This window comes from Pan paniscus, chromosome 10 (assembly GCF_029289425.2).
Source record: "Pan paniscus chromosome 10, NHGRI_mPanPan1-v2.0_pri, whole genome shotgun sequence".
NCBI lineage: Eukaryota > Metazoa > Chordata > Mammalia > Primates > Hominidae > Pan > Pan paniscus.
In genome coordinates, this window is record NC_073259.2 from 135,971,752 (window position 1) to 136,043,840 (window position 72,089).

A 72,089-nucleotide genomic window follows, 5' to 3' on the forward strand; every position below is an offset into this window, starting at 1 on the left:
AAATAAGCCCTTGAGAACTGAAATGGCATCTCCCTAGACCCCAGAAATATTGTCACAGGAAATATTTGGATTGTGTCAATCACTATTGAATTCCCCATTCCCTGTCTTCCAATCAGCCCTTGTTTAAAGCTTATTTTCTGTGCCAATCAAAGATTTCTTTCAGATAATCATAAAAACTCTTCTTTGGGAACTAACAAATGTACTCCTTGGGTTTCACTGTCTACACCTCCAGGTGAATGCTGGAAGACATGATGTTTATCCTAATGCTACTCACTTTACGGCTGTACTCAGATAAATGTGAATTTGGTTTCAATCTTCAAATACATTGTCTGAGATGAGTTGTGTAGACCACTGCTCCATGATTACATTCAGGGAGATTCAGAGGTTCGTGATTGTGTCTAAGCCAAAAATGGTGGCAGTATATGATACGAAATGAAAGTGAGTAAAAGATTACATAACGGAAAATATGAAAAGTGAATTGCTCCAGGGTGTGCCTTCAAGATTGTAGCCAACCAAATCTCCCAACAAGAGAAACTAAAAGCATATAGCCAAAATATTTTTAAGCTTTTTTTTTTTTTTTTTTTTTTTTTTTGGACAGAGTCTCGCTCTGTTGCCAGGCTGGAGTGCAATGGTGCGGTCTCAGCTCACTGCAACCTCTGCCTCCTGGGTTCAGGCAATTCTCCTGCCTCAGCCTCTCGAGTAGCTGGGACTACAGGCACACACCACCACACCCAGCTAGTTTTTGTATTTTTAGTAGAGACAGGGTTTCACCATGTTGGCCAGAATGGTCTCTATCTCCTGACCTTGTGATTCGCCTGCCTCGGCCTCCCAAAGTGCTAGGATTACAGGCGTGAGCCGCCGCGCCCGGCCTAAGCTACCTTTTTCAAGACATTGGAGAGCCCTAAGGGGAGGAGGCCATGAGCGACAAAGACCTCGGTATAAAGGAGCCCGGTTGGTGTCAGCTACTGTTTTGCACAACTTTTATCCATTAGGCACTTACCAGCTTAAGTGTGATGGGATGGGGGACTGTGAATCTCAGTAGAAATCCTAGCATAAAACAGAAGCAAGGTAGCATTCTCAGCAGCCTCTCAAGGACAAGGAAATAAAAATTGGAGTTCACGGTCATCAAGGTAGCTAGAACTTTAAAGACTAAGATCTCAGAGAAATGGGAAAAACAGAAATGAACTCAGAGATTCTTCTCAACTCAAGGCATTTGAGAATGCCTTATTTGCACAGTGAAAGAAGCAAAGAACCTGCAGAGAAACCTCATTAAAAGACTGAAAAGCTAAACATAGCTTTCAGCAGTCTCATAGTTTCGGGGAGATGAAAATTACAGTTAATGGTTGTCTTGATTTATGACAAGAGTGACACCATAGTACAGTGGCGGAAAGAATCATTCTTTGGATGTATGGTGCTAGATCAAATGAATATTCATGCAGACAAAAAATGATTCTTGAGACTTATCTAAAAGTTATACACAAAACTCTAAATTGCCTGCACTTCTATAAGTTACAGATATAATGATAATCCTTCTAGAAAGGAGTATAGGAGAATCTCTTTACGACACTGGGTCAGGAAAATATTTTCTAATTAGTTCATGGAAAGTAAAAACCTTCAAGGAAAAAATCAATTTAGCTACATTAAATTGGAGAGTTTTACTTAACAAACAAACACCAATAATTAGCTTGACTATGGTCATTTCACAACGCACATGAATATCAAAATATCACACTGCACACACAAAAAATATCAGTTTTTGTTTGTCGATAATACCTCAATATAACTGTTGGAACAAAAATACCAGTAGGAAAAGGCAAGCTGTAGAAACACTATAAATATATTTTTTAAAAAGAGGAGATTCAACAGAAATGCTGGGAAATTTTGGAACAAGCATTTCCTACAAAGAAAAAAAAACACATCCAAATGATCACTGAAAGTCAGTATAGCAGTTAGTTAATTCTGGGTGTGGTGGTGACTTACAGCGTTGAAAAGGGGTCTTTCTTGGGGGCTAGTAGTATAGTAAGTCTTAATTTTGATGGTGGTTATACAAGCATGTTAACTGTAAAAAAATTGTTGAGTTCTACACCTATGATTTGTGCCTTTTTCTTTATATCAACTGTATATATAATTCCATTTAAAATCATTTATTTAAATTTTACTTTACAAAAGAGTAGGAACACTTCCACTTTCAATCAGTATGGAGTAATGAGAGCAGGTTTTACCCACCCACCTGATACAGACAAAAAAAAAAAAAAAAAAAAGCCTAGAAATAAAAATATTTAAAACAATAGATTTTAAGACATTGGACATTAGCCAACAAGGAACGCTGATCCCTGAGGGATGGAAGACAAACTAGATGGATACTACAATGCTTCTAGTTCACGACCTCAAGAGAGTATTCTTGTGGTACAGGGAAAAAGAAAGCTCTTTGATTTGAGGACTCTGAGAGACCAGCAGACCAGAATCAAGAGGACATCATACTGAAGAAGAGAGAGAGCAGCACTCTCTTGAGAGAGAGAAAGAACTCCCACATTCTTCAGGGGAGCCTCAATCAACATGAAACAGAATTTCGGTCAGCAGAGGAATGTGAAGAACTCCCTGAAGCCAGAGGAAAGAAATATTTGAAATAATTTGTGATAACCGTATTCAGGGCCAAGTGTAGTTGTTGTTCTCGCCAGCAAGAACAGAAAGCCTCATGCTTCATGGAGTATTACACAGAGTGCAGAATGGATCTCACTCAAGAAGGGACGAATCATTAGACCTACAATGAGCACTGTTCAAGTTGCAACTAAAACATTGTAAAAGTAAGTTCTAAAACTGACAAACTATTTTCATAAAATATAATGGCATCCCAGAACAAAAGCCAGGATTATTTCTAGTAATGCCAAAAAACAAAAACAAAAAACCCTCACCCAACTAGGTAAACTGTACAGTGTCTGGCATCTGATCCAGATTTATTAGGCATGGAAATAAGCACACAAATATGACCATAATAAAGAGGAAAACCAATCAGTCAGAAACAAAAGAGAACTGACACAGACGTTAGAATTATTAGACAAGTACATGAATGAAGTTGTTATAACTGCATTTCATATGTTCCAAGAGGTAAATAAAGCTATTTCCTCTCTTTCCCTCTCTCCCTCACATAAACACTGACACGCTCACACACATAGAGATAGAAATGCTCCTCAACTTACAACAGAGTTATGTCCAGATAAACTCAACATAAGTTATAAGTAAAAAATGCATTTAATACACCCAGTCTATGGAACATCATAGCTTAGGTAAGTCTACTTCATACATACTCATAACACTTTAGCCTTCAGTTGGGCAAGATTATCTCACACAAAGCCTATCTTATAATATAGTGTTCAATATCTCATGTAATTTATTGAGTACCACACGGAAAGTGGAAAACTGTATTGTTGTATGAGTATTCAAAGTATGATTTCTACTGCATAAATATTGCTTTTGCACCACAGTTCAGTTAAAAAAAATCCTAAGTTGAAACATTGTAAGTCCGAAACTATCTGCATATGTACGTGTATTTGTATATACTTCCATGCATATATGTCAAAATCTACATATCTACATATGTGATGAATAGATACAAGTGTTTTAACATGTAGAAAATCGTATCTCTCCCAATTAAAACTTCTAGAGATAAAAACCACAATGTCTGAGATGGAAAATACACTGGGGAGGAATAACAACAGACTAAGCATCACAGAATAAGAACTGTGAACATAAAACTGTAACAGTAGAATGAAATTATCCAAAATGAAACAAAGAAAAAAAAAGAGAAAACAGAAAAATGAGAAGAGCATCAGTGAGCTGCAAAACAATCCCAGTCACCTAATATTTGAGTAACTGAAGTTCCAAAAGGAGAAGATGAAGAGGGGGTGACAGAAAAAAATAGATTTGAGGATATAGTGACTAAATTTTTTTTCACCTAGTTTTATCAAAACTAGAGATCCAAGAGGCTCCATGAACCCAACCCAAAGCACAAGAAGCATGAAGAAAAATACACAAAAGCACATCATAATCAAATCAGCCAAACCCGGGGATAAAATATTAACAGCAGTCAGAGAAAAGAAGTATTTGATACAGAGTAACAAAATAATGATGAGAACCATTTCTTGTCAGAAACAAGACAAGCAAGAGGAGAGTCGGATAGCATATTTTTAAAACTGAAAAAAAAATGGTTTGTATATTAGACAATTGTCTATCCGCATAAAAATATTTTAAAAGTAAAGGCAAAATAAAGATTCCTTTACACAAAAGTTCGATAAAAGAATTTATCCGCAACAGACCCACACTACAAGGAATATTAATAGAACTCCTTTAGGCAAAAATAAAATGATTTCAGAAGGAAAAATGGATGTCCACAAAGAAATAAACAATACTAGAAATGATAATTTCATGGATAAGTACCTAAGATTTTTTTTCTCATTTCTCATTATAAATCTCTTTAAAAGATAATTGACTATTGCAACAAATACAAAAACAATGTAATGTGAGTTTTATGTAAAAGTATGGCAACAATTGCAAAAGGTTTAGGGGAAGAAATAGAAGTACACTATTTTAGTTTCTTATACTTAAGCAAAGTAGTTTAAATCACTTTAAAGTATACTGTGATTGTCCTTTGCCACACCTATAACTGTAGATCATCATATTAAGTGAAATAACTCAGAAATGGAGAGTCAAATATGGCATGTTCTCATTTACAGGTGGGAGCTAAAAAATGTGTGCACATGGACATACAGAGTGAAAAAATGGACACTGGGGAATCCAAAGGGAAGGGAGGCTGGGAGGGGAATGAGGGATGAGAAATTACTTAATGGGTATAATGTGCACTATTCAAGTAATGGCTACAGTAAAAGCCCACACTTTGCCACACTGGGCAATATACCTATGTAACAAAACTGCACTTATACCCCTTAAATCTATTGAAAAAAACTACACTGTGATAAGTTACAGTTGTGTAATTTAAACTCTTAAGAATGCATCAAAATAACAAAACAAAGATTTAATCAGCAAACATAGAATATAAAATGAGATCATAACAATATTCAATTAATCCAAAAGAAGGCAGAAGAGGAAAAGAGGAAGAAAGAACATTTGAGGAAACTATAATATAAATAGTAAGATGATAGATTTAATTCTAAACATATCAGTAATTATATTACATGTAAATGTAAAAATACTCCCACTAAAAGGGCAGATATTTTTATTTTGAATATAAAGGAAGGCTCAACTATGAAACCCACTTTAGTATAAAGAAACATATAGGTTAACATTAAAATAATGGAAAAAATTCCTGCTAACACTGAACCAAGGAAAAGTAAAATTGATACATTAATATCTCATGAAGTAAATTTTACAGCAAAGAATATCATCACAGATAAAAAAGTTTATTTCAAAATGATAAAATAGTCAATGCATTGAGAGGCTATAATAACCTTCAATATTTACGCTCCTATTAACAGAACTTGAAAATATATGAAGCAAAAGCTGATAGAACTGCTAGAAGTAGACAAAACCACAATTATAATCAGAGATTTCAGTATTCCTCCCCAAAACTGATAGGCCTAATGGAAAAATCTGTGAGAATATAATATACTTGAACAACACTAACAATGAATCTGACCTAATTGACCTTCATAGAATAGTCCACCAAAGAAGAGCAGAATACACAGTTTTTTCAACTGCACATTGAATAATCATCAAGTTAAACCACATCCTGTGCAACCTAGAACTTCAAGTAATACATATATATATATATATATATAATCTGTGACCTTGGGGGAAAAAAAACAAGTTTCAGTCAATATAAAAGCATTTCAGTAATACAAAATATATGTTGTGACCACACAGGAATTAAAAATTGTAATCAATAATAGAGAGATTTCCGTAAAATTTTCAAATTTTTCAGAAATTAAATATGCAGTTTTAGATTTCTATGGGTCAAAGAAGACATTAAAAGGAAAATCAGGAAGAATTTTGAAATGAATGAAAATCTTAATACAATATCAAAATCTGCAGGATGTCAATGACCCAGAATTTGGGAGGGGGAAGTTTAAATGCCTGTATCAGAAAAGAAGAAAAGCTCTTCGATGACTTCAGCTTCCATCTTAAGAAACTAGAAAAAAACAGATAAAACTCAAAGGAAGCAGAAGAAAGAATATGTTTTTTAAAAGAGCTCAGAGTAGATGTCAATGAAATGGAAAATAGAAAAAAAAAGAGGGAAATTAATCTGAAAGCTTGTTTTTAAAGCATATAAAAAGCATTGATAAATACCTTTCACACTGATCAAGAAAAAAAGGCACACAAATTCATAATACCAGGGAGCAGAGAGATGGCATCACTACACATTCTAAAGACGCTAAAATGCTGCTAACAATATTACGAACAGTTATGTAGCAGTAAATTTGAAAACATACATAGAAAAATCTTGAAAAACAAAACTATTGAAGCTCAAGTTAAGAACAAAGAGCTAACTTCAACAGCCCTATATCTAATAAGGAAATTTGCATTATTAGTTTAAAAAGTTCTTTAAAGAAAATTCCAGTTCCAAATGGTTTCACCGTTGAATTCTACCAAATATTTAAGAAAGACACAATACTAATTTTACAAATTTACTTTAAAACATTGAAAAAAGAAACTATGAGGCCAACATGGCCAGAATACAAAAAACCAGACAAAACTTTACAAGAAAATAAACCTAAGGACTGATATCCTTCATGAACATAAACATAACAATTCTAAATAAAATTTTAGCAAACTGAATCTAACAGTGTAAAAAAATCATAATACCTCCAGATCCAGTGTTGCTCATCTTAGGATTGCCTAGTTGGTTTAAAATTTATCTATTCATCAATTATTTACTTCATATTAGCAAACTTAAAATGCAAAGTCATAAGATAATCTCACTAGATGTTAAAAAGCATTTGGCAAAATTCAGCATTCATTCCTGATTAAAATATAAATAAATAAACTTCTAACCAAACTAATCATCAAGGAAGATCCTTGCAATCTGTAAGAGGCATCTACTGAAAAACCAGTAGTTGGCATCGTTCTTAGTGGTAAAGTCTGAATGCTTTCCCCATGAAATCAAGAACAAGACAAAAATGCCTGTTCAGATCACTTGTATTCAACATTGTACTGGAAGTTCTAGCCAGTGCAATAAGGCAATTAAAAGAAATAAAAGGCACCCAGATGGAATGGGATTAGGAAAACTGCCTTTATTTATACACCATATAGAGAGTGGAAAAACTCCATGTAGGAAACCCAATCAACTCTATCATAAACCTACTGGAACTGCTTAAAACACTTGCAGGGTCCAAGCACAAGATTCAGCAAAATCAAACTACAAAAATCCTTTCAAAGAACAATCAGACATCCAAATTGAAATTCAAAGATGCTACATACTTCCAAAGAACAGTCAGACTTCCAAATTGAAATTCCATTTATAATGCATCAAAAATATAAAATACTTAGGGATAAATAATAAAAATGGGAAAGACCTACATTGAAAACTGTAAGATTTTGCTGGGAAAACTATAAATAAAGAGATCTATCATGTTCGTAGATGAGAACTCTCAATATTGTTAACATGTTGATTTTTCCCAAATCAATTTACGATTCAATGAAATCCCAATCAAAATCCATGAAGACACTTTAAATAGAAATTGACAAACTGATTTTAAAATTTATATGGAAAGGCAAAAGACCTAGAATAGCCACAACAATGTTGGAAAAAAAAGAACAAAATTAGCACTAATCAAAATCATAACATGCTTTTTATATAAAACACAACTAAAGAGAATAAAAATGCAAGCCACAGACTGGGTGAAAACATTTGCAATCATAAATTTGACAAGAAGTTTGTATCTAGAATATAAAGAATTCTCAAAGTTCAAGAAGAAAAAAAATGACATGAGTGAAAAATGGGAGGAAAATTTGAACAGGTGCTTCAGCAACATAGATATATGGAAAGCAGGCACACAAATAGGTATTCTGCACCATTAACCATTAGAAAAATAAGAGATTACTACATATAGAGATTACTACATAGAGAGAGATTACTACACATCTATTTAAATAGCTAAATTAAAAAGACGAATGGGGTCGGGCACAGTGTCTCATGCCTGTAATCCCGACACTTTGGGAGGCCGAGGCAGGTGGATCACCTAAGGTCAGGAGTTCGAGACCAGCCTGGCCAACATGGCGAAACCCTGTCTCTACTAAAAATACAAAAATTAGTGGGGCATTGTGGTGGGCGCCTGCAATCCCAGCTACTCGGGAAGCTGAGACAGGAGAAGTGCTTGAATCCAGGAGGCGGAAGTTGCAGTGAGCCCAGATCATGCCACTGTACTTCACCCTGGGCCACAGAGTGAGACTCCATCTCAAAAATAAATAAATAAATAAAAAGACTAATGTCAGGAATGTGAAAGAAACACTCCACAACGACTTTGGAATGCAAGTACTTTGGCAATTTCTTCGAGTTAAACATATGCCTAACATATGATCCAACCATCCTAGGCATTTGCCCAAAATAAATGAAAAGGTATATCCATAGAAGCCAGCACATGGATTTTCACTGCAGCCTTATTTGTGGATAGCCCCAAATTGGAAGCCAGCCAAGTGTCCCTTAACAGGTTAATGGATGCACAGAGAGTGGTATCTTCATACAAGGAATACTAATCAACAATAAACAAAATATTATTCAATATTTTAATATTGAATAACATTTTATTAAATATTAGGAATAAAATGGATGAAGTGTAAAATAGCCACGCTGAGTAAAAGAATCCAGGCTGGGTGCAGTGGTTCACCCCTGTAATCCCAGTGCTTTGGGAAGTCAAGGCAGGAGGATGGCTTGAGGCTAGGAGTTTGAGACCAGCCTCAGCAACATAGTGAGACTCTGCCTCTACAAAAAAATTCAAAATTAGCCGGCTGTGGTGGCACACACCTGCAATCCAAGCTACTCGGGAGGCTGAGGTGGGTGGATCACTTGAGCCCAGGAGTTCAAGACTGCAGTGAGCTGTGATTGCACCACTGCACTCCAGCCTGGGCAACACAGCAAGATCCTGTCTAAAAAAAAAAAATCCAGACCAAAAAAATAGTACGCATTCTATGATTTCTTTAAATGAAGTTTGAGAAAAATGCAACCTCATTTATTGTCACAGGAGGCAGAGGAGGGGTTGTCTGAGGAGGGTGGTATGGAGGGGTGTGAGGGAGGGATTACAGATCAAGGTGAAAAATCTCTCTGACCCCGTCTCTACTAAAAATACAAAAATTAGCCAGACGTGGTGGCACATGCCTGTAATCTCAGCTACTAGGGAGGCCGAGGCAGGTGAATCGCTTGAACCCAGGAAGCGGAGGTTGCCATGAGCCGAGATCGCACCATTGCACCCCAGCCTGGGCAACAAGAGAAAAACTCCATCTCAAAAAACAAACAAAAAAAATCTTTCTGAGAAGATGGATGGGCTCATTGTCTTGATTGAAGGGAGTTTTTCACAGGTGCATACATATAGCTAAACTTAGGAAACTGCACACTTCCAGTGTGCACAGTTTAGTGTATGTTAATTATACTTCAATAAAGCTGCTAAAAAATACTTGTCCACAAGTTATTTGCCACTTTTTCTGTTAACAAACAAAGAAACAAACAAACCAGATGTAACAGAAAAGTATTTGCAAATAGCTGTGAGTCACCAATGTTGTGGTTCCCCAAACTTTGGAAATCTTCTTTTATATTTCTTTTGTTGGTGGGAGAGGAAGCTTATTTGTTTCCTTCCTGGGCCCTGGAATTAAAATATGTTGTTGTCTGTGGAAGATACATGAACTCATTACTACCAAATTTAGCAGCCATCATCAATAACATCTCTGAAATCACAGTTTTCTCTGCTAATTGTATGATCTTCAATACTCATTAAAATAAATTTCTATTTTTTCACAGTCTACTCTATTTCCTAAAAATCATCTTTGTATTACCAGTTTGATGTTCTTTGTGGAACACAGTCAGAGCTTAATGTCCATAGTGAAGTGCCTGTCTCCATCTCATTTACCTTCCTCTCTTACCTCACACTTGCTGTATTTTCTCTAAATATGGTGGTAATTTCAAAAAACATGGGTTTGCTTCTTAATTTTCACTTCTTAATATTCCGGTGGATGGCCAGATGTGGTGGCTCAAGCCTGTAATCCCAACACTTTGGGAGGCTGAGGCAGGCGGATATCTGAGGTCATGAGTTCGAGACCAGCCTGGCCAACATGGTGAAACCCTGTCTCCACTAAAAATACAAAAATTAGCCAGGCATGGTGGTGAGCGCATGTAATCTCAGCTACTAGGGAGGCTGAGGCAGGAGTATCACTTGAACCTGGGAGGCAGAGGTTGCAATGAACTGAGACCAAGACATTGCACGCCAGCCTGGGCAAAAGAGTGAAACTCCGCCTCAAAAAAAAAAAAAAAAAAAAAATTCCAGTGGAGATTGTACCTGATTGTTTATTAAGCCTTAATGTTACCTCTGTGCTTCTAAAATTCTATCTAAGGATGATCTAGGCTGCCTTGCTAGTAGAGTCCTAATTTTTGTCTCCAAGTGAACGTCAGGTGCATGAGGTTTAAAAGGTAAAAAGCAGGGAAGGCATTGGTCTCCAGTGGCAGGTGCAGAAATGCATGTGGGCCTTGGTGGATGGTGAGCACGAAGCGGTGCCAGTTTCCTGACTTCCTCCTGGGCATCAGCCACTTGGGTGCCAACATAATTTGCAAGATTTATAGCAGCCTTTCTGACTTTGCCGGCTCAGTCCTTCCTTTGTTGAGTCAACCTTTAATTCTCTACATGAAACAATCCCTGCTAAAAGCATCTAGTGACTTCAGATTTATTGGCTAAATCAGTTAGTGTTTTCATATTTGGTTGGTTGGTTTTGTCTTTTAAGCTACTAAACTTTGTGGAATCTCTTAAATTGTGGTAAAATATACATAACATAAAAATTTACACTCTTAATCATTGGTAGGTGTACAGCACATTCGCACTGTTGTGCAATTGATCTTCAGAACTATTTTCACCTTTTGGCAAAACCAAACGCTATTCCTATTTCCCCTGCCCCCAGCAAGCACCATTCTCCTTTTTGTCTCTATGTATTTGACCATTGTAGGTACCTGGTATAAGAAGAATTCTACAGTATTTGTCTTTTGTGAATGGTGTATTTCACTTAGCATGATATTTGAACCAGTTGTATTTTGTCATATTTAATATATGGAACCTTGGCCTGAAGAATAAAGCAAGTGTTTGATTTTGTTGATATAAAATAGATTCCTTTCCTAGAATTCTAAGTAGTTCTACCCATGCAAAAAAAATTCACATGCTTTGTTTCTTACTTCTTTTGCAGTTTTCTACTACCCTGATAGACAGTGCATCCAAGGGGCTGATGATAGCTAAGGATAATATGCCAGAGAACCTCTGCCTACTGGCAAGCCCCAGGAGACCTGGAGAGGTCCTTGTTGTGTTAAGTCACTGAAATCAGACACTCTCACCCATGCTGAGCGTTATCTAGACATAATTTCTCTCTAAATTCTATTACTGGCCTTTGGCTGCCGACAAATGAGTTAATTCACATCCACGTCAATAACTCAGTCACACTAAAATTGAATCAATGAATGTAATGAGGACTCCAAGTATGCTGTAATTTGGCAACGATGGTACTCATAGTGAGGTGGTGAAATTAATCACTGGGTGTCATAAATGAAATGTGCTGGTTCATGAAGAATCCAGCACAATTTCCCTGGCTGGGATGAGAGTTGGCAGTCGTGGGTTTTCTTGGACAGCGTCGGGCCCATACACTCTGAGGGGAGCCTGAGTGCGCTACCGTGAAAAGATGCGAGTGCGAAGAATGTTTTCCATCACCTGGAGATTCAGGGTCAAATGAGTCAGTGTTCTGTTTTGGCTGCCCAGGTTTTGGGGGGGGTGCTAAATGTCTTTACGAGCCTAGGAAACCTGTGGTCCCCCAACTATCCAGAACAATGGAGGAAAATTCGAAATGAAAATACCTCGGGCAAACTTGAAACCTCATCCATGAAAAACTAACAACTTGTTCTGCACGTGACTCTTCTGAGTTTGGTTTTCTGGTTTACAAAACCACAGCGGATCAGAAATAGCAAATTACAAGATGAAACAGAGCAAAGTATACAGGAAATGACAATGGGCAATAAGAAAACTCTGGAAAATAATGCAAACACAGCAGGCACGGGACCTCCAAAAACATCTCCGTTTGGGCCATTAAATGTAGGAGCAAATAGCTCTACAGAATGCAGCAGGTCTTATGTGTATCTACAAATTTCACCACACTGTCAAGAAACATGTTCATAATTACAATGTTCAGATGCCCTGAGGAGATTGATAATCCTTGTAGTTGATGAAGTCAAGGAATACAGTAATATGTCTAAGCACAGTTCTATCTCCCTCACATATTAGCGGTCTCATACGTGGTTTTGTTTTGTTTTGTTGGAGACAGAGTCTCACTCTGTGCCCAGGCTGGAGTGCAGTGGCGCGATCTCGGCTCACTGCAAGCTCCACCTCCCGGGTTCACGCCATTCTCCTGCCTCAGCCTCCCAAGTAGCTGGGACTACAGGCGCCCGCCACCATGCCCAGCTAATTTTTTGTATTTTCAGTAGAGATGGGGTTTCACCGTGTTAGCCAGGATGGTCTCAATCTCCTGACCTCGTGATCCCCCCGCCTCGGCCTCCCGGAGTGCTGGGATTACAGGCGTGAGCCACCGCGCCCGGCCGATACGTGGTTCTTAATATGTAACAGGCATTGTTATCTAGCATTTGACGGTGCTCATTTCAGACAAAGAAAATGAGGCTCAGAGAAATTAACTAACTTTCTTAAATCACAGAGCCACTAAGTAATGAAGTGTGAATTCAAACCCCAGCAGCCGAGCCCCAGCCCTGCTTTTAAGTACCACAACACATAGCTCACTTGTGACACTTCCAGATAGCCAAAAGCTTTATTCTATTGGAAACATATCCTACTGCCCTCTAGAATAAAATTATTGGAAATATGTGATATATCTTTAAAAGGAAACTGACTAATGTAACTCTTTGGAGCCTGGGGGAGCCTGTGCTGTTCTCATTAAGCATGGTTATTAGTGAGTTGATTTCAAAGTTTATTAAATGAGTAAGTGTGGGAAACAAATTAGGAAAGAAACTATTCAGAGGAATAAAAATGACAGAAACACAAGTTTTAAAGTTATAATGTCCTCATGTTACAAAGCATGCGTCTGTGTGCTGATACAGGCCCATATATATTGAATTCCTACAGACTGATGGTTTTGCAAGCACATTAGATCTCTTTTGGAAAGAATAAACACACATATTTGATAAAGAAGTTTGGTAGTAGGAAAATAGATTGGGCTGTTGAGTGTAGGTGATTGTCATGTTCTGTGGTATAAAGATAACCAGCTATGGAGTAGAGGGCTGGATTTGATTGCTGTCTCTACTATTTGTAAGCTCTTTGACCTTGTGCAAGTTAACTCCTTGTATCTTTCATTTTCTTATCTGCAAGACTGGGAAAATAGTAATATGTGCTTGCCAAGTTGTGAGGGAGGATTAAATGCATTAGTCTTCATGTATTTCTTAAGACGTGGTACTAGATCAGGGGTTCACCAGCTCTTTTCTGTAAAAGGTGAGACTCTGAAATATTTTCAACATTGTTGGCTACCAGGACAGAACTGCAGCCACTGAGTTACTGAATTCTTTTCTTTTCATGGGAAAATAGCCATACAAAATACAGAAATGAATAGGCACAGTTGTGTCACAAAATGCAGAAATCAATGGGCACAGTTGTGTCACAAAATGCAGAAATGAACGGGCACAGTTGTGTTACAATGAATCTTCATTTACAAAAACAAGCAGTGGGGCAGATTTGACCTCAGGACTGTGGTTTGCTGACTGCTTCACAAGATAAATGTGGGTTATATCATCAAAGGATTTCGATGAGAAGTTAGTGGCATACTATATGAGAAGTGTGTGGTACAGTATCTTGCCTGTGAAAGGTGTTCAGCGAATGATAGTTATGATGATAAGGCAGATATTTTATATGTAACCTAGAAAATTACATACGGCTTTCAGATCTTCAGACCCTCTGTTCTTGCTTCTTAATTTTCATCAAGGAAGGTCAAGAGGTAAGGTTAACTTAGCTAAGAAGCAACTACGTGCAGGAATAAAGGTAAGGAAAATGACAGAATTTGGTTACAGTTCCAAGATTCCTAGTTCAAAATAGAATAGGAAGAAAGGCTGATTTTCTCCTGATGTGGCCTTCCCTGACCTTGCAGTATCTCCGCAGAAGGCTGTAGACTCTTTCTCCTTTAGAAAACATTAAAGGTGACTACCTTACATTAGTAACAGGTGTATTAATGGGGGTGCTGATGGCAGGCAGGGAACAGGCTGAATGACATGAATTCTTCCCTTCATAAATGGGCATCTTTCCATGAAAACACAATATCATTTGTTGAATGTCAACTAGACTAGAATTTCAGACCTGGAAACATTTGCCTTGAAGCATCAAAATAACTGAATACTGTAATGGCTCAGCACCTGGCTTAAAGTTATAATACCAGGATTTACATTATTCTTAGCCACAGGCATATTTTCCACCAGCTTTTAACAACCCACCTCCTTTTCCCCTTCCCTCCCACACAATAACTGGGATGACTTGTCTAGATCTTAGGCAACAATTCTCTTAGCACATCAGCTCCTGGAAACAAATGCACTTAACCAGAAAAATAGGGACATCAACCAGCAAAGATGCATCCTCATTTAATAGAGCTTGAAATTACTATAATCTGTAAAGTACAGCGAGAAGAAGAAGTTTCACCTGCCTGCACATCTGTCGTTGACTCTCCATCTGACTTGGAGGGACTCTGAGGGACCAACCTGAGCCTGAGAAGAGGCAAGATTCCCCTTCAAGGACACACTGGGAACTTACGGACCTCTTTCTCCATGGTGCAGAGCGCACAGGTAATTACATAATTGTCTGTTCAATGACTTTACTCAATAGTCACAATCTCAAATTCCATAAGCCACTAGAGAAATGGCATCAATGAATGAAGCAGGTCATTTTAGGGACTTCAGTTAACGGAAAGGGGTGTGTCCCAACAAAGACTCATACAGTCAACTGTCTCCATGCTGGCATGCCCCACTGTTAATTGATTTCCCACATTTTCAAGGCAGCAGGAAATGTCATTTTTAATACTTTCATTTTTGGCTTTACAGAATTACTGCAAAGATAGTACAGAGTTCCTGTAAACCCAATGGGGATACCCAGTGCCCCTATTATTGACATCTTACATTAGTATGGTATATTATTATTATATATTAGTATAGTATTATACATTAGTATAGTGTTATACATATGCATAGTATGTGTGACATACATTATTCATTACTATGCGTGTTACTAATAATTATTATATATTAGTATGTATAATAATACATACTAATAATACATATTGTATAGTATTATACATTGGTATTAGTATTAGCAATAATTACTATATGTTAGTATGGTATATTATTAGTATGGTGTGTTTGTTATTATTAACTAAAGCTCATATTTTAACCAAAAGTATAAATGGTAAATGTTCTGGTATTTAAATATTGATCACTGTGATAGGCAGAATAATTGATTCCCTCAAAGATGCCCCCAATACATAGGCAGAATAATTGTTCTCCAAACATTTCAAAGATGTTCTAATCTTTGGAACCTATGAATAGGCTACCTTACGTGGCAAAAGAGACTGTGAAGATGTGACTGAGATGAGAGTTAATCTAATGGAGAGACTGGGAGCTTGTCCTGGACTATCCTGGCAGACCCATTGGAATCACACATATCCTTATTAGAAGGAGGAAGGAGGGTCAGAGTGAGAGGATCTGTGATAAAGGCAGCAGAGATAGGAGTGATGTGGACATGAGCAAAGGAACACTGGAAGCTTCTGGACGTGGAAAACAGCCAGGAGATAGATTCTACCTGAGAGCCTCAGAAGAAACTGAGACTTGAAGACACCTTTAAGGGATAATGATGTTGATAATCCTTTTGTTAGTCCAAAATTATCTTTGTTCAGATTTCAATTCATGAGGTACATATCCCAGGGGCCCAACCCACACAAAAGAAAAGCTTCATAGTTAAAGTCTTATTAAGAGAAATCAAAATAGGCCAGTGAGGATTTTTCTTTAAACCCTTGAAATTGAAAAGACTGACAATGCACTCTGAAATGGTGCTCTCTCTGCTTGCATCATTTTCAAAAGCATAGTCACCCCATCTGCAGTGATACTTCACCTGCAAATCCAGTAAGACCCATTTTAGATTTCTGAACTGGAGGGTAATACATGTGTGTTGTTGTAAGACTATGCTAGTGGTAATTTGTTGCAGCAGCGAAAGGAGCTAATACAGGTTATCAACTCAATGAGAAAGAAATAATCTGTTCCATCAAACACAGACTCATCTTCTAGGCCCCCATCGTGCAGAGGGCGCATGTCCGCTGTGTGACATTAGTCTCAAAGGGGATTGAGACTGTGCCCCCTCTGCATCTCAGACCTTAAAACAGCACCTGACATGGAGAAAAGACTCATTATATATGGATTAAAGTAATGCTTTTTAGCCCTTGGAAAACTGCTACATCAATGGTTGTCTTTGTACAAGGAATGATGTGCATTCTTTATTCTTCTTCGGCAAGAAGTGTGAGAAATATCAACTCTATTTATCTCTGTCCACTTAGGGCTCCTGAAGTACTCATCCTTATTTCCAAGCAACTTTAAGTATGTCTTTGGTTTCTTATTATGGAACAAAATGAGATACATACTTAACGGTTTGCAGATGAAGTATCATTGCAGATGGGGTGACTATGCTTTTGAAAATTATGCAAGCAGAGACAGCACCATTTCAGAGTGCATTGTCAGTCTTTCACTTTCAAGGGTCTAAAGAAAAAAATCTCATTGGCCTATTTTGATTTCTCTTAATAAGACTTTAATTGTGAAGCTTTTCTTTTGTTTGGGTTGGGCCCCTGGGATACGTGCCTCATGAATTGAAATCTGAACAAAGATAATGTTGGGCTAACAAGAGAATCATCAACATCATTATTCTTTAAAACTTTGCAAAGGCCACTGCGTTTGCACCATTAGACTTCAGTTTTCCTTTGCAAAGAGAAATCAGAGGTGATATGAGAAGACCACACACGCGCGCACACACACACACACACATAAAGCACAGAAATGGGAATCTCAGAATCAATACATTATTTTTTTCCAGAGAGGTTCTGATAGGAGAAAGGGCTTTTCTGCATCTCTTTCCCTACATCTTGCCCCTCCTGCCTGCCCTTGTCCTTTCCCCCTGCACAAACACACTGTAGGCCTAGCCATTGGACACCACTGCCTGTGTTTTCCCTGTTTCCTCTTTGACACCTGAACCCTGGCAAGGAAGGCGTAGCCTATGCCATCCTGGGTAATTATAGTTTGAACGTTTTCCCCCCTAAGTCTCATGTTGAAATGGGAGCCCCAGTGTTGGAGGTGGGGTCTGGAGGGAGGTGTTTGGATCGTGGTGGCAGATCCCTCATGAATGGCTTAGCACCATTCCCTTGGCGATGAGTGAGTTCACAGAAGAGCTGATTGTTGAAAACAGCCTGGTCTCCTCTCACTCTCTCACTGCCTCGCTCCTTCTCTCTCTTGCTCCCACCCTCCCTGTGTGATGCCCTGGCTCCCCTTAGCCTTCCGCCATGATTGTAAGCTTCCTGAGGTCCTCATCAGAAGCAAATACTGGCACTATACTTTGTGTACAGCCTGCAAAACTGTGAGGCAAATAAACATCTTTTCGTTATAGATTATCCAGTCTCAGATATTCCTTTTTAGTAATGTAAAAATGGCTTAACACACTAAGTCTGTTTTGAGCACATTCCATGAGGTCTGCTCACAGGTGATTGTCTCCTCCACACACCCCGTGTTCTGTGCTGTTGCTGTTGGTGCATGCCTCTCATGATGTCACTGCCGTGGACACAGCCTGCCCTCCCCTCCCCAGAATTATATTTCTATGGACCTTGCTCTTCCTACATATTCCAGAAGCAACTCAGTTGGGGTGTGGCCAAGAAAGGAGACAATCACAGAAATGATTTCTCTCTTCTGCCTCCTTCAGGAAAATCTGGACTCCAAAATCTGGTTCTACTGATACATGGCTGTGGCCAAAGTCTTTCCACGCCTCCAAGGCCTCCATTTTTTAATCTTCATAAGAGGGAACAATCCAATCTGCCTATCAGTATTGTGAGTGTATGATGGCTCCCCTGAAGTCCTGCAATTTCTTGACTGCGGGTTCCCAGGAAATGGCAGATGTGACTGGTAATGATTCATTCATTGTTTCATTAATCAAGCCAGCTTCCACTGATGATCTACTGGGTGCAGGACTCTGGCATGGCAGGCTGTGCATTCTGGCCACACTCAGTTCAAATTTCAGCCCTGTTTTTTGCTACCTGGGTGAGCTGGGCTGAATTACAGATCCTTTGCACTTCAGTTTTCTCCTCTCTAAAATAAGCGCTACAGTGGCATCGCCCTCAGAATTGTTTTGTAAGGAAATCAATGAGTGTTTTGCATAACGTGTGCAAGACACATAATTGGCCCTAGAAAATTTTAAGTAATAATAATGCTACTATTACATTTATAGAATGGCTCAGACAGTGTGACTCCCAAGCTGTGTGTTAACCACTGTAATTATTGCTAGTAATGATGTTATTTTAAACTTGTTTAATTATTCCTATATGTACACAGTAGGGCCCCCTTATTTGGGGCTTAGCTTTCATTGATTTTAGTTACCACAGTTCAAAAATAGTAAGGTATTTTGAGATAGAGAGAAGCCACATGCATAAAACTTGTGTTACAGTATATTGTTAAAATTGTTCTATTTTACTATTAATTGTTAGTGCTAGTCTGTTATTGTGCTTAATTTATACTTTTACAATTTTAATTTTTTGTAGAGATAGGGTCTCACTATGTTGCCCAGGTTGGTCTCGAACTCCTGGCCTCAAGCAATTTTCTTGCCTCTGCCTCCCAAAGCACTGGAATCACAGACAAGAGCCACCATATCCAACTTCCTAATTTATAAATTAAGCTTTATCATAGTTATATACGTATAGAAAAAAACATACTATATGTAAGGTTTATACTATCTGCAGTTTCACACATACACTGAGGGTCTTGGGCTGTATCTTCTGCAGATAATGGAGAATAACTGTATCCCCATACATGTACCTCTATGTGAATATACACATTTAGATGCAGGAGTGGGTGTAGGTGGATATAGGTACGGGGTATACATAGACAGACACAGAGATGTATTTTTCCTCTTTAAAGAGCAAGGACTTTGGAGAAAACAGAACAAACAAACTGGAACATAGATTTAAGGAAATTGCCCAGAACACAGAGAGACAAAGCCCTGAAAAATATTCCACAGAAGTTAAGAGACATGAAGGATAAAATAGGCAGGTGTTCCATAAGGAGAGAGAAGAAGGACGAAGAGACGCAGCATTTGAAGAGCTTAATCTAAGCATGATCTGAAGTTCATTTTTTTAAAATGCACCTTCAGATTCAAGAATTTACATCAAAACCCCAAGCAGAATTTTTCTAAGCCCGTGTCTAGATAGCACTTGGTGAGTAAATTCAAGCAAGCTTTAAAAATATAAAATAGTGGCCAGGTGTGGTGGCTTACGCCTGTAATCCCAGCACTTTGGGAGGCTGAGGCAGGCAGATCATGAGGTCAGGAGTTTGAGAGCAGCCTGGCCAGCATGGTGAAACCCCATTTCTACTAAAAATACAAAAACTTAGGCAGGCATGGTGGCCTGTGCCAGCTACTTGGGAGGCTGAGGCAGGAGAACTGCTTGAATCCAAGATGCAGAGGTTGCAGTGAGCCGAGATTGTGCCACTGCACTCCAGCCTGGGCAACAGGGAGAGACTCTGTCTCAAAAAAAAATAAAAATAAAAATAAAAATAAAAAAATATATATATGTGTGTGTGTGTGTGTGTGTGTATGTGTGTATATATATGTGTGTGTGTGAGAAAATAAGAATTATGATAAATTTAATGATAATTAAATGTACAAATATTAAAAATCAAGTGATGCTAAAATTCCAAGTAATAATAATAATATATAATTCTAACAATTTGGCATTGTGTATTTTGAGTTTATGGTGGTTAAGTACGTATAATTTGAAATTATGTTACAGTGTCCTAATATTTAGATTTTAAAAATCAAGCATAGTACAAAAGTCATTTAAAGATACAGTTGTAAATGTCCTTTTCAGGGACACGGATGGAGTTGGAAGCCATTATCCTCAGCAAACTAACACAGAAACAGAAAACCAGACACCGCATGTTTTCACTTATAAGTGGGAGCTGAAATGATGAGAACACATAGACACATGAGGAAGAACAACACACACGGAGGCTTGTTGGAGGGGGAGGTAGTGGGAGGGAGAGCATCAGAAAGAATAGCTAATGGATGCTGAGCTTCATACCTCGGTGATGGGATGATCTGAGTAGCAAACCACCATGGCACACGTTTACCTATGTAACAAACCTGCACATCCTGCACATGCACCCTGGAACTTAAAATAAAAGTTGAAGAAAAAAATACAATGATATAGACAAAATACCAGAAAACTAATGGGAAAAGTATGTACAATAAATGCCAACCAGGGAAAAGCTGATAACGTTTTATTAAATATCAGAGAAAATAGTATTCTAGGCAAAAATGTTCTGGATACAAATAGAATACTAAATGAGTAAGAGACAACCTACAAGTTTGTGAGAAATTTAAAATTGTAAGTAACTAAGAACATAATTTAAATGTAAGTTGCTATATGTATTGTCAGAAATATCAGGTGAATTTGACAAACAATTATAAGAGCAGGAAGGTTTATCATACCTTACTTGGAAGTTGATGTGCCAAACGATGAAAATGAGTAAGAATAAGCACTAGTTGAGCAAATTTTAACTAAAAGACTTATATACAACCCATTCCCTTAAATGAAAGAATATGCATTTCCTCTAAACACAAAATATCATTTCTAATGATATAAAAAATCTTTAAACAATATAAAACAAAACACTTTTTTGAGCAGTTGATTTAATCCGTATAAATATTCTTTTTATTTATTTATTTATCTAACTTTCATTTTAAGTTCAGGGTTGCATGTGCAGGTTTATTCTATAAGTAAATTTGCATCATGGGGGTTTGTTGTATAGACTATTTTATAATCACACAGGTATTAAGCCTAATAGCCATTCGTTGTTTTGCCTGACTCCCTCCCTCCTCCCATCCTTCACCCTTTGGTAGGCCAGAGTGCGTTGTTCCCCTCTATGAAGACTTTTTTTTTTTCTATTTGAGACAGGGTCTTAGGTCACCCAGGCTGGAGTGCAGTGGTGCCACATTGGCTCACTGCAGCCTCAATCTCCTGGGCTTAGGTGATCCTCCCACCTCAGCCTACCAAGTGGCTGGGATTACAGGACCATGCCATCACACCCAGCTAATTCTGTATTTTTTGTAGCGATGGGGTTTTGCTATATTGCCCAAGCTGGTCTTGAACTCCCGGGCTCAAGTGATCCCCCTGCCTCAAACCTCCCAAAGTGCTGAAAACACATTTTTAAATCAGAAAATATTAAAAGTAAACCAAATCTTCATAGATTTGGAATTTATATAAAACAGGAAACTATAATGAAAATGAGAAACATTTAGAGTTGAACCACAATGAAAACAAGGCCGACAGATCCTGGGACAGGCACTGAAACGGTGTGTAGAGGACACATCACCATACATGCATTCTGGAAGTGAGAATTTTAAAAAATAGAACAAAAGAGCAACAGTGAGTAGAAAAAAGAAAAGAATTAGAAATAGAGAAATTAGTTCGAAGGAAATCACAGGGGCAATTGAGAGAACCAATAAAACCAACACGGAATCTTTGAAGAAACCAAGGAAACAGTGAAACCATTTGAATGATTGAACAAAAGAAACCGTGTGTGTGTATGTGTGTGTGCGTGTGGTGTGTATGTGTGTGTGCGTGTGGTGTGCATGTGTGTGCGTGTGGTGTGCAAGTGTGTATATGTGTGTGTGCGTGTGTGCGTGCGTGTGCCTGTGTGTGTTTAATAATAAAGGTAAAGACAAGAGAAGAGACAGCTGTAAATAAATTATCGTCTTTGGAGAAGATCAGAGATAGTTTTCCTTCTCATTCTTGAACTTCCTTCTCAGCTTCAGTAAGAATGGTGACTCTCTTACAGGCCACGTGCGAAGGAATTAAACTTCAATTTCGTTCAGTCCTTCAAAAAAACAAATAAGTAATCCCTATATGAGAGACAAAGCTAATAAAATGTGTGACATTATGGAATGATTGAGATCACATCTGGTATTAGGAAAGGAATTAATTATTAGAAAAATATGCAAACACTGACCTTTGCAAACTTATCTCTACTGTAAGAACCTATAAAAACAAAGGTAATGTTGTCAGAACTTCTGAGCCAGCATTAATGAGTTTCCTTTTTTTTTTTTTTTTGAGATAGAGTTTCACTCTTGTTGCCCATGCTGGAGTACAATGGCGCGATCTCAGCTCACTGCTACCTCTGCCTCCCGTGTTCAAGCAATTCTCCTGCCTCAGCCTCATGAGTAGCTGAGACTACAGGCACCTGCCACCACACCCGGCTAATTTTTGTTATTTTTAGTACAGACAGGGTTTCACCATGTTGACCAGGCTAGTCTCGAACTCCTTACCTCAGGTGATCCATCCACCTTAGCCTCCCAAAGTGCTGGGATTACAGACATAAGCCACCGCATTCAGCCTACTAATGAGTTTCTGATAGAAAATTTGTCTTGCAACCAAATCAGGTTGTGTGTGGCCTTCCCCTTCTTTGTGACCTTCCTGTGCTCACGTGAACCTGCACGTGCTCTGGTGCCCACACTCCGCCCTTTATGTATTAACAGGAGGAGAGCTTTTATGGTGGAGATAAAGATTGAAGAGAAAAGGGTTAGCAAGACTTGAATGAAAAGAATTTAGTAGTAAGAATAATTTTTAAATATCCAATCTGATCATTTTTACAATATCAAATTTGGTCCATTTGCTCTTATGTGCAGGGGCTATACAGATGTTTGTTTTTCTGAACAAGAAGGATTTATAAGAAAGTTATTAACTTATTAACATTTATAATAATATTGTTATTATTTTAAGTGCCCATTAGGCCACATGTCTAAAAAATAATAATAATTTATCTCCAATCTTTACAAAATCACAGCAAGGGAGATATTGTTATCCCCATTTCACAGGTGTGAAAGCTTGAGGCAGTCACTAGTTATAGCAGAGCCAGGATTCTCAGCCATGTCCCTCCAGAACTAAAGTCTAGTTCTTTAAAATTCATTGTTATCTTTCCAATTAGAGGGAAAAAATGTGTAGACTGACAGGTGACTTCTCAACCAAAATAATTGAAAGTATCTCAGCAAAAATATTCTTTAAGAATGATAGTGAAATAAAGACATTTCAGACAAAGAGAAACTGTCTTTGTTACCAGAAGACCCAGATTAAAGAAAATATCAAGGGTTGTTATTCAGGAAGAATGAAATAATCCCAAATCTTGGCCAAAACACACACACACACACACACACACACCCCCCGAACCCCAAAACAATAACAATAACAAAAAACCAAGAAGGAATTAAATCATCACAAAGGGTGAATATGCAGAATGAATAATGACCACATAAAACAGTAACACAAATACAAATAATCACGTGAGAAATTTAATGCACACATAAACAGAATTAACATGCATGGCAAAATGGCATTTAATTCAAAAAGTGCATAAATGAAGTTAAACAATTCTAAGATTTTTGCTTTTTCCTGGAAAAGAAGAAAAGCCACAATTAATGTAACCTTTAATATGTCACTTATCCATATTGCAATCTTTAAGATAATCCCTTAGAAAGAGTAATATTATTTATAATTTCCTAATTCATAGGGAAAATATGTAAATAAACATTTTCTAATTTGGAATAAGAAAAGACAAAACAGGCAAGACAAACAGAAAAACAAAAGCAGAGTAAGCTGACAGCCCAAATATATTAAGAATTGCATTACGTATAAGGAGACTGAATCTAACAAAACAAATATAAGCATCTCTTTGGATTAAAATAAATGTATATTTATAGGAGATTCACTTCAAACAGAGACAGAGGAAGATTGAAAAAATTAGACCATGCAAGCCATACCGAAGAAAGATTTTGTGTCCAGAAAAATATCTGACAAATTAGTCTTTAAGATAAAATGTACAACTAGAGATAAAGAGACTTTATAAAAGTTTAAAATCATTGAGAAGATAGAATGATTCTCAATGTGCTTGCACCTAAATGGTTTAGCCTCAAAAGGTGGTTATTTTGGGTGACATTGATTATATGCTTCTATATGTATTCTGCTTTATGTTTTTAAATCTATGTCTATTAGTCTGTTTTCACACTACTGTAAAGATACTACCTGAGACTGGGTAATTTATAAAGGAAAGAGGTTTAATTGACTCACAGTTCCACATGGCTGGGGAGGCCTCAGGAAACTTACGCTCATGGCGGAAGGCGAAGGGGAAGCAAGGACTTTCTTCACATGGTGGCGGGAGAGAGAAGTGTGAGTGCAGGAAAACTGCCGTTTATAAAACCACCAGATCTCATGAGAACTCGCTCACTATCATGAGAACAGCATGGGGAAACCAGCCTCATGATCCAATCACCTCCTTCCCTTGACATGTGGGGATTACAATTTGGGATGACATTTGGGTGAGAACCCAGAGCCAAACCATATCACTGTATTTTTAATTGTTTACAATAAATATATGAGTAACTGCTATAGGATTAAATAGAAACTACTCACATTTCTTCAACGTGCAATTAACCCCTAGCGAGCACTCAATACATGGTAACTGGCACCGTCACACATATCTCCATCACCATTAACCTTTTCGTAATCCAAACAGAACAATGGTCAAATAGGAAAAAGTAGGAACTGGAGTCCTGCAGAGTCGATTGTTTTTACTATAATTTAGTCATAAAAGCAAAGCATGAGAGTCATTTGTCTCACCCGGCATTTATAAGCCATTCTCCCTGAGACATTTAGGGCTCATCAGATGCAAGTCATGGAAGATACAAAAATACAACCACTATTTAGTATTTCCATCACTGCTGTAGGCCCTGTCTTTGATCCGGTTAGGCTTAGTTGTGTTTCTAGAACTCCAAGTACCTGATCGTATCTTGGGGTCATGTGAGGGAGATTTGGCCTTGAGGAGAGGGGCTTCACAGGCCAGCTGTTTATTGTTACTCTCCCACGGAATTCAGTCCGGAGCCCAGAGCCTAGGTTTCCATGAGGAACTCCTGACATCTGCTGGCCAGTGTGCTCCTGGTCTGTTCACTGCATGCTGAGAGCCAGAGAATGTTCACTCAAGACAGTACCTCTGTGTTGGGTTTTTTTAACACTTAGAAAACTTTATTATAGTGTTTATCTCAAAGAAAGAATTTAAAAATTCAACTATTAAAAGGCCAGGCATTCTCTAATATTCATGAACTATAAGTAGAAATGATAAGGAAAATAAATGTCCAAACACACAAATAACCATCAGGTTAAAGTGAGAATTAATATCCCAATTACGAGCCATTTAGGAATTAACAAAAATGGCATTGCCTGTCAAATTATAGCAAGGCAACAAAACTGCAGCCAGAGGCAGGCTCATAAGACTAAAAAACTGATAGATATTTTTTTTGTTTAGTTACATGGATAAGTTCTTTGGTGGTAATTTCTGAGCTTTTAGTGCACCCGTCACCCTAGCAGTGTACACAGCACCCAATATGTAGTCTTGTATCCCTCACTCCACCTCCCGATGTTCCCTGAGTCCCCAAAGTCCTTATGTCATCCTTATGCCTTTGCATCCTCATAGCTTAGCTCCCACTTATAAGTGAGAACATACGGTATTTGGTTTTCCATTCCTGAGTTACTTCACTTACACATTTGAGAGAAATCACAGCTCAATTCACCCTTCAGGCTCATGAGTCCAGAAGTTTTTGCGCAGCCAAATTGAAAAAAAAAATGACATCTATAAAGTGAGTGGAAGCCCTAATGGGAGATTTGCATAAAGGGTAGGAGCCTGGATATTGAAGTCTGTCTAATAAACCTGTGCTCACCTCCTAGTGGTACATCTGTATCCCAGCTAAATAACACCTTTGTGCCTCAGTTTCCTTGTCTGTGAAATGGGGCTGAAAATATGACCTACATGATAAGATTATTATGGGATGGAAGTAGTTAAGGCATATATATGTGTATGTGTATATATATATATATATATATATATATAGTTAGAACAGTTCCTTGCAAAGAACAATTTCTTAATATGTGAGCGTTGTTATTAAACCCTAAAATTGTGACTCATACAATTTAATAAAGCTATTAATCAATCTAATTTACTGCACATGTATTTTAAAAATCCCTAACAAATTATGGGGGCTATTTGCATTCTGCCAGCACTGCAGGAAGCTGCAGATAGCTCTGGAAAATAGTAAATGTGCTGTGTAGAACAACTTCTTTTATAACCTGCTTTTATTCTAAAATATGAGAAGGCCTGGGTGTAAATATGGTGAGAAGTCTTTTATTGTTCCTATTAACGTGAAAATGAGCTTGTGTAATGCACTCTGATTGTGTCTAAATCATCCCCGCTCCTGGTCAGTTTCACATCGTCTCAGACAAAGAACACTGGGCCTTCTATAGTAATCACACATTAATAGGCATGCATTAGTTGTGGCACAAAGAGCTTTTTTAGTGGATTAATTGAAAGTCTCCCTGTGCAAGCTTGAGAACCTCAGCTAGTGACACTGAACATGCACTCTTACAATTAATGATGAATAATAAAAGCTAAATAGTGTCATGGATCCCACTGCCAACATTTTGCTTGGGAAAGTCACCAGCCTGAGCCATTCTCATGTCATAACTTGGAACCCCACAGATGGGCTGAAGCATGGATCCTATATGCAAGCCAAGGAGGTTTAAATGCTGGTTCTGCTAGCTACTAGCTGTATGACCTGGTGGGAGTCAGGGGTGCTCTCTGAGGATCAGTTTCTTCATCTGCAAAATGGGAATTACAGAAAGAGTGCCTATCTCATTCAGTCACTGTGAGGACAAAGTGAACCAGCTTGTGTGTGAATGCACCCCGTAGAACCTGGCATGTAAAGAGTGCAAAGTAAGTGTTATTTATTATTATTATTATTATTCGTTTATTAGTTGGGTCCTCACAGGAAACACATGGTACACTCAAAATGGGATTGAATTTAATAAATTTAATAAAGATAGTACTTAAATAGATTGGACAACATTAAATAAATGGGAGATGGCACTGCACCCAGGACCTAGCAACAGTGGGAAGCCATTACACTAACTCCATACCACTACTCCAACCAAAGGAACAAGAGGAGGGGACAGTTGCCACACCATACAGGAGCTTTGGCATTAAGAAGACCTTGGCATTTGAAGCCATGGAAGCTGTGGCCTCCATAAAAGGAACACAGACGATGCCAAGTCTTGGAGAGCAGGGAGAGAGGGAGGGTAATAAATCTCTTGACTTCTCTCTTCTTTTGACCCTGAAAACCCAGCGTCTCCAATCAGAAAATCTAACCAGAAGCCAGAGAGCAGAGGAAGCCAGGTGCTGCGATATGAAAAGGTCAGCCTACAGGTTAGAGTAGTGCAGGGTGCACTAGGGTTAGGAATAGATTTGGAGGGGAGATTGGCAAATATCAGTCCCCAAGGAGAGTGGTCTTAGGGCAATCTATATTATGCATGCAATCAGTATGAATAAACTGAGCAAATATTACCAATATAGCTGCATACCCCACTGCCAAGAAACACTAAGGGAACAGATATAACTGTGGAAGTGACTCAGTGCCTTTGAGTCTGGTTCTGGACTGTGAACAGGAAGAGTGATAATCCTAACAAAAACAACTTGAATAAAAATAGTAACAGCAACTGGCATTTCTATAATACTTGGTAATTTTCAAATCGCTTTCATGTATATAACCACATTTCAGCCTTGTAATAACTCTATTGGAAGGTAGGTATTTATTTCCATTTTAAAATGAGAAGTGTTTAGTTTTCAAAATCCCTTGTGCAATTCTTGCTTAAATTTCCAAGAGAATGCATGAAAAATGTTGATATTACATGTTAGTGTTCAGGAATACAAGATGTGGAATTTACTTGTTTTACTCAAGTCATGTGTTGTGAGGCTTGTAATGTGTCAAGCTTTGTTCTAGACACTGGGGATCCAGCAGTGACAAAAACAAAGCCCTGCATGTTTTTGAGCTGCAGTTACTTTGGAAGAGCCTGGAAGTCCTTCAAGAAGTTAAAAGAGCTGTTTATGTCCCAATAGAAATGAAAACATGTATCCACACAAAACCTTGGGCATAAATATTCATAGCAGAATTGCTCATGATCGCCAAAGTGTGGAAATAGCCCAAATGCCTATCAGCTGAAAGATACATAAAATCGTATATCCATACAGTGAAATATTACCTAGCAATGAAAAGGAATGAAACACTGATTTATGCTACAGGAAAGAATCTTTAAATTATTACACTAAGTGAGAGAAGCCAGTCACAAAAAATTACTTATTATATGATTCCATGTGTATGAAAGATCCAGATTAGGCAAATCTAGAGAAAAATGTAGATTAATGGTTATTTAGGGCAGGAGTGATGAGTGAATGAGAAGATTGGGAGTGACAGTGATAGCAGCAGGAGGCAGCCAAATGCCCAGACAGACAGGGGTGGGAGCCCATGACCCCATCTCCAAGCCGAAGACAGTTGAAAGCCTGAAAGCCAGGCTAAAAGTTAAATCCTTGGACTGGATTGAGAACTTGTCTTCCTGTTTGGCACACTTTCCTCTGATTCATGCCCACCCTTCACCTATTTTACATATAGCTACCCTTGCCTAATTGGTTTTCTACAATATCATGCCAACCTTTGGATGGTGTCTTCATTTTAACCTTTTTTGCATACTCACAAACCAATCAGCACACACTCCCCATCCTGTGCCTATAAAGTTCCCAGACTCAGTCAGTAGAGGAGAATATGGCCTGACTTCAGGGAAGGAGATGGCCTGACTTTAGGGAAGAGACAACCTGATTCTGGGGAAGGGACAACCTGACTTCAGGGAAGATGACCTGCCCTTCCTGTCCCCTCTCCAGCTTCCCTCTCCACTGAGAGCTGTTTTCTTCACTCAATAAAATTCTCCACCTCCACCATCCTTCAATTGTCTGCATGACTTCATTCTTCTTGGATGTCAGACAAGAGCTCAGGACCCACTGAGTGTGGGTACCCAGAAAGGCTGTCACACAAGCCCTTTGCCTTTGCTGGCAGAGGGCAACCACCCCATGGATGAGGCAAGGGGCCAACTGAGCTGCTAACACCCTGTGGACGGCTGAACTAAAGGAGCTCTGCAACACCTCCTCTCGGGCTTCAGGGTCATGGGCACCCTCACCTGGGCGCTGCCACATTCCCCTCAAGGTGACATGCCTGGACTGGCCCCAGGTCTCACTCAGAGCTTGCTCCTGTGTTGACGCCCAAAGCAGTCAGCCAGATCTCGTTGTTGCTCACTCACTTGTTCCCTTCTGCAGAGGGTTGAGCATGGCAGACTGAGTAGATGGGCATCCCTTCCACGAGTCTGGCAAAGTGGGCAGAGAAAAATCCTGCATCAACAGCTAAATGCTGTGGGGTTTAATTTTAGGGTAATGAAAATGTTCTAAAATTGGTCATGTGATGAATGCATAACTCTGTGGATATACTAAAAGCCAATTGCATTGCAATGAATTGCATGTTATGTGAATTATATCTTTTTTTTTCTTTAGACAGAATTTGGCTCTGTCCCCAGGCTGGAGTCCAGTGGCAGGATCTCGGCTCACTGCAACCTCTGCCTCCTGGGTTCAAACAATTCTCCTGCCTCTCAGCCTCCCAAGTAGCTGGGATTATAGGTGGGCACCACCACGCCCAGCTAGTTTTTGTATTTTCAGTAGAGACTGAATTATATCTTAACAAGGCTTTTCTTTTCAACGCACTGCCCCTTGAAGCCTGAGATATTTATCTAGTGAGATATTGAGACTTTTAGCCAAACTTCTCTTGGTAAACCTCATATACTGTACTTGACCCAGTATATAATAATTGTGAGATATTTTGGATGTTCGTCCCCACTCAGATCTCATGTTGAATTGTAATCCTCAGTGCTAGAGGTGGGGCCTGGTGGGAGGTTTTTGGGTCATGGGTGTGGATCCCTCATGGCTTGGTGCTGTTTTCATGATAGTGAGTTCTCAGGAGATCTGCTCATTTAAAAGTGTATGGCACCTCCCCCTGCCAACTCTCTCTTGCTCCTGCTTTCACCATGTAAAACCCTGCTCCCACTTCACCTTCTGCCATGATTGCAAGCGTCCTGAGGCCTCTGCAGATGCTAATGCCAGAGCTATGCTTCCTGTACAGCCTGCAGAAGTGTGAGACAATTAAACCTCTTTTCTTTATAAATTACCCAATCTTGGGTATTTCTTTATAGCAATGCAAGAATGGCCTAATACAAGTTGGATTAGAATTTTTACATAAGCAATCACCTGGGATGTCCTGCTGAGCTGTATCTTTCTGGAGGCTTTCTGTTCACTTTATAAGAAAAAGTGAACACACACACACGTATTCCTAGGCCTGATTCTTCCTCCAACTTTACATCAATTTCAAATTAATAGAACTATGATTTGTTGAGATGATTAGGAACCTTGGCAAGAAAACAACTTACTGAGCAATGCATGTTCCTTCTGATATTCTCATCAGCTTCATTTCCAAAGAAAAGGTGACTATTCTTTTCATGTGCTCTTCACTTTGTTTTATTTTATTCTTTGATGTTAAAAATTAAAATGCCTTCAACTTTTGTGCCAATGTCTTTGTAGATTGTATCACTTGCCTTGCTTAGAGATAAAACATACCTGTGTCTCTGGTCTTGGGAAAATCTGAAAGCCCAGGGCTGCTCCCCAGAGCTAAGCTTTTATAGGCACATCTCCCTTTCACTGCCCTGGAAAATCATACTCAGGCCACCATCTCCCCCAGTCATAGGGGTTGCATCTTAATGCCTACAAATAGCCCGCCCTGTTGGATCCTCTTCCTTTGGGGGGTTTGGGATAAGAAGATGGGCACTTTCTCTCCCTTTGGAGGTAATAGCACAATTGATTTTTCAAAGATAATCTACCTCCAAGAATCTTTCTTCCTCACCTCTCAAAGCTTCTAAAGTCTTAAAGCAAATAAAAGATTTCAATAATTGTGAAAAAAAAGTATTATTTCTTTTGAAAAACCCATGCATAGCAGATTCAGGATACTATTTCAGATTTTCTCATCTTTCTTGATACGTGGTTGGAACCTGAGTTTGGCATCATTGTGTGCATCTGTTTCTGCATGTTGATCTGTCTGTGCAGCTGGGAACGGGGGAGTGCAGACTGTGGGTGGGTTTCTATGGGGGTCTGTGTGAGCATAGGGCCCATAGACTGTGGAGGGACTTAGGAAAGGCAGGAAATGCTCCTTTTCGATTCCCCACCAAGAGGGGACTTGTCAAATCCAGGGCAGTAATAAAATCCATCAAGTTGGAAGTTCTCCTTCAAGAGCCATGGAAATGTGAGTGAAGTATCTGTCTGATCCTCAGGGCAGTCCATCGTATATGATCTCATTATGCAGGACTCACAAGCCCTGTGTCCACTGCCAGACAGAGAGGTCCTACGGAGCAACAAAGGTGTTCTACTTCTTCATATTCTATTTTCTTTAGCCTCTACTTGGGCCCTAACCCAGGAATAAATGCACAATGGAGGCAGAGAGTGGAATAATAGCTTTGAATGAAAATATTCATCCAGAAAAAAAGAAAGATACCATAATCAATGAACTAAATATTCATGCCATGATGTTATTTTCAAAAACCAGCAAGTCGCAGAAAGTAACTTCTCTTAAAAGTAGAAAATACTGAAGGAAGAAAATAAGGACAGAAATATGTGAAATAGAAACGAAATATACAATAGAAAAAATCATCAAATGCAAAAGGTATTTCATTGAGAAGACTAATGAAATTGATTTGAATCTAGGAAGACTGATGAAGGAAAGTAAGAGAATGAATAAATTGCAAATATTGACAATGAAGATAGGGCATCATTAAAGATCCTATGCACATTTAAAATAAGAAATTTATAATATAAACAATATTATTTTTAAAGAAAAAAATTCAGGTAATAGCCAAATTCCTAGAAAACTACTGAGAATATATAATGAATCTGATACAAGAAGGAGAAAATTGGACTATATCTGCGTTTAATAAATGAAGTGCATGAATTTTCCTTAGAGCCTTATCTAAGCTAGCCCTAATTCCCTAATTATCTTCTATTATATCATCCAGTTTTATTTTTATAGCAGTTATCACTACCTAAAATTATATCATCGTCTATATATCTACTGCCTGTCTCCTTTCACAAAAATATAACTCTTTTTAGAGTCTTGGGACATTTTGGATATGCTTTATTGTTGATTTTAGGCAGTAGAGAAATCAGCTATATTTTTTATGGGCAGATAGTCTATTATATTTTTTAAATCTCCAGACTATGTGTTTATGTCATTATATTTATTATAAACATCTATTTAAAAGTATTTTATTTTGATCCTATTGAAAAATTAAGTAATAGGGGATGAGAGTCCTCTCTGTCTTGATCAACTCCACAATACTGGTATCTAGAGTAAGACTGACTCACATTAAGTACTCAAAAATAATGTTTAAACAAACAAAGGCACACAGGAAGAAATAAATGTATCCATATTGTAAATAATTTCACCATCTGAGAAACTTTTATGGCAAGAAATCTTGTTACCAGTATACAATGGTGACCACAAATATAGAAATGAGAAAATTCCACCCAAAGAGGTGACTTTCAGAGATTCTTTCTTCTCCCTCTCTTCTACATTTCTTGAAGTTTCCTTCCAAAATATTCTCTCGTAAATTTTTGAATATATTAGATTTTTTAATACTTCATGACATTAAGCCCCTTTCTCACCAGACTACTGGTGTCTCCAAGTCTGTCTCTGTCAGGAACTCCTGGGGGTCCCAGTGAAAAGGGTCCTCACCAGCATCCCCCTGGCCTGTGAACTCACAGGATCAACAGTCAGAAGGTGACAGATGGAAGATGCGTCTTCCTGAGTTCTCCTGTAGGGCTGCACTTCATAAAGTCATAGGGGAAGGCTGCTAACATTGAAACGTTTTAGCGTCTATTCTGAACTGTGGTTCTCAGAATTCAGGACCAAAGTTGGGCTCTGTGTGTCAAGTTATCTGCATAGAAAAGCCATCCTGGTGTTCAATGAGGAAAGAAGAGAAATTAGCAAAAATATACGGTCAGGTCTTAGTATTAAGAATTGTATTCTCTCCCTACAAAGGCTACCTGAGAATATCCAGAGACTACAGAGGTCATCAAGCTGACGCATCAATGTTTACATGTAAGTCATCCAAGATTTATCTCACTAGTTTGTGAATACTATACCCCTACCCTTTTGTCTCTATTTTGCTTTAGAAATATTTCCAATAAACCAATTTATGAAGGAGGGTCCAGAGGAGGAAAAGGCCAACCTTCAGCACTGCATTCCATTTCTGGCCATATTCCCAGAAATTATAACCCAAAACAACAATCCACTCATTAACATCTGCAAATAGCATGCAGTTCAGGATGAAGTTTCTAAATTGCCTTCAGCCAGAGGACTCTCCAAACCACTTCATTGTCATGATCAACATGGAAAATCAACTTTCAGAGCAGTCAGAAGAATGTACATATTCTTTTTCTAAATATTGCGAATATTTAAATATTTTATTGAATATCCTAATAGCATATTTTGAATGTTTTTTTTCTGGAATACATTTAAGTATACAGTGTTTCATGATTTAGTCATAAACACTAAAAGAAAACAATTATGGCACTTGTCAAATAAATACACAGAACAATTACGCTAGTGGTTCACCGAATCCCACATTGAGAAGCCTTTTTTTTTTTTTTTTTAGACGGAGTTTTGCTCTTGTTGCCCAGGCCGGAGTGCAATGGTGCAATCTCGGCTCACTGCAACCTCCGCCTCCCGGGTTCAAGCCATTCTCCTGCCTCAGCCTCCCGAGTAGCTGGGATTACAGGTATGTGCCACCATGCTCGGTTAAATTTTTAGTAGAGATGGGGTTTCTCCATGTTGGTCAGGCTGGTCTTGAACTCCCGACCTCAGGTGATCCGCCCACCTCAGCCTCCCGAGGAGCCTTTTAATTAGGAGAAGAAGAAGCCAAACATTGGTCTCCTGCCCTCCTTTAACTCCCCATCTCATGAACTAGATTTTGTTTCATGAGGGCACCAAAGAACTCTCATCTCAGTCCTTTCTTTATCAAGGGCTAACCTTGTTTTAGGGACTTAGTAGAGGGGTGCTAAGATTACAGCCTCTGAGGTTGAAGTGCCCTAAGTTCAAACATCAGCTCTTGTAATACTTAATATCTTTCTAAATTCAGCAGGTCATGGTGGCTCATGCCTGTAATCCCAGGACTTTAGGAAGCTGAGGCAGGCAAACCACTTGAGGCTGGGAGTTCAAGACCAGCCTGGCCAACATGGGGAAACCCCATCTTTACTGAAAATACAAAAATTAGCTGGGCATGGTGGTGCACACGTGTAATCCCAGCTACTTGGGTGGCTGAGGCACTAGAATTGCTTGAACCTGGGAGGTGGAGGTTGCAGTAAGATGAGATTGCGCCACTGCACTCCAGCATGGGCAAGAGAGCGAGACTCTGTCTCAAAATAAATAAATAAATTCATACAATTCATGTTACCTCCTAACTATTCAATTTCCTCATCTGTAAAAGAGGTGTTGAACATATTGTACAGTGTAATTAGATTAGGATAAAATAATGTGGGCGAATCACTTGGCACTAAACAAAAGCTCAGTATATTCAAAAACTTACTATTTTTGTTTGTCTCCGCAATTCATGAAATTAGGAGCAAGTAAGTTTTGGGCTGCGATTTGGCTGTATGCTGTCTTATTGGGAAACGCCTGAAACATTTTTAAATACTTTATTGTTGGTTTTAGAAAGTGAGGAAATCAGATTTTTTTTTTAATGGGCAGATATTCCACAATATATTTTTAAATCTTTAAACTATGTGCTTATGTTATTGTATTTATTACAAATATTTATTTTTAAATATTTTGTTTCTATTATTTTGAAAAATTAAGTAATAAATGAAGACATTTATGTCCCGCTAGATTTGTTGGGATGGGAACTGAGCATGGGGGTTACTGAGAAGAGGTGCAATTTATTACACACGACTGACAACTTCCACTGGTCAACAGCCACACAAAGGCTCATCTAAGCATGCCACTACGCCCTCCTTACTGCTGGCTCAGAAAGCCTGCTTCTACGAATCTGCTACTATTTATTATATTATTGTTTTATCGCTTGAAGAACAGAAAATGTAACCAATATTTGGAAAGACCTAACTGAAATAGGTAACTATGGAAGCATGCCTTTCCCTTGTGTGTCCAGAAGCACCACGTATGGAGTCCACAGGACACAATCAGGGGTTAAATGAGAAAGACACACGTTAGATTTGGTGGTTTGACATGGAGTACTGAGCTGTCACGAAGATAATGGTGCATTAGATGCCGCATCATTGTGTTCTGAGAAAGTGATCAGATGGATCAGGCCTGTGAGAAGAGAAATCTCTGGGCAGATCCTGTTTAAGTCTGGAATTATTCATTGTCCAACCAGAAATTCCAGGTCCTGCTAACAATATGCTGCCTTCATGGATATCCAGAAGCCAAGTGGAAAGGGACTCATTTGCATTTAAATTAAATTTGAATAAATATTTTAGTAAAAATTTAAATAGAGACAACCACAGTCTTGCCTAGAGTTGTTCCTCTTTGGCAGGAGATGCAATAGAAATTGCCTATGTTATTGTGAGCTCTCTCCAGGCACCCAGAGAAGGGCAAGGGGACCCAGCCTCTGAAATAATGCATTTTCCACTGAACTACATTGTGAGATAGAATGAGTTCAGACTTTCCTTTCCTCTACTTTTTCAAACCAGAATGAAAGATAACCCTATGTATTTTCTAGAAATTTCTCAAAATTCTAGAAATGACCTCAGTTAGAACAGAGCGAAATGTGGATCTAATGAAATTCAAGAGATGAGGAGGTGGAGGCGGACTACGAAAAGAATCAGCAATTCAGTTTGTAGTTGAAGCCACCGACTAAGTGCCTGCTCCTGGAACACCAAGCTCATTTCCACTACCTGCTCACAAAAGGACAGGAGTGTTCTAATGTAGCAGAAAGAAAGCTTAACTTCAGGTTAGAGGGTGAGCATTTCAACACGAGGGCAGAGGAACTCTAGAGTGGGGTCTTGGTCAGGGAGGCCCTCTCTGGAATGGCTGTAAAAGGGTCTAACCAGGACAGACAGCCAATCTGGTGACTGACAGCTTCTAGATGAGTGGGACCTAAAGGATTTCCAGTCCAGAGGTGTGAGCTCAGGGCTGCCAAGTGTGCAGATGCAGGGCCAGGGCAGCCTCACTCACATCTGCAGCAGTCCATTCCCATGAATTCTATGTAAATGGAGCCCCCTGGAGTTGTGCTAGGTGTGGGTGAGGTCCCTGTTGGAAACCGAACATGGCATAGTCTGGCAATTTTGTCTGAGACAGTGGCAGTTAAGTATCTTTGTCAACCTTCCTTCCAGCTCTGTACGATCAATACTTCTCAATTTCCTAAATTCTAAATACTCAAGTTTTCCCCATAAACTGGGTCTTCAATCACTACATCTTTACTTAAAAAGATCCCCTCTCTCAGGGAAAATGTATGTTCACCATTATTGATGGAAAAAGTCAAACTCTGTAAGATATTTAAAGAGGTTCATTCTGAGCCAAATATGAGTGACCATGGCTGGCTCAAGGCATGGTATCAAGAGTTCCTGAGAATATGTGCCCAAGGTGATTGGGGTATAGCTTCGTTTTATACATTTTAGGGAGACAAAAGACATTAGTCACTACATGTACGGTTTACATCGGTTTGGTCCAGAAAGGCAGGACAACTCAAAGTGGGGACCTGGGGATCCTAGGTGGATTCGAAGATTTCCTAATTGGCAGCTGGTTGAAACAGTTATTATCTAAAGATCTGGAATTAATACAAAAGAGTGTCTGACTGAAGATAAGGGGTTGTGGAGACCAAGGTTCTTATTATGTAGATGAAGTCTCATAGGTAGCTATGCTTTGAGGCAATAGATGGCAAATGTTTCCTATCCAGACCTTTAAAATGTTCTGGACTCTCTGGAAAAGACCTAGTAAAGAAAGAGAATTTGCTACAAAATGCAAATATCCCTCACAAGAGACAACTGTGCAGGGCCATTCTAAAACATGTCAAATAAATACATTTTGGGGTAAAATACTTTGATTTCCCTCAGAGCCTGCTATCTGTCATGTGATATATGACAGATAGGGTCGGAATTTGGTAACTTAATGTTACAGAGAGTCTGCTCTGTCAGTCTTGAGATCTCTGTTTTAATGTTAATGCTGGTCAATTGTACCTGAACTTCAAAGGGAGGAAGGTGTAACCAGGTATGTCCAACCCACCACCTCCCAGCCATGGCCTGAACTGGTTTTGCAGATTTCTTCGGAATCCCCTTGGCCAAGAGGGAGCCCCTCCAGTTGGTTGAGGGGCTTAGAATTTTATTTTCGGTTTTCACCCCTCATGTTTGTTCATACTGAGGTCTATTTCTCAAATATGTCGATGCTCCTGAAAGTCAAATGATAGGAATATGACAAATAGCTGTGTATTTGATGAGGTGGTGTTTCAGATGGCATGGATTTTTCAAATTTTCCATGTAGACGAAATGGCTAGCAATGTGAGTCTTCATGTTTCCATTTTGAAATGAAGATATGTGCCTGGCACATACTGTAAAATCAATAAAATTCTGTTGAATAAATTTGGAAAGAGGTTTATAAACATTCCGAAGAAAGCTGAATTTTCCTGAAATAATGCCTATTTCAGTTCCAAGGGCTTTATGCATTAAAAATATCAAATATTCTTCTATTTTTTTCCATTACAGCTCACACAAATGCACATGTGTTCTGAGAATCAAAGGGTCAGCCTTGGACACGTCTGGCATATCAAATAAAGGGTTTCTCTGTAATTTTTGAAGAGATCCAATATAATTTGTGCTCAAATGTTCTGAAATGTTCATGAATGACTTAACTTGTGGCTGACTCTAGAATTGTTACGTCTTCCATGAAAAGTGTTGGTCACACACGTAGAATCTACTGCCTGCTCAGGCCTGCCTAGCTAAGCCATAATATTTTCCAGGGATTCACTTCTCACCATCACAGCCTTGGACGGGACAGGTCTGCTTGACCCTGGAGTATTCTAGTTCCCTTGCACTCATTGGTTCAGGAATGTGTAAACCTATGAACTTACTCAGATGAACAAGATATAAGGAGAATTTCACTAGGGGAATTCTAGTAAAAAGCTTTGCTCTTCTAAAAAAAAGATGTAGGAAGCTACCTGCTGTCTTCTTTATGAGGAGCTTCCTACCTCATTTGATGGCACTTGGAATTTCAGGTGCTACCTTACTACTAGTCTAAGGAAGAAGCCATTCTGAGGAGGATGGCCATGCAGAGAGATGAATGGAACCTGGGACAAGTTGACATTGCTGAGCTGTTTACTTTGCCAACTCAGCACCCCCACTCCCTGCCACTGGATCTTCAGGCTTTCTAAGAGAGAGAATAAGACCCTTCATTGCAGAAGTCTGATGAGCCAGGATTTTCTGTAGCTACAGCTGAAAACATTGAAATGATACAACTTATTTGTAAATGGCCATGTTTTACAGAAAATTAATTATATTAGAAAAATTCATTTTCTCCTCAGAAGACCATGAACTTCTTGAGGGCAGAGATTGTATTTTGTGATTTAATGATGCTCAGAACCAGGCACAGTGAGTCCTTTTGAAGTTGTTTTGTTTAGTTTTGTTTTCATTACATTTTGGGATAACTCGTGGTATTCTTAAGGCCACCTCTGCAAGTATACTATAGCAATTTTCTCTGCTTTGCACTCTGAAGACCATAAAGGTGAATAAGATTTGAATCTATCCCTAGATAGCTTTAAATATAGTAGAAGAGGCAGATGTACACACAAGGTATAATCCATGGAAAAATAGGAAATAGGAAGACCATTATGATATTTATTTTCTATCAAGCAGAATTGAGTTCATCTACAAGTAATGGTGAAATTAATCATAATGGATTAAACATTAGAGATTGTTTTTCCTCATGTGACAGCATTTCTAGAGGTTACTGGAGTTAGTACAGCAGTTTAGAGGAATCAAGAGAATGTTTTGGAAGAGTTAGTACAGCAGTTTAGAGGAATCAAGAGAATGTTTTGGAATCCTTTGGCTTTTTCCTTATCATTGAAAAATGACCACTGTATCTCAAGCCATCACATCCTAATCAACACAAAAATATCTGAAAGAGATGATGCCAGCCATATCTCTCCTATTATCCATAAACAAAAGTTTGGCAAGAAATGCCTCACAGTGATTTATATGTAGACTTGTAATTTAACTTAGGTCAAACAATCACTCTCATCTTTAAAGACGACCTGACAAAAAGGGAGTAAGACTGCCAGTCACCTGGAGTTAGCCTCACCACTGCCCGAACAAAGAACGGGCAATTTTAAGCTTGAGAAGTAAAGGGGATTGAGTATCAAATAGACAGCTATTACAGAATGCCACTTACCTGATCTATGACTTGAGCTGGAGCCTGGAAATATTTGAGGCTGGAGAGGGAGGTAGAACAAGATTATGAGGCTGTGGCTGGGCTGGGTAGCTTTGTCTATTCTCCAAGAGCAAAGGGGAAGAACATGGCCCCATGATGGCTCGCGCTGAGCATACTCAAAGACTGTGAGAAGGAAAGAGGATTTAATTTCATTTAAACATGATCACTTGACAAGATGTCCATACTATGATATCTAAGGTAAGTTTTATATATTTTGTCTTGGAACTTGTCTTAGACATTTAGGTATTGAAAACACTGAGATGAAGAAGACAGAGAATTGCTTCATGCTTTTATTTCACCCACAAAAAGGAAGTTGTTGACTAAAGTTGCTCTCCTCTGGAGGAATAAATTATAAATGGGATTTAAGTTTTCATTAGTAGCATATTATTGGGTAGCTATGTTGAGGTAAAGAACTTCAAGTTTAACCAGGACATTCTCTGAATTTCCCAAAATATCAATTTTAAACATAACTGTTACTAATGTTTGAAAATGCAACTTCACAAATTAATTGGGATATAATTCATAGACCACACAACCGTTCATTTAAAGGGTACAATTAAATGGTTTTATTAGGTTCACAGCTACCAGCAAAATCTGATTTTAGAACATTTTCACTCTGCAAGAAGAAACCCTGTGCCCACTGCCAGCCACTCCCATCACCCTCCATCTCCACCCTCCGGGTGCTAAGTAACGACTAATTTACATTTCATCTCTATAATTTTGCCTGTTCTTGACGTTTCATACAAATAGAATCACATAACATATGATGATCTCTTGGGACAGGATCCTCTCATTTACCATAATGTTGTTAAGGTTCACCCTTGCTGTAGCATGAGTCAGTACTTCATTTTTTTTAATGGACGAGTGCTATGCTATTGTCTAGATAGACCATTGTTTGTTTATGCATTCAAGTGGAGAGACGTTTGGGTTGTTTTCATTCCACGACTATTATGACTATATTGCTCTGAAAATTCCTGTACAAGCTTTTGTGTGCACACATTTTCATCCTTCTTAAGTATATACCTACGTGTGGAATTGCTGCGTCATTTAGCAACTATGTTTAGCTTTTTGAAGAACATCCAACTGTTTTCCAAAGGGGTTGCACTATTTTATATTCTCACCAGGAATTATGAAGCTTTCCATTTCTCCACATCCTCGTCAACATTAGTTATTACTTGTCTTTTAATTACAGCCACCCTAGTGGTTGTGAAGTATAACCTTACTGTGGTTTTGATTTGCATTTCCCTAATGGCTAACAACGCTGAGCATCTCTTCCTTTGCTAACCGTCCATCTGTGTACTTTTTTCAAAGAAAAATACCTTTTCAAATACTTTGTTGGAGAATGACATTCACTGGGGCAGGAGGCAGAGGTGAATGAGGCTAGAGATGGAAAGAGCTACACCCACATCTGAGCTTCATAGGATCTGTCATGTTTTGTCCATTTCAGGTATTCTCACTGGTGACTTACACTCTAGAAATTACTGAGGACCCCAAAGATGTTTTGTTTCTATGCCTCAGATGCATCTATATTTAATACATTATTGCAATAATGTAATTTATTATTGTGATGTTAATATATAACATTAATACAATATTAAACATTGAGATATTTAAAATATTTATTTCATTTAAAAATAACAAAAACAAACCAATTAAAGGTGAATGTACATAAAATATTTTTATGAAAAAATATATTTTTCAAAAGAAAATTACTCTGAGGATAGCAGCATTGTACTATATTTTTGCAATTATGCATAATGTTTTCTTTAATAGAAGACAGCAGGAATCTCATCTCTCCTTCTGCATTCCATTTGAGACAAGATGTTCGAATTGAAGCAAATAAGAAACATACAAAAAAATGACATAAATAAAGAAGCTATGGCCTCACCCCGATATGTTGCTGGCAGGAGAGACAGCAGCAAACACAGGAAACTCAAGGAAAATCAGTGTGGCTAGAGACAGATACTGAACTGGAGCCTGGAATGAGTTGAGGCTGGAGAGGGAGGTAGGACAAGACTCTGAGGCTGTGGCTGGGCTGAGTGGCTTTGTCTATTCTCCAACAGCAAAGAGAAGAACATGGCCCCATGACAGCACACTCTGGGAAAATGAGACTTCTGAATTGGGGACCTTGAAACAGGAGGGCCCACATTACCAATGTGCTGCAATGTGCACTCAGCACAGAACTTGGAGTGGGACGCCTCTCAGCCACCCATGGTGACTTCCACCACTGCCAGGGCTTCCGCTGCTGTCTCTGTTGACCTCAGCAGCCTTTCCCATGTCAGGCCCTGGGTGAAACCATCCCCCCAGGATTGATAAGAATTGTATACAAGGTTTTGGACAGAAATAGAGTTATGGTTAAGGATGCATCTGGAGTCGTGTAGGAAGCATCTGTTCAGCAGCAGAATGCGAAGAGGAAGGTGGGGGGCACTGCCTCCCCATGTAACCATAATGGGTCCCTTATCCAAAATATGCAGCAAATCAACACCTGGAGGCATGGGGTTGCAGCAGAGAAAGAGCTTTAATCGTAAGGCCACCGAAGGAGGACATGGGAGGAAACCTCAAATCCATCTCCGCCAGGAATTCGGGTCTAAGGTTTGAAGAGATTTGGAGTGGGCTGAAGGGTGGAAATTGTTGATTGGTTGGAGCACAGGGTGAAGTCATGGGCCAGGGAGAGGAAGAAGCTGTATTCTCATGCCAATCTCATCCTTCTGTGGGGGTCTACACACTAGTTGCTAGAATGTGTGGTCTGAAAAACATCCTAAGCAATCCTTAAACAAAAGCCCCATGAGCTGATTGTCAGAGGTCCTGTCGACAGGAGCAGTGGGAATGCAAGTCAATCCTTCAACAGTCTCATGACCCTGTGTCCTAAATCCTGTCTGTAGGAACAACAGGGAAGCACCTGGTGAGGACCTGGTGCTACTGGGCTTCTAGCAACAAGCAAGGAGCCAGAGTGCAGCCAGGTGCATCCTTAACCATAACTCTATTTCTGTCCAAAACCTTGTATACAATTCTTATCAATCCTGGGGGGATGGTTTCACCCAGGGCCTGACATGGGAAAGGCTGCTGAGGTCAACAGAGACAGCAGCGGAAGCCCTGGCAGTGGTGGAAGTCACCATGGGTGGCTGAGAGGCGTCCCACTCCAAGTTCTGTGCTGAGTGCACATTGCAGTTTGGGTTTTGCGGGGAAGGAGATTCTGAAATTTGAGTTTAGCATGCAAGACATTTATTTGGGAGTGTCCTTGATATAAACATCTATGGGAGAAGGGGGAGAAAGCTGGCAGAGACAGAGGTTGAGCTGGGAGGTGGTCCTGGCGGCCTCAGCCCATTCTGTTGGTGCTCAGGAGCCCACATAGCCTGTCAGAGCTGTGCTCCATCGGGTCAGGCATTTACTCCTCAGCAATGGTAACCACCCAAGGGGTTCACCTTGCCCTCTGCCTAAACAGAGTGGATTCATCAAGATGGGAATTGCAACAAAGAAAGAGTAATTCATGCAGAGCCAGCTGTGTGGGAGACCAGAGTTTTACCATTACTCAAATCAGTCTCCCCGAGCATTCAGGGAGTAGAGTTTTTAAGGACAACTTGCTGGGTTGGGGGAAGTCAGTGAGCCACGAGTGCTGATTGGTCAGAGATAAAATCACAGGGAGTCGAGGCTGTCTTCTTGCACTGAGTCAGTTCCTGGGTGGGGGTCACAAGATCAGATGGGCCAGTTTATCTATCTGGGTGGTGCCAGCTGATCCATCAAGTGCAGGGTCTGCAAAATACCTCAAGCACTGATTTTAGGGGCAGCTTAGGGAGGGTCAGAATCTTGTAGCCTCCAGCTGCATGACTCCTAAACCATAATTTCTAATCCTGTGGCTAATGTTAGTCCTACAAAGGCAATCTAGTCCCCAGGCAAGAAGGAGGTCTGCTTTGGGAAAGGGCTGTTCCCATCTTTGTTTACACTATAAACTTCGTTTAAACTATATAAAACTATAAACTTTGTTTAAACTATAAACTAAGTTTCTCCCAAGGTTGGTTCAGCCTAAGCCTAGGAATGAACAAGAACAGCTTGGAGGTTAGAAGCAAGATAGAGTCGATTAAGTTAGGTCTCAGTCATAATCTTGCAAAGGCTGTTTCACGATTATTATTATTATTGGTTATGAGCCACCCCTAAAACGGCATGACCTTGATGGGAAAGATTTTCTGCATTGGCAACAATGCGGCCGAGATTTGAGGGCTGTGTTCTGGTCATTTGTGACCCCCTGTCACCATGGTGTTTTAAATAGTTGGTCTCATTTGCTCTTCATATCAACCCTACGAAGCAGTGACTTTATTTTCCTCTTCGACAGGTGAACGAACAGACTCATAATAGTTCTTGAGCTTGCCATTGGGAAGTGAAAATCGACTGCTTGAATAAATGTAAGGACTCAGGTAAGATGCATGGGTATAGACCAAGACAGCCCTAATATTCCTCTCAGCTTAACTCTTCTTGCTGCCTCCAGGTCCCTGGTTTCCCTATTCTTAGAGCATTTACTTCAGAAGACTTGCCTTTGCGGCTCTTTCTCTGCCCCTTGGAGAGGCAAATCTGCTCCAAATCCTCCTGCCAGTGCTGACAACCTGACCTGTCTTTCTCAAGGACCTGGGAGACATTCATTTGAAATGTAGACACCCAGGAACATGGGCTGCCCTATCTCCCCATCTCTGTGGGAGGGAAGGAGCCTAACTTCAGCGGGAGTCTTGCTCCAAATGTTAAAACTCCCTCTTGTCGTAAAGATACGAGAAAGTTCACTTTTCCTTTGGGGAAAGCTGATTCACCAAGACGGATGGCCTACAATTCCCTGACCCCAGGTCTTCACATGCGCGCGCGCGCACACACACACACACACACACACACACACACACACACACACACACACTTTCTTCAGAGGAGCTGTGCTCAAACTGAGTTCTGGTCTCTTTACCGTATTGCAGTAGCTTTGAATGAAGCCTTCCTTAACTCTGCCCAGTGCAATTTGGTTTTGACAGTTCCATTCAAAACCGTGGGCTAGAAGATACAGTGGAATCAGGTTTAGAAACTCTAATGCATGGGTGAATGAGATAGGCAAGGAGAATTTGGCCATATACAAGATGGAATGGGGAAGATGCTGGAAGGTGGAGACCCCACTAGGGGAGTGAATAGTGTCCCCGCAAAATTACATCTAACATCCAACTCCTGGCACCTGTGAGCCTTATTTTGGAACTAGGATTTTTGCAGGTGTAATGAGTTAAGGATTTTGAGATCATACCATCCTTGATTTAGGGTGGGCCCTAAATCCAAATAGTGGTGTCCTTATAAAATAAAGGAGCGGAAGATATGAGACACAGGGAAGGAGGCCTGTGAAGACAGAGGCGGAGATGAGAGTGAAGCTGCCACCAGCAGAGGCAGGAAGACCTGGAGGCAGCACAGGCAAGGGAGGATCCTCCCCTAGAGCCTTCAGAGGGAGTGCGACTCTGCCGGGGAAACTTTCAGCTTCCTGTACTGTGAGAGAATCAACCTGTATTGTTTCTGGCCGTTAAGTTTGTTGTGTCTGCCTCAGGAAATGAAGGCACCCATCTAAAAGCTCCATGGTTGTTACTCTGAAGAAATGTGGTAGTAGATCCCTTAGATTTGCCAGAAAGTGCCAGAAATCTGTCATTTGCTGTCAGATGCTTTTATTTTTAATTTCATTTTTTAAATTCTTAATTTTTATTTTTTATATTTTATTATTTATTTATTTATTTTGAGACAGAGTCTCACTCCGTCAACCAGGCTGGAGTGCAGTGGTAGGATCTCAGCTCACTGCAATCTCCGCCTCCCAGGCTCAAGTGATGCTCCCACCTCAGCCTCCTGAGTGTCTGAGAACAGGCACTCCCCACCACACCAGGCTAATTTTTTGTATTTTTGGTAGAGAGGGGATTTCACCATGTTGCCCAGGCTGGTCTTGAACTCCTGAGCTCAGCAATCCACCTACCTCAGCCTTCCAAAGTGCTGGGATTACAGGCTTGGGCCGTTACACCTGGCCTTAGATCCTTTTATTTTTAAATGTCAGCAAACAACTGATTTTTTTCCCTCAGTTCTTTGCAGGCCAGCGTGTAAGGGGGAAAGCAGGTAAGAAACAAGTCTCCGGGGGCAAGCACAGGCTCCAAGTAGCACATTAAGAACCTAGATTTGATTTCGAATTTGAGCTGCATGGAATTGTTCCCGGTGAGTGGTGAGTTCTGCCTGATGGGGTGGCAGTTGTTGGTCCTGAATATTTTTACTGTCCTCCTAATTCAAGGCCAGAGGAACCATCTTTTTTTTTTTTTTTTTTTTTTTTTTGAGACAGTGTCTCGCTCTGTCCCCCAGGCTGGAGTGCAGTGCGCAATCTCGGCTCACTGCAAGCTCCGCCTCCCGGGTTCACGCCATTCTCCTGCCTCAGCCTCCTGAGTAGCTGGGACTACAGGTGCCCGCCAACACACCCGGCTAATTTTTTTTGTATTTTTAGTAGAGACGGGGTTTCACCGTGTTAGCCAGTATGGTCTCGATCTCCTGACCTTGTGATCTGCTCATCTCAGCCTCCCAAAGTGCTGGGATTACAGGCGTGAGCCACCCCGCCCAGTGGGACCATCTTTTGCTACTTCAGACATGGACCTATGTCTCAGCCTAGAAGTGTGGAAGAATGAACCTGGATCGTTGAGTAGAAGGCACATCACGCAAAACACTGAAACTGCCTTTGCAAAAATCAGGGTAGTGAGAGAAGGTCTTGCATGACTGACTCCATCTTGCCTCAAGCCTCACAAGCCAGCTATCTTCACTCATTCCTGAGCACAGGCCAAGCTAACCATGGGAGGAATTTATAGTTTAACTTAGAGCAAGGATGACAATAGTCCCTTCCTAAAACAAATTCCTCCTTGCTCAGGGACCAAAAACTAATGAAAGGCCTCAAGATGAGGATCATGGGAGGAGTCTGAATTCTGCTAAAATGTAGGCAGTTTCTATCATCCTTACTACTCAGGAGTCATGTGGCCAGCGGTCACAAGATTTGAGCCTTCCCCAGTTGCTCCTATGGATAACATCACTACTGTAGAACCTAAGATTGGTCTCTTGAGATGTTTTTCAGACCTCTGCATTCTGGCAATCAACTGACCTCACCTGGACTCACGAGTCATGACTGAACCGGTCCTGTGGCCCCACCTGGGGATAAACTCAGCATACAAGGATCATTTTCCACACCTCTATGATTTCATAGGCAACCAATCAACGGCACCCATTTTCTAGCCTCCTGCTCGCCAAAGCGTCTTTGAAAAATCCTAACCTCTAAGCCTTCGGGGAGACTGATTTGAGTAATAACTCTGTTCCCTGCATGGCTGGTCTAGTGTCAATTAAACTCTTTCTTTACTGCCATACCATAGTCTCAGCGAATTGGTTTTGTCTGTGCAATGGGCAGGAAGAACGTGTCTGGTGAGCATCTCCACACATTCAGAAATTGTCCATCTAAGACAATGGAGTTATTTTCACCCTCAACAAATGCCTCAACTCTGTGACATTTTAAGCAAATCTTAACTTTGACTTATGAATTCAAGAAGGAAAAAAAAAAGTAAGAAAATGTTGATTGTAATAGTTCCTCTGAACGTCCTTCCCCCTGGGGACAGGCTCCCTTGCTGTTGTGTGGTCACTGTTCCCATTAACCTAATGAAATCTACACTTGCAAATGAAGTCCTGGGGTCCACACTAAATGTTCACAGTCTGGCCACATGCTAATATTCCATGTGCTAGCCCATATCTTTAAATAGACTCATGGAAATGTGTTGAATGATGTAACAGAATAAAAATCAAGCTTAACTTAAAGATGAGTCTTTTTTCTATATGAGGAAACAAAGCAACTGAACATTTCTTTGCACTTTATGTTAAATTAAATGCTAACATGTACAGAAAAAAGAAAAAATGCACTCTGATGATGAAGGGACTGAATCAAATTCACAACCAGGGTCTTTTTTTTTTTTTTTTTGAGACAGAGTCTCACTCTGTCGCCCAGGCTGGAGTGCAGCAGTGTGATCTCGGCTCACTGAAACCTCTGCCTCCCGGGTTCAAGCGATTCTCCTGCCTCAGCCTCCCGAGTAGGTGGGGCTATAGGCACGTGCCTGTAGTACATGCAGTATAGTACTGGCATGCCTGGCTATTTTTTGTATTTTTAGTAGAGACAGGGTTTCACCATGTTAGCCAGGATGGTCTCGATCTCCAGCCAGGGTCGTTTTAATGAATGAGAACTGTGAATCGGAACCCACAAAAAACATTTTTAGCAATCAGTTGGCTTTTATTTTATTTGAAGATAATCTCAGCCATTTGCTTTGCATTGGAATTCATTTTGTTTTGATCTGTTTTGCTAACAAATCAGGCATTCAGTTTTGCGCACCACAGGGGCAGGCAGCATACGTGTTTTCTAAACCAGTGTCTACCCATTGCTTTGCAGAACACCAGACGTGGGTGCTCCAATCCACGTAGTGTTGAGGCAGTGAAGTTTGTGTTCCGGGAACTTCAGAACTCCTGAATGTATTGGTGTTGATAAAAGGTGATGAGATGAAGTAGAATGACCATAAACTTAGAGGTTGGTAACATGTGTCCTAGCCCCTTGTCTGCGGTAAATCTCAGGAAAACAATACGCCCTTCTTGGGTTTCATTATCTCATCTGTAAATGAAACTGTTAGACAAAGTCAGCACAGAGGACACATGCTTTGGCTGGAATGTGAGATAATTTTAGGTGTCATCACTCTTAATGTTAAATAATATGGCTGGGCACGGTGGCTCACGCCTGTAATCCCAGCACTTTGGTAGGCCGAGGTGGGTAGATCACGAGGTCAAGAGACCCAGACCATCCTGGCTAACATGGTGAAACCTCATCTCTACTAAAAATACAAAAATTAGAGCACGGTTGTAATCCCAGCTACTCAGGAGGCTGAGACAGGAGAATCTCTTGAACCCGGGAGGCGGAGGTTGCAGTGAGCTGAGGTCACGCCACTGCACTCTAGCCTGGCGACAGAGCAAGACTCCGTCTCCAAACAACCAAAAATGTTAAATGATATTATGAGGGATCATTTCCCATTAGCATCTTCTTTTATCCTTCTGGTGATACGAAAGGATCATCTTTTTTGTAATAGCATTTTTTCACACTTTTTGAGCTCCTATTTAAAACAGCAAATCCATGTTCAGAATTTTGGAGGTATGATTATGTAGGTAGAGCACTATAAAATTGTTCATCTTTATTATATTTATTTTTATGGCAAGATGTAGTGATTTTTTTAACTAAAAGTTCAAGAAAAGGTTCGTTTTTAAGTAGATGAATTTAAACACAACAGTGTGTCAATTTATGGACAAATACTGAGAAACAGCATAGGTAGAACTCAGGAGCGGCAATATTTGCTGGTAGTGCATAAGTCAGTGATATTCATGGGACCCTGCATGCCGGTGTGTCCGGACCCTTGTCATCTTAATATTGGACCTCTCTGTCTACTGTGTATTCACCTTTCTTTCTAAAAGTGCTGTAGTTTTCTTGGAAGTGGAAAAATAAATATACCTAAACACACACACAAACAAAAACTGCATGGATCAATTTCTCTTACAGGTAGACATCACCTTGTGACTCAACAGCAGCCAATAAGATGGAAATAAAGGCCATGAAGTTATCGGATGGCATCTACAAGGAATACTTAGATGAGGAGGTGACTCTGGTAGCAATTGTTCTTTTGTCTTTCTCACCTTCCTTCTTGTCCTGTCTGGGATGCTGAAGTGATGGCTGGTATACAGATTCTCTGTTGTGATGTTGAGATAAACATGAGAATAAAAGTCAGCAATTACAGATGGCAGAGAAGAGAGAGAAAGATAGGATGTAGGTGGATATTGATGGAACTAAGTTTCTATTGCACAAGTTCTACCACTAACCTCTGGACTTCATGATATGTGAGGGAGAAATAAACTCCTATTTTAGAAGAGATCTATGTTACCTGCAACTGAACGGAATGCTTAATTGGCACATCCTATGTGCTCCAAACCTTCCTTAATTTCTGTGTGTAAGGCATACTTAGTCTTTACCCATTATTCTGTTCACATTCATTCACTCGATCAGCCTCCCAACTCTACAGTAAAGAGTTTACTATAGTTTACTCTATTAGTAAGGGAGATTCTGGAGCAAGCCCCACAAATCATAGATTGAATACCCATTCATCAAGAGAGAGATTTAAAGATACTTCTATCCAAACACATTTTAAATTTCCAGCACCTTTGAGGTGGTGGAGGTTCATGGTGGTTGATAGGTTTAAATGACTTGTGATTCAAGCTCCATATTATAATGTAACAGTGCAAAAGTTCATTTTTTAAAATTTATTTTACTTTAAGTTCTGGTATACATGTGTAGAACATGCGGGTTTGTTACATAGGTATACATGTGCCATGGTGGTTTGCTGCACCTATCAAACCGTCACCTAGGTTTTAAGAACCACATGCATTAGGTATTTGACCTAATGTTCTCCCTCATGTTGCCCCCCACTCCCTGACAGGGCCCAGTGTGTGATGTTCCCCTCCCTGTGTCCATGTGTTCTCATTGTTCAACTCCCACTTATGAGTGAGAACATGTGGTGTTTGATTTTCTGTTCCTGTGTTAGTTTGCTGAGAATGATGGCTTCCAGCTTCATCCATGTCCCTGCAAAGGACACGAACTCATTCTTTTTTATGGCTGCATAATATTCCATGAGTCTGGATTTGGTTACAGATAGAGCTGGACGAGCCTTAGCTATATCTAATGGCTTTTGACATGTTATATCAATTTCTTACTGCTTTTGTAAATGAATATATTAAGAAGAAAAAATTACAAATGACCCTTTCTTTACAAACTTTTAGGGTAATCAAGTTCAGTTATTAAAAAATGGATGTTTGCAACATTCATAGTAATTATTTTCAGAAAATTAAAAATGATTAAAAATTATATTTTCATCCCATTCAGATATTATATATTTAACTGTGAGATAATTCTCAGAGATAAATGTCAACTTTTAAAAAATGCTAAATAAATTAAATCAAAATATCCACTCTAAAATAAATAAATTAGCTCCGATTATTTCTTCTTTTTAAATTTTTCCTTATAGTTGTAAAAATAAAGTGAACGTTTTGGCTCATTTCCTCATTAAAGTTTGAATTTTCCAGTCACCAGTGTTTTGTTCTTTCTTACAAATGTTTACGTGCCTGGAATGAGAACATTACCCTGTAGAATATTTGGTGGTAGAAGTCCTTCCAATGAGGGAGCAAGCAGGATGCCAGCTTAGAATGATTATATAGGCAATAAACTCAAATGTTAATAGGTGTCGAGGAAAGCAGTGTGAGTGGGTTTGGGAGGCTGATCATAAGGCAATAGGGAATGGTGAGGACTGTGGCAAACGAGGGAGCTTCTGCTCTGCCTAATGTGGGGCACCCAGGACACAACTCCAGAGGCTTCTTTTTTGTGACGTCTTTCAATATGTAGGGAAAAGTGGAAAAAAAAATCTTGTTTTTTAAACACTGTCATAATAGCAACATAAAATACACTTCTATGACCTATATCCCATCTGTGTGTCTGCACGTGACTCAGTGACCTCAGTCTCTTAGGACTAGTGAATAATAAGAGATGTCAGAAAAGAATGGGCTGGGGATAAGTGGAAGTTGACTTCTGGTCTCAGAAGAATAAAAAAGACAAAGAGATGGGATCCCATCTTTCAATGTACCTTCCGTCTTTGAAGTGAGTCTAATAGCTGGAATAGAGAAGGACTTAAAGCTAATAAAAGTTAGAATGTTATTAATGCAATTTTTAATTGTTACCAGAAAATAATGCAATTCTTAGTTATCACCAACCTTCCAATATAAGAATATTTCTCCTAATTTTCTTCCTTTCTGCCCTTCACTAAACATAAACCCAGAACCATGGAAGTCAATTCCTTCTCCCTGGCACTGCTACTCATGACCCATATTAAGTATTCAAGTCTTCTAAATTATTTTACCCTCCATACAAAGAAAATAGCATGAGTATTTATAAGTAAGGACAACTCCCAATATACATGACAGAACTCTAACTCAACTTAACCATAAAGATACATCTTTTTTCACCTAACAAGAAGTCAAGTAGGAATGGCTTTGGGGGAAGTTGATCCAAGGGCTAAATATTGTACCCAAGGCCCCAAGTTCTTTCCATCTGTCTGATCCTTCATTCTTGGTGATGACTTTGTCCTCACAAGGGCTGCAAATGGCTGTAGCAATCCCAAGTGTCTCATTCAGACGTAAGAGCAGGCATAAGAAACGACCATTTCCTCCTGTGTCTCTTTCTTAGGAATCAGGACATTTCTCTCCCGGATACCCACAAACAGAACTTCCTTGTCATTGGCCAAAATTGGGTCACATAACCATTTACACCCTCACTGGAAATGAGGATAGAATTAGCCCATTCCTCGAGTTGGAGTGAATTCAGATTCTCCTGGGGTACATGCTGTATGTAGAAAGAGTAGATGTCTTAACCAAATCATAATTCAGAACAGTTGGTGGATAGGTAACCAAAGTGTGTATAGGATTATTGTCACAATTTTGGGTTCTATCTTCTAGTCTCCTGTTTTCCAGTTCTTATAAGCCAACCAGATTGACCATGCCAGCTCACTCTTGTTTCTTGATTTCACTCAAAACAAGAAAACCTAGAGATTCTACTTGAAGCCAAACAATAGCAACATAAAAGAAAAGTACCAAAAAATAAGTCTTGCAAAAATCCAAAACGCTGACAACACCAAATGCTGCCGAGGAGGTGGAGAAACAGGAAGTCTCCTTCATTGTTGATGGGAATGCAAAATAGTATATTCACCTTGGAAGACAGTTTTGCAGTCTCAAAAAACTAAACGTATGCTTACTATACAATCTAGCATTCACGCTCCATAGCATTTACCCAAAGAAACTGAAAACCTGTGTCCACACAAAAACCTACTCATGAATGTTTATAGCAGCTTTATTCATAATTAACAAAATTTGGGATGTCTTTCAATAAGTAATGGATACGTAAACAGATATATCCGGACAATAGGATATTATTCGGCTTTACAAAGACATGAGCTATCAAGTCCTGAAAAGCTACTAGAGAACTTTAAATGTGTATTTAAAGAAGCCAATCACACAAGGCTACAACCCATATGATTCCAACTATGTAACTTTCTAGAAAAGGCAAATTAAAAAGATAAGTGGTTTCCAGAGACTGGGAAAATGTACAGGTAAGTGTATGAAGCACAGAAGATTTTTAGAGCAGTGAAACTACTCTGTATGATAATATAATGGAGGGTACAAGTCATTATATACTTGTCAAAACCCGCAGAATGAACAACACCAAGGGTTACTGATGTAAGCTGTGGCTTTGGGTGATAAGAATGTATCAGTGCTGGTTCATCAATTGTAACAAATGTACCACAATCATAACAAACAATTATAGAGACGTTGATAGTCCAGCAGGTCATATCGGAACATGGGTTGGGGCAGGAGGTATGCAGGAGTTTTCTGTCCATTCTCCTCAATGGGCTCTGAATTTAAAATGGCCCTAAAAATAAAGTATTTTTAATTTTTTTTTCATTCTGACTTTTTTTTAACTTTAAGTTCAGTGGTACATGTGCAAGTTTATTATATAGGTAAACCTGTGTCACAGGAGTTGGTTGTACAGATTATTTCATCTAGGTATGCCTGTTTCACCCAGGTATTAAGCCTAGCACCCATTAGTTATTCTTCTTGGTCCTCTCCCTCCTTCCACCCTGCACCCTCTGGTAGGACCCTGTGGCTGTTTTTTCCCTCTATGTGTCCATGTGTTCTCATTATTTAGCTCCCATTTATAAGTGAGAACATACTGTATTTGGTTTTCTGTTTCTGTGTTAGTTTGCTAAGGATAATGGCCTGCAGCTCCATCCATGTTCCTGCAAAGGACATGATCCTGTTCTTTTTTACGGCTGCATGGTACTGCATGGTATATATGTACATTTCTTTATCTAGTCTACCACCGATGGGCATCTCGGTTGATTCCATGTCTTTGCTATTGTGAGTAGTGCTGCAATGAACATTAGCATGTGTGTGTCTTTAAGATTAGAATAACTTATATTCCTTTGGGTATATACCCAGGAATGGGACTGCTGAGTAGAATGGTAGTTCTGTTTTTAGGTTTTTGAGAAATTGCCACACTGGTTTCCACAATGGTTGAAGTAATTTACACTCCCACCAACAGTGTTTAAGTGTTCTTCTGTCTCTCCAATCTCACCAGCACCTGTTATTTAAAAATCATGTTCTTCAGCCATCACATTTTATCAAGGCAAAAACTGAGTCCCAGCTTAAAAGGAGTGGATGGGTCAGAGGAGACTCCAATCTCATTCTAAATGCCCTCAGTACATGGATGTCCACTGCAAACTGGAAAAGAACTGCTGGGAGGTTTCCTTCCTTCCACTGGGAGGAAGCGATTATAACAATGCCCTTCCACCTATGCCTGTTACTTGTATTTCTGATCCAGATAAAAGCATGACATTACAAATGGATTTGTGGGGAATTCATGTTTTGAAACATTAACTGATTTTTCCTTGGTATTTCTTCTTACTCTTCACTCTTTTTCACATTTGTGAGGTCAACTCACCTAGCATTCATGGCATTGGAGAAGAGGTGATATGTCAAAGGAAAGCCTCCTGGATTTTAAAATTCTGAATTCTAAAATAACTCAGAACATATCATTTAAAAATTGATAAAGTCGAGGAAGGTTTTCTGTCTTCAAGACCAGGCAAGATACAGAGAAAAAAGAGGACCTGAAAGAAACTGAGGCTCTGGTGGGAAGGGTTGGTTACATCGTAAACTTTGTCTCAGTCTTGACTTTGGAAGTCACTGCGGGTGGGATTTCTGAATTGATGGAGAGTAACATTCAGGTATCTAATAGCAAGGGTACTTATAAAAAGTAATATAAGACCGGGCACGGTGGCTCGCGCCTGTAATCCCAGCACTCTGGGAGGCCAAGGCGGGCAGATCATGAGGTCAGGAGATGGAGACCATCCTGGTTAACACGGTGAAACTCTGTCTCAAATAAAAATACAAAAAATTAGCCGGGCGCAGTGGCAGGAGCCTGTAGTCCCAGCTACTCGGGAGGCTGAGGCAGAATGGCGCGAACCTGGGAGGCAGAGCTTGCAGTGAGCTGAGATCATGCCACTGCACTCCAGCCTGGGCCACAGAGTGAGACCCCATCTCAAAAAAAAAAAAAAAAAGTAATATAAATTACTGAAATAAAAAAAGAAATGTATCTTTTCTCTATACTTGAGCTTGTAGATTGACATTTGTACCTCTACAGGAACAAAGAAATTTGAGTCTTCTTATATCCCTACCAAAGAAGAAAAAAGATTGTAAATGTTGAAGTCCTTAAAGGGCTGGACATGATCAGAGGCCTCTAAGTTGGTTATCGTAGAGACGAATAGGACAATCGACAGCCTTTTCCACTATTTCCTTTAGTTAGATTACATTAACCTTCCCATTTCACCATCGCCTGCTGATTCGCATATACTAGAAGCCTACAGTGAGAAAAGCAATATCATGATAATAAAGCAAAAGGAAAATATTGCCAATATCTGGATGTGGGACCCTAAGCCGATTACTGTCCTCTCTGATCCTCAGTCCTGTTACCCACAAAAGGAGAGTGTGGGCTGATATAGATCAACTTTTAGTTTCTTTTGGGTTAATTGTGCAATTTTATGGTTGCAAGTGAATCATTTGAAATGTGTTCTGAGCTTGAATTGATATTTATTTTTGCAACTCCATAGTAATTTTCTATAATTTCTCACAATTAATTTTATTTGACATGTGAAGAAACTTTGGTATATGCTAAACTTTAGATATTATGTTGCTATGGATCAATCCCTGGATTGAAATTCATTTTTTTAAACCTAAAACTTGAATACAGAAGATAAAATAGTCTCTGAAAAAAATAGAGCGCTCAGCACTTTGGGGGGCCGAGATGGGAGAATCACTTGAGCCCAGGTGTTTGAGACCAGCCTTAGCAACAAGGCAAGACCCTGTCTCTATTAAAAAAAGATGCAAAAATTAGCTGGGTGTTGTAGTGGTGTGCAGCTGTAGTCCCAGCTACTTGGGAGGCTAAGGTGGGAGGATCACTTGAGCACAGAAGGTCAAAGCTGTAGTCAGCCATGATCACACCACTGCACTCCAACCTGGGTGACAGAGAGAGACTCTGTCTCAAAAAAAAAAAAAGGAAGAATCTGAATATTCACTAGATTTGTCCTGGAAGTGTTGAACCATGTTGGACAAGAGAAGACTACAAGAAACAAGGGCTGTGAAATACAGCAAGAGTGGATGAGAGCTGGGTCCTTTTTCAGGGGTTTTTCTAAAGGTGGGAGCTCCTTCACGTTCTTGGTGATGGTAGTCTTGACCCTTTCCTGCTGCAGGTGCTGAGGTGGCAGTTAAAATGGCCTTTTCCTTCCAAACAGAACTATCCAGCAGTGAGTGTCCAGACAGGGACAAGGAGTACCTTGTCCCTGAGTTCTGTGTGTACCTATATGGGTACAAGTAAAACAAACCACCCAGCAAAGTAGATGGGTTTAAGAGGTAAAAAGACTCAAATACCTCTTTTCATATCAAAAGGAAATAAATAATCCTTTTTTGTATCTTAATTAACACTGTACTTTTTAATGCAGCATCTGCTTAATAGATTTTTTTAGCCTTCCCAAGAGACAAGCAGGATTAAAACCATGCTCTGGCACAAGGAATGTGGGTTAGAATTTGCTCCCTGAGGAATGATCTAGACAGCATCAGAGTTTAGTCATCAGCCTACTTCAGAGCTCAGTAAATTACAGTGCCTAGGCTGAATCTTGCCTGCTACCTATTTTTGTTAATTCAGTTTTCCTCGGAACACAGACACACTCACGCGTTTACGTATCATCTATGACTGCCATGCAGCAGCAAAGCTTAGCATTTGCATCAAAGACCACACGGTCTGCAAACCTACAATATTTACTATTAGGTCCTTTACCAAAGATCTACACTGACCACTGGCACACATATTTATGAGCACTGATGCACAGCAAATGAATGTCACATTTGTATTTGTAAATAAATTCCTACAAGGTGAGTGGATAAGTAACAATTCTGGCTGAATAGCATCACGATGTGCAAGTGTATTTCTACCAAAACCAGTGGGCCTGGAGTCCCACACATCGTTGTCCCTAGGAGGAAGTACTGTGTGGACAGAGCCATACCCCATAGATGCCAGCCTGGCAGGGTTTTCTTAGAGTATTGGGTAGTTGGAAAAAAAAAAAAAAACCTGTTCATTGCTACTCTAAGGCAATACGTTTCTTTCAGTTTGCACACATAGCAAGAACTTCTCACGGGACAGCCATATCATGATGTGCTTAGAAGCATCTCAACCACCCATGCAGGTTGAAGAGTGTCCCCCTGAGGATGTGACTTTTATTTGGAAATAGGGTCATTAGGTCATTACAGATGTAATTAGTTAAAACGTGTTATATTGCAATAAGGTGAGTCCTTGATCTAACATGTCTGGTGTCCTCTTCAGAACAAGAAGACTCAGAGACAGGAATGCACAGGAGGAAAACGATGTGAATAGAGACACATGGGGACAAGGCCGAGTGATGACAGAGTCAGAGATTTGAGTGATACACCTACTAGGCAAGGAATGCCAAGCACCACCGACAGCACCAGAAGCTAAGAGAAGGGCATGAAACAGATTCTCCCTTAGATCACGCAGAGGGTGCACAGCCCTGTTGATACCTTGATTTCAGACTTCTGGCCTCCAGACCTATAAGAGAATGACCTTACGTTGTTTTAAGCCACCCTGTTTGTTGCACTTTGTTGAGATGACCCTAGGACGCTAACACGAACTCCAGACGACAGCTTGTATCTCTGATGGGCATTGGTGCCTGTAATAATTTTCTATTGCTACTATACCAAATTATCCCAAATGTAGCAGTTAGAAATACTGCACGCTTATTATCTCACAGTAGGTTAGAAGTCCAACATAGGTCTCACTGGGCTAAAATCAAGGAGCTGGCAGGGATGCAGTTTAACTTGTGGATTTTAGGGCAGAATCCAATTCCTTGCCTTTTCTAGCGTCTAGAGGTCACCCACATTCATTGGCCTCTGGCCCTCCTCCTCCATCTTTAAAGCCAGAAACTGTACATTAACATAAGTACTGTTTTTTTTGTTTGTTTTGTTTTTTTTAGGCTGCTCAAGTGAAGCAGCAGGAGTGGAGAAGGAACATGAGGCCACCTCATGTGGCCATCTCTCATATTAGCCTTCTGCACTCACAGTTCCCTCCATGCACAGCTGAAAATGTTCTTCAGTTTAAAAACTGGGTGGCCGAGGTGGGTGGATCACGAGGTCAGGAGTTCAAGACCAGCCTAGCCAACATAGTGAAACCCTGTCTCTACTAAAAATACAAAAAATTAGCTGGGCATGGTGGTGGGCGTCTGTAATCCCAGCTACTTGGGAGGCTGAGACAGGATAACTGCTTGAACCCGGGAAGTGGAGGTTGCAGTGAGCGGAAATCGTGCCATTGCACTCCAGCCTGGGCGACAGAGCAAGACTCCGTCAAGAAAAAACAAAACAAAACAAAAAACTCATGTGATTAGATTGCACTCACCTAAATAAGCAGGATCATTTCCCTATCATAAGGTTCTGAACCTTAATCACATCTGCAGAGTTCCTTTTGACAGGTAAGACAATATATTCATTTTCTGAAGAGTTAGATCCAGGCAAGTTTGAGGGACTATTATTCTGCCTACCACACCCTCTCTCTAGATTGTCCTATCCCTCATGGTGTCTGACTTCCTCCAAGAACTCCAAAGGAAAGGGATTACATTTTTTATTTCTTCACTCCTGGATGCTCCTTGGTCCTCATGCAAATCTGCCCACTGTGTCTCCAAAAGAATTCCAACTATGTATTTCAGGGAAACCAAATATGAGAGCTGTAAGGAACTTTTCTTAAAAGCCTCTGACATCTCCCCTTTCTGTCTCCTTTCTCCTTTCTCCTCTAGCTAACCTGAAACAGGCGTGATGGTTACTTCCAGCCACTGTTGTGGACCAAGGGAAGGCAGAGCTCTGCCTAGTGTCAGGGAGGGAGAATGTCTGAAGCAGCCTGATCCCTGATGTCCTTTAGGCTGTCATACCGGACCTGTGCAGCATCCATCCAGACTTCTACCATATTAGAACCAAATACACTTTTATCTTATTTAAACCACTCTTTGTTTTAAATCTGTCTATTAATAGGAAGCCAAACTAATCCTATCTGATGCAAGAAAGAGAATAGAATTCTAAGAAACCCATCTTCATTGGCCAATAATTTTCACTTAGCAAGATAGGTCACAGTAATTCATCTTTCCTGGAGTATTCCAAATAAAGCATAAATTTAGGAATAAAACTACTGTGATTGAGAATTCAAATTAGTAATGGAGTGACACTTTGTGTCAATTTTTGTCAAATATATGTCCTACGAAATTGTTTCATTAGCTAGCTATTTAAATGAGTGATAATATCTGTACTTATATCTGATTTATCGTGGTCCTATGGGCAGCTGTTACTTCTGGAGAATCTGCTTAGAAGACAAACAAAAAATAAAAACTAAAGTCTGTTCACACTTAAGAGTCTAAGGTTCCTGGCATTTGTCAGTGTTGTCCTTGGCTTTGCTGCTGGGAAGTGGGTGGGAAAGAGGCCACATGCAGGGGCCAGGAATGGCCATAGACTAGGGTGGGACAGGAGAGTAGAGCTGGGATGAGGACAAGCAGGTCACTGGGTTTTAAGGACCCAAGTCTAGGAGGTGGTAACATTACCCTATGTTTGAGACCAATTGAGGCAGAGACAGGATCACTCAGGGGTGGGGGAGATGATAGTTAAAGGAGCAAGGGGTGAGAGAAAATGATAAACTCTTGCTCCAATGTGTGACAGTTAAGTTTAGTCCACACAAGCACCTCTAAGGATTGGGTGGGGTCAAACCATTTTACAGATGAGGAATCAGAGGCTGAGAGCTGAATGCATTTGTCAGTCACACATGTAGTGAGTCGTGAGGCCAAAGTATGAATTGAGGCCATTTTAAAGGCAGAGATTGTGTTCTCTTCACCATATTGATAACAAGGGACCAGGTTTGACTGAGGATATCATCTGCCTCCTGCTAGTGTTGGAGTTGGTTCTTGGGGCAGCTGTCCTCAAACTGCTCCACGCCATAGACCTGTCCAGGCGGTGAACTGTGTTCACGTGACCACCACTCATGCTCCAACTCATTACCATGCTCAGGTTCAAGAGTGTCCCTGAAAGCCCATTTTCCTGAACATGTCTGTCATTTTAAAAGTTGGAAAGTTTTATACACACACACACACACACACACACACATGCACACAAGCACTTTATCTACTCATCTGTAGATTCAGGATCCAGGTTGTTCCCACATCTTGCCTACTGGGAATAATGCTGCAATAACATGGGGATGCTAGCATCTCTTTGAGGTTCCAATTCAGTTCTGTGGGAAGAATCCATCCCAGGCTCTGATACACAGCATCGTGCCTATAGATAATGATGCTATATTTTACACCTAAAATCTATTAAGAGGGTAGATCTCATTTTAAGTGTTCTTGCCACAATAAAAGAGGAAATAGTGTTTTTTAAAAATCTATATCTAAATAGTCACATTTAATCTATTTTTGGTTGTCAAAAAGCAGCCCCTTTCTGTCTTACGTTCAACCCACGTGTCTGAGAAGGCCAAGGCACCTGTACTTCAGGTCATTCAGGTTGTTCAACTTGGTCAAGTATTTTCTTTACTTTATTTGAAAATACAGGATGCCATCCTGTCACTTAGGCTGGAGTGAAGCAGCAGGATAAGCTCACTGCAGCCTCAGACACCTGGGCTCAGGCAATTCTGCCTCAGCCCCTAAATAGCTAGAATTCCAGGTGCAGCTGCAACACCCAGCTAATTTTCTTTATTTTCTTATTTTTTGTAGAGACAGCATCTCCCTATGTTGCCCAGGCTGGTCTCGAACTCCTGGCCTCAAGCAATCCTCTTGCCTCAGCCTCCCAAAACCTTGGTATTATAGGCGAGTGCCACTGCACTTGACCCAACAAGTGTTTTCTGTAGAATGTGAGGATAAGACAAAAACTTCCATACACAACTCGCATATATTAAACACGACCAATTACCAGGCCTTCCGCTAAGAATTTTCACATGTCTCCTTATTTAATCTTCTCACCCTACCGGGTAGTTATTACTATAATTTTATTGATGGGAAAATAGGTGTTAAAGATGTTTAATGACTGACCAGGGCCACATGGTGGAGACTGGTTGGGACAAGGGTTTTTGTGACACACACATCTATGTTTTCAACGCTCTAATATGAAGACAGAGGCATCTGTTCAATGAGGGGAGAAATCTCAGGCATCATGCAAAAATGAAAGTGACATTTTCAGAGAGATAAATCTATAAAATATTGTTCGGTGATACTTTAAAAGAGTTTTGGGAAAACTGAAAATTACAAACCTTGCTCCATTTCCTTAAATTTGGTGTTGGCTAGAAAGTAGTGCTGAAGCCAACAGCAAGAAGTTTCAGTTAATCGTTTTATTAAGGGACCTGTGGACTCAAGTGCTTGGCGTGGAGAATACTTCCCATCATGGTACACAGATAAGGAGTATGCTAGTGAATATTTATATTTATATACCAGCTACCGTGACACTTAAGTTGAATCTTGACCTGATGTATATATCATACATATACATCATAAAATTGAGATTAATGTATATCATTTATGGAGAAGGGCAAAGAGGTTTCCTGGATATGAAAAGGTTTGTTTTAATAGCTGCAGGATCACTGCCTTATAATATTGAGACTATGAATGCTCACCGTGTTTGTGAAGATGCCTTCTATTAAAAAATACATTTGATCCCTTACGAAATAATGCATGCTCCATGAGAAACTGGCTTAACCTTCAACATTGTGATCATTAACTGGCAGCCTGTGACCTCCCTGAGTTTGTTCTGTAACTCCAATATTGCAGAAGTTATCTGACTTCACTTACAAGGCAGGAAGCAACACAACTCAACTGTTGTGACTTTCCCCCTGTAGCTCACAGATAAGTCCCTTGCAAACCCAGCCCACTCATTTCCAAAAAGCAATACAAGTGTGTGTTTTCTCCACGATTCTCTTTACACAGAGAAGACAATACCATCCTGCATCTTGCAGTTCCCGTCGTCACTTTCTACTCACCAGGGGCTGCTAGTTACAGGGACGTAATAATACTTCGGAGAAAACTTCAAATGTGAACGATGGAAAAGAGTGCTCAAGAGCGCAACCTCTTTGCTGAGCTTTTTGCATAAAATGTTGTACTGGGAATATAAAGTCAGAGACAGCCTATAGAAAGAATTTATTGCAAGTGATTTTTTAACTAGAGGGAAATTGAATGTTATGTTACGGTTCCCTCACTCCATTTAAGTGTATGCGGTGTACATTGTAAGATGCCACAGATAAACCACCAGCCTCCACAAGGACTTCTATTCATTGTAAACAATGTTTGTTTCATAACTCACAGTGCCCTCTACCCAGGGGCTTCCCAGTACTTCCTCCTGCCATGTTCACGAGGAGAAGCTGGTGAAGATGGCTGTTTCGGTGCATTGCATCAGGCCAAATGACTGAAGTTTCAACAAAAGACCTCAAAAAAGAGTTCTTCAGGAGCCATTTTCTTTTACCCAAGCCATTGCTGGGATGCCGAGGGTTTCATTATTTTTCTCAATATAAATCAGAAGGTTTAAAGAGCTCTTAAAAAGAACTATGTGCACTTTCTGTGCTGAAGTTGCTTCTGCATTTATACCACCCTGATCTCCAGTTCTCATTCCTGGGAAAACCATGATGTTTTCCAGAAACAGTAATTGATACTATGTACAAGGAGTTTAAAAAACTATGCTGGCCGGGCGCGGTGGCTCACGCCTGTAATCCCAGCACTTACGGAGGCCGAGGCGGGTTGATCACGAGTTCAAAAGATCGAGACCATCCTGGCCAACATGGTGAAACCCCGTCTCTACCAAAAATACAAAAAATTAGCCGGGCGTAGTAGCGGGTGCCTGTAGTCCCAGCTACTAGGGAGGCTGAGGCAGGAGAATGGTGTGAACCCGGGAGGCGGAGTTTGCAGTGAGCCAAGATCGCTCCACTACACTCCAGCCTGGGCGACAAAGCGAGACTCCGTCTCAAAACAAACAAACAAACAAAAAACAAAAAAACCCAAAAACTATGCTATGAGCAAGTGGCACATTATTCTGTCGTCAAAGATTCAAGTCACTGGGTGAACCCTGGTGCAAAACGCATTTTAATGAAACGCCTTTTGAAAATCATAACTGGAAAAAACACGAACAGCACCTCTCTTCAATAACTGTCTATGACTGCACTAAATCATAATTATATTTGAAAAACTAAAATTTCAAAAAGCTTTGTATGAATAAGAGAAATAAAAGTTACTGGGATGTAGATGGGCAAAGACAGCTGAATTAAAAATGCTCATCTTTCATTAATCAATACATTTTTTACATAAGAAGTTTATCTTACTGGTTTGGACAAACATAGCTCAAGTATTTTACATAATCATGGGGACGATTGGGCTATGACAGTTTAATGCTATTTTGCAAAGCCATAATTTTGCTGGGGCTCAGATGAGTGAAATTTGCATGGTTGTTTTCTTAACTTCTTAATCATAGACCATCTCTGAGACCAGTATCCACATACCAGAGTTTCACATGCAGCTGTAGAGTGTTACTGGCTTCCACCTAAGAATCTTCCTTCCTCTAATTTCCAGTAAATGCTCCAAGAACAAGAACAAAGAGCCCCAGCAATGGACGATAGACACAGAGTCTGCCTGGAAATGTGTTTCCTTCACCTTTATGCTCATCTCACCTGAGCAGAATCATGTAAGAGAATCACATGGTATGAAGATTCTCTTATGTGATTTCTGAGGACTAGAAGACCACAATTGCATGTTTTGTGAACTAGGCTTTTTAATTATTCTTGATTTCCGTAACGAATGTGATTTCAGAGACAGAAATCAGAAGAGAAACGAAGTAACCTACACGAGGTTGACAGATGCTCCAAGGAAACCAGAGAATAAGCTCTGCTTCAACTAAAAGTCACTGATCCAGGAGTCACCTGCATTTATCAGACTCTAAAACCTATTGTTTTCCCATTATACCCCACTGCCTCTATTTTTACCAGTAGGAAGTAGAATCCTTTCCTTAAAGATGTGAAAAGTATGTAGGGAAAAAAAAAGGTGTGAGTTTTAAGAGTTGCTTTACTGAGAGTTAAGACAAAGAAAATAGTTTGTAAGTGAATACATAATAGTATGAGGTATTGTGTTTGGTTGAAAATAACATCAATCTCTACATCAGCGACATAAATATGTGGAGGAGTTACGTCTTCTCATCAGATGAGGCGTTTCTGGCTGTTGATGTGGCTCAATGTCGCCATCAAGAGGCCAGTATTCAGCTCTCTTTAGCCTCAATCAATATCAGCATGTGATGTTTTGCCCTCATGGCCACAAAATGGCACCTCTCTCCAGGCATCACAGCTACATCCGAAGAAAGAAAAAGGGTGGTATATTTAAAAAAAACAAAACAAAAACAAAAAAAAACACTTTACTCAAAAAGGTTTTTCGGTTTTGTTGTTGTTGTTGTTTTGCAGGGGACAGAGAGCACAGATATCTGTTCTAAGTATTTCCACTTTGCTGTCACTGGGGGTCACTGGCTCAAATTGAATCATATGGTGACTCACAGTTACAAGAAAACCTGTGAAGCATTTTGTTTTTGTTTATGTTGTTTACGTTTCTGGCTTTTCAACCTCTATAATAGAAGACAAGAGGAAAGAAAAAATAAATTCTGGTGTGCTCAATGCAAATTGTCTTCCATAGGCCTTGAATTGTGAAATTAGAGATGCTTCTAGGATCTTGAGATAGAGAATTAAAATTCTTTATTTTTGTATAGATTGAATTTTATTTCAAGTAAGTTTAGACACTATCTCAAATATTGATTTTAATAAATGAGGGTGTTTTTAAAAATGTTCCTTTATCTTCTCTACTTCCTACTCTCATTTTATACTTATTTATTTCACAAATACATTGCATGATCCAGGAAGGAAAGAGTGCTGTATTATACAATATTTTATCCACTAAAAAAGTTTATCATTAGCACAGTGGCTGTCCTGGAGCAGATATTTAATAAATGTTTGAGTGTCTGATTGAAAAAAATAAAAATAAAAACACATGGGGTTAATACTGAATGCATATATTCATTAAAATCGGCACATCATAATTAGAAGACAAGGTTGAATAAACAATGGCAAATATGAGTTAGCTACCAAAAGGTAATAAAGTACGATAAGAAAGAAACACGCATAAGAAGAACTGCTAGTCTCAGTGAGTATTTGCCATTTCAGCACCATTTAAAAATAAATGAAGAAGTTCTGCTTCTGGCCAAGATGAACTAAGAGGGATCTACCATTTAAAAATTATGAAACAACAGCTGGAAAGACACTGGGCATCAGGTAATAAACAATGATCCCTGAGATATGGAAACAAACATATGAGCCCTGCAATTGCCCCAGCTTGCTGCCCTTAGAGTGTCCCCAGTTTGCACCATGTGACAGGAAACTGAAGTAGAATCTGGAAGAGTCTCTGAGCTGAAGAGACAGAGCTGGTGGCTGAGGAAGCATGAGGAATCTGGAGCTGATGGGAAAGGGTACAAAGCAAGGAGAGGATCCTGAAGATCTGGAAAGGGCCTCCTGGAATGTTGAGTGGATTGCTGGTCTGCACGTATGTGGAGAACCTTCCTGTACCTGGAGAAAGAACCATTCAAAAGGATGAGGGGGAGCAGTGCCTGGTGTTCACTCAAGGGTGAAAATAGTACCTGTTCCCAACACTCAGACCAGAAAACTTCATAATCCATGGGGCATTGAGTAGAGTGCTCCAGAAGGTCTTCCCTCCATAGTAGGAAAGAATTAGCTCTAGACTGAGTGTATTAGTCCATTTCCATGCTGCTGGCAATTTACTGGGCATTTACAGTTCCACTTGGCTGGGGAAGCCTCACAAACATGGCGAAAGGCAGGAGGAGCAAGTCACATCTTACATGGATGGCAGCAGGCAAAGAGAGAGATTGGGCAGGGATACTACCCCTTATAATACTGTCAGATCTCGTGAGACTTATTCACTGTCATCAGAACAGCATGGTAAAGACCTGCCTCCATGACTCAGTTACCTCCCACCAGGTCCCTCCCACAACACATGAGAATTCAAGATGAGATTTGGGTGGGGACACAGCCAATCATATCATTCTGCCCCAGCCCCTCCCAAATCTCATGCCCTCACATTTCAAAACCAATCATGGCTTCCCAACAGTGCCCCAGGTCTTAACTCATTTCAGCATTAACTCAAAAGTCCACAGTCCAAAGTTTCATCTGAGATAAGGTAAGTCCCTTCTGCCTAATAGCCTGTAAAATCAAAAGCAAATTAGTTACTTTTTAGACACAGTGGGGGTACAGGCATTGGATAAACATAGCCATTCCAAATGGCCAAAACAAAGGGGCTACAGCCCCATGCAAGTCTAAAATCCAGTGGGGCAGTCAAATCTTAAGGCTCAAAAATGACTTTGACTCCCTATCTCACATCCAGGTCACGCTGACGCAAGAGGTAGGTTCCCATAGTCAGGAAGTTCTGCCCCTGTGGCTTGGCAGGGTATAGCTTCCCTCCTGGCTGCTTTCATGGGCTGGCGTTGAGTGTCTGCAGCTTTTCCAGGCAAACAGGACAGGTTGTTGGTGGATCTACCATTCTGGGGCCTGGAGGATGGTGGTCCTCTTCTCACAACTCCATTAGGCAATGTCCCAGTAGAGAATCTGTGTGGGGACTCTGACCCCACATTTCCCTTCTGCACTGTCCTAGCAGAGGTTCTCCATGAGTGCCCTGCCCCTACAGCAAACTTCTTCCTGTACATTCAGGCATTTCCATACATCCTCTGAAATCTAGGCAGAGGTTCCCAAACCCCATTTCTTGACTTCTGTGCACTCACAGGCTCAACTCCCATGTGGAAGCTGCCAATGCTTGGGGCTTGCACCCTCTGAAGCCACAGCTCAAGCTCTACATTAGCCCCTGTCAGCCACAGCTGGAGCGGCTGGAATGCAGGACACCAAGTCCCTATGCTTCACACTGCATGAGGACCTGGGCCCACAACACCATTTTCTCCTAGGCCTCTGGGCCTGTGATGGGAGGGGCTGCTGTGAAGACCTCTGACATGCCCTGGAGACATTTTCGCCGTTGTCTTGGGGATTATTATTTGGCTCCTCATTATTAATGCAAATTTCTGCAGCCGCCTTTAATTTCTCCTCCGAAAATGGGGGGGGTTTCTTTTCTATCACATTGTCAGTCTGCAAATATTCCAAATTTTATGCTCTGCTTCCCTTATACAACTGAATGCCTTTAACAGCACCCAAGTCACCTCTTGAATGCTTTGTTGCTTAGATATTTCTTCGGCCAGAAACCCTAAATCATCTCTCTCAAGTTCAAAGTTCCATAAATCTCTAGGGTGAGGGCAAAATGCCACCAGTCTCTTAGCTAAAACATAACCAGAGTCACCTTTGCTCCACTTCCCAGCAAGTTTCTTGTCTTCATCTGAGACCACCTCAGCCTGGACTTTATTGTCCATATCTCTATCAGGCTTTAGGTTAAAGCCATTCTCTAGGGAGTTTCATACTTTCCTACATTTTTCTGTCTTCTTCTGAGCCCTCCAAATTGTTCCAACCTCTGCCTCTTAGGCCCAGTTCTAAAGTCGCTTCCACATTTTCAGGTATCTTTTCAGCAGTGCCCCACTCCCGGTACCAATTTACTGTATTAATCCGTTTTCACACTGCTGATAAAGACATACCTGAGGCTGGGCAATTTACAAATGAAAGAGGTCTAATTGGACTTACAGTTCCATGTGGCTGTGGAAGCCTCACAATCATGGCAGAAGGCAAGGAGGAGCAAGTCATGTCTTACATGGAGGCAGCAGGCAAAGAGGGAGATTGGGCAGGGAAACTCCCCCTTATAATACTGTCAGATCTCATGAGACTTACTCACTATCACGAGAACAGCATGGGAAAGACCCACCTCCATGATTCAATTACCTCCTACCTCATCCCTCCCCACAACCCGTGGGAATTCAAGATGAGATTTGAGTGGGAACACAGCCAAACCATATCACTGAGTATTGCTCTGGTCCCACCTGAAAAACCATAAAGGCAAGAACCAAAGGAATCAAATTTTTTCCAAAAAACTTAATTGAATCCCAGAACAATATTCAAAATGTGCCAGAATATAAAAATAGCACACAAGCAAGGCAAAATGTTTAACAGCTGGCATTCAAACAAAGACTATTAGGCATGAAAACATGACAGAAACTCACCATTCATCATGAGGAAAATAATCAGTCAACACAGGCTTCAACTGACACAGAGTTAGGATTAGCAAAGAAGAGCATTAAAACAGATATTACAAACCTATATGTTCAAAAGTTAAACAGAGACATGAAAGATATTTAAAAAGACAAATTGGACTTTCCAAGATGGAAATTCCAAGTGCCTGAGATACTGAGATAAAATACACACACACACACACGCACGCACATACATACACACACAGACATATACACACAAACACACACACACACACACACACACACATGCTGGAAGGGGTTAATAGTGATTAGACATTGCAAAAGAAAATATAACTGAATTTTCATGCATAACAACATAAAATACCCAAAATGGAACATTGAGAGAAAAAGAATCCCTCCCCCTACCCACCCAAAATGGAAAGAAGGTTAGTGAGGTGTGGAACAACTTACAGCAGCTTAGTATGAGAAGAGAGAGGAAAAGTAAATATTTGAAGAAATAATGGCCAAATGCTCTTCCAACTTAATGAAAACAAGAAACCCACCAATCCAGGAAGCACAACCAACTCCTACATTCTACATGATCATATTTCATCTTTATCCAGCACAGTGGGAAGCACTGTAGACAATCAGTCAACTGATGAGTTAAATTACACTGTTGCACATGAAAATATACAGCAATGTTGGTTTATAGAGGTTCATTTTAGATAAACTACCTTTTATTATTTTTTAAATTCGCTCTTATTTATAAAAGTTGTCCATGATTTAACACCAAATATCACAATAAACAGCTACTCGGGTGAGAAAATGTTTATGTTGATAAGAAAATTCACCACGGAATAACGTTGCAAAATCCCTGAAGAGCTTATGGCTTTCTTCGGTGGGTGGAAATGCATACATGATGTGGACTCCAGCAGAAGACAACAACCAACTCTGACTTCATTAACGTAGCTAAGGTATATGATCTTAGTCATATCACCAATCTTATTTTAATGTATGATTCAAGATGGCTACTTGAATATTTAATTTCAGGCAAAATGTAAAGGGAATAGATTTATGTCTTAAAAGTACGGGTTTTGTAGGCAGACTAGCTTAGTTATAATTCCAGCTCTGACATTAGCTGTTTAGTCTTGGGTGATTTATTTAAACTCTCTGTACCTCAGCTTCCTGCTGTAAAATGGGATTTAAAATGTTAACTATTATAAGGAAGAGATAAATATTGTAAAACACATTAATAACATGTATTGAAAGTTGAGTTATTTAAAAAGAGCCCATTTCATCTGTGTCTGCCATTATATGCTTATTTCAATATTAAATCCATTCCATTGTATTATCACATCATAGGTTTTTTTTTTTTTTCTCCTTTACACCTGACATTTCAAAGGCAGGAAGTTGTCTGCACTTCTCCTTTCTCATTGAGACAGGTGCTAGTAGAAGTTCTTGATTGGGGGAGAAGCACATATACTTTAGCCCATTTAAAAATAAGACATTTATTTCAAATGGGGCAACATACCTAAATTTCTCTTTGACAACATCCTCACCCTGACTCAAATGCCACTCTGTCAGTAAGGATGTTAACCACCTGATAAGACTATACGCTTGTGATGTTTTATCTATTTCTATCCTTAACCACTCAAAAAAAAAATATCTTTTTTATTGAGGTATAATGTATATGCAATAAAATCTATCCTTTTTAGCGTGCATTTCTCAGTTTTGACAGATGCACATAGTTATGTAATTACCGCTACACTCAAAACACAGAATCATCACATTACCCTAAGAAATACTGCACACTTCTTTGTCTGCTGCATCTGGGGGAGTCATTCACTCTCCAGAGCCCCAGGCCTTACACAGGGGTCAAATCTTCTCTTCTATAATTATGCCCCCTCCAGAAGGCCATAGAAATGAAAACATATGGTGCAGAGCCTGCTTTTACTTATTATAATGAATTTCAGATATATGTATGTTTTTATATGTTATTCGTCATTCATTCCTTTGATGTATGGTAAACACAGGAAAATGTGTTCAACATAACTAGCCATTATTGAAATGCTGATTAAAACTACAATGAAATACCACATTAAAACAACTCACATTACCAAGAATAGAAGAAACAGAGCAGCTAGAACACTTATACAATACCTGTGGGAACAGCAATTGAAAGAGCCACTTTAGAAAAATGCCCCAAAATTTCTTACAATGTTAAACATGCACTTACCACGTGAACAAGCAATTCCACTTTTTAGTATTTATTCAAATGCAATAAAAACTTATGTTCATGCAAAAACCTGTGCATGAATGGTTGTGTGGATATTTCTTTATAACCACCCCAAACTGGAAACAAACCAAATGCTCTTCAACTGGTAAATGTTTAAAAAAAAGTTCATGCATTTATTTATTCAATTTATTTATTTATTCAGTTTATTTATTTATTTATTCAGTATTTATTTATTTATTCAGTTTATTTATTTATTTATTCAATTCCCTCCCACTGGAGGTAATTGCCCCCCATGGGGGCAGGCCTTTCCCATGCTGTTCTCATGATAGTGAATAAGTCTCATGAGATCTCACGAGATCACGAGTAGATGGCAACTACTCAGGAATAAAAATGATGTACTACATATTTCATATGTGTTTTTGTTTATTGTCTGCCTCTGCCACACACACACTAGAATGCAACTTACAAGGCGGTAGGTATTGATTTGTGCATTCACTATCATGGGCTATTTTATCTAGAATAGTGCCTGGCATCATGTGTTTGGCACTAAATGATAATGTGTTTAAAAACAAATGAATTCACTATAGACCCTACAAAAGGCTAAGGAAACAGGGGCAGAGATCCACAGCTGAAAAATGCCCAAATTACATCCAAGCTGTTGCAAGGCAGACACTCCTATTGCCAGCATTAGCACTGGTATGGTGGTTCCTACTGCCACCGTAGAGCACAGGACGCTCACCCAAGTACATCTGCTGCTGCTGCAGCCCCTGCAAGTCAGGGGTCTCTCACCCCCACCCCTGCCAAATGGATTCCAATTAGCACATCCCACTTCATATCACCATCTTCCCTATCAATGACTTCCATGGGTTGTCTTAAGAGTAAAATCTGGAATCTTTTTCTGACAATACCTTGAAGAACAAAAGTGTCCATGAAGTAGGAAATTTTCCAAACTTAACAACCACATTAACATATATTGGATGTTAAACACAGAATTATCATATGACCCATCAATTTTACTCCTAGGTACACACCCCAAAAATAAAAACAGATGTTCAAGAAGAAGTGAACTTGCATGTGCATAGCAGCATGATTCACAATTTTTTAAAAAAGGAAAAAACACAAATATCCGTCAATTGGTGAGTGGGTACAGAAAAGTGGCATATCCATAAAACGGAATATTATTTAGCCACAAAAAGGAATGAAGCATGCTACATTTCACAATGGGGACGAACCTTGAAAACACTGCTCAGTGAAAGAAGCCATCACAAAAGGCCATCTATTGTATGATATTGTTTATATGAAAAGCTGACATTAGGCAAATACATAGAAAGTAAATCAGTGATTGTCAGGACATGAGAGGAAATAGTGACTTCTAAAAGGGCAGGAGGTTTCCCTTGGGGATAATAAAAATACTCTACGACTAGATAGAGGTGATGATTGCATAACACTGTAAATGTCCTTCATGCCACTGAATTGTATGCTTTAAATGATTAATTTTATGTTATGTAAATTTCACTCAA

At 39.8% G+C, this 72,089-nt stretch overlaps 1 long non-coding RNA gene across 2 annotated transcripts; it reads left to right on the top strand.

Annotated features, from left to right (window-relative positions):
• The first annotated feature begins 14,658 nt into the window (after nucleotides 1-14,658).
• On the top strand, nucleotides 14,659-51,083 carry LOC100980301 (uncharacterized). Of its 2 annotated transcripts, XR_008620550.2 has the most exons (6): nucleotides 14,659-15,016; nucleotides 18,180-18,379; nucleotides 29,936-30,058; nucleotides 33,519-33,578; nucleotides 44,239-44,320; nucleotides 49,507-51,083. It is a non-coding gene; the product is annotated as an uncharacterized LOC100980301 (long non-coding RNA). The 2 variants fall into 2 exon arrangements; XR_008620549.2 differs by lacking the exon at nucleotides 18,180-18,379 and having other exon boundaries at nucleotides 14,675-15,016.
• The last annotated feature ends 21,006 nt before the right edge of the window (nucleotides 51,084-72,089 follow it).